Here is a 65,515-nt window from a genome sequence, read left to right on the forward strand (position 1 = left end):
ACGAAAGTTTGTACACTGATCTATGCACAGCGATATACTGCGCAAATCTCATGACGTCCATAGACGTCATTAGTCGTTTGGCGTACAGCGCGCATGACGTCTATAGACGTCATTAGCACGGAAAGGGTTAAAACGTAGAAAAGATCCCTAATTCAAAGGCGATAAGTAAAAATAACACCGCTATCCTCCCCACGCGTGAGCAAATTCAAATGTTTCCAGAAGCAATGCTTAATGTCACTTTCTTCAGTAGAATGTTGTGACTGAATTGAAGGCAGGAAAAGGCAAAATAGTGATTATGTACTCCTATACTAAATATTATCATCTTTAAAACGTACTAGTTCTATGGATATTGAATGATATGCCTGAGCTTTCGTGTCAGGATGGACTTTCCAAACTCAAAAGCGAAAACAAGACGGAAACAGTACATGTATTAAAAAGAAAAATAATTCAATTAAGACTGCATGCGACATGGCGGTGCTAAGGAAATACCAAGTGCGAAATTGGAAGATACGCATGTAACATGTGTGAAGTTCAATAGAATTCATCGTTTATGGTATGGCATTAACTACAGTGTATTTGGTCCTCTGACATTGAGGTTACAAGTGCAATATATCTGCAAATACACGTGCATTTGATCTATCACGTAAACATGCACGTGCAGCTGTATTCGTTGATCATTCATACTACAAGCATACGTGGATGATGTTAATGGGATTGAAGGGCAAAATGTATCGAGGAAGTGCATAGCTCTATGCAAATACATGTACAGCAGTTGAAAGAAGTCGTGGTCTGTTAGGATGATCATCTGAGGGACACATTGTGTATCTGCAGCAATTGCATTGAATCGACATACTCCAAGGGCAACATAAAGTAACGAGAAACGCTTTAAGGTGCAGTAGCTTAAACATAAACACCCGGCTGCTCTCACGTACACGTACACGTACACGTGCACACACAGATACACAAACAATCAAAGAAACTCAAAATTACGATCCGCAAATGCTCCTACTAAAGCATACGTACAGACTGCCGGTTTTTAACTCCGAGTCTGCATTCGTATATTCAAAGGCTCGAATCTCTCGTTGTGGTTGCATTCACTGAATCACACGTGACGCTTGGTTGGTTGCTGTACCTGTTAGACAGTGCAAAATCCAGGTCAACATCGTCATAGTCCTGTTTCTGTATGTCTGCGAGAGCGCCGAAATCCTTGCCTCCTTTGTCCTCCTGTATATTGTCGTACACAGGGTCCGATTCCTGCAGCTGGTCTTCGTGGGCAGTTTCGTCTTGACCAGGATGTATATGTGAAAGTGGCTCCCCACTGGCCGCACGTGCCTTCCCACTCTTGGGATGGCATAGTTTGTCGTATGAAGACTCTGCCTGTTGTGGTTGGTCCAGTGGTCAATTTCCTCCGCATCTGAATACCCCTTTTGTCTTGCGTCTCCAAGTGTGCTCCATTCTTGGCTTGCATAGCGTAGTTCATCATAGGTGGAGTCAGGTCGTTGCTCTAGGTCTAGAATGGAGGATTCCTCTGGACACGTGTATGAAGCATGTTCTGCATCTTCCTGTAGAGACTGGTTACGATGGTCTGTGGCTGCGCCAGCTACGGAGTATTCTTCCTCAGCGTTGGATGTCTTCGGTTTCTGTGGCACAAGATTATTGCTGCCGTGTGGAGTCGTGTTTGTATATTGAACCTCCAGGGCACCCTGCTGGTTTGTTGGGTAGTCTCGATCAGGGTTAGCACATGAATACGCGGATCGTGTTGGGTCAGACGCATTTCCACGCAAGTCGGTGTAGCTATAGTCAGGATTGCTCAATCCCTGGGTGGGAGGCTCGCTGCCATGATCGCTGCCATGATCTCGGGTGTTAGTTAAATGAACCTGTGCCGAGGTTCGGCGGCATTTCTTATATAGAAACACAAATAGTAGAGCAATGAGAATCACAGTTTGAATGCTTCCAGTCACCACGCCTATGATCCAGATGTAGTTGGTGGATTCAGCAATCAGAGATGCGCTGGTCGATTGAATTGTCGGTAGAGGAGCTGGAGTTGTTGCTTCTTGTGTCATGGTGATTGCGTCTTCGTCAGTTTCAGCGCGGCTTGAACTCGAAATATGTGATTCAGCTGAAGAAGTAGTAGGGGATATGGTTGGTGCAGTTGACTGTGATTGTACCGAATCTGACGGCAGTGAAACAAGGAAGGGAACAACAACACCACAGACATAAGGATTCAATGGAGAAATTGAATTCATTCAAACCATACAGTGTTCATCTTCGCATAACACTATACATACACAATGCGAGACAATTCTTAATCAGAATTACAAAGGCCATGGGATGCATTTTCGGTTTCTGTCTAAACAGCCAGTGTAACTATTAGCCTTGGTCTGCTCAATGAAAGTACATGTAAATGAAAAAGTGCCACCGAAAACAAAACAAAATTTGTCCAGTTGAAACTTTCACGAGCTTTACCTTATGCGTTTAACTTACTGAAATCGAATAGCGCAACACAAACTTCATCGTGGCTCTAGCAATAGTTCCTGGTCCATAATGTACAATGTTTTTTAAGGGCCGTGAGACCCTTAAAATGGTCTGACGCCCCATACCCTTATCGTAAGCTTTCACAGAGAGGGAGATAGGCTTATTGCCAACTTGAGAATGCAGATACACGTACAATATAAAGGCTCCTTGTCTAGACTTGTGCATGGTGGAGGGCGGGGGGGGGGGAGGTAATGGTCCGGTGGTCGATTACGAGGCACAACTATTATCACACTGGAACAATACAATGCTAATCAAAGAATACGCTCTATCTGCGGATATGGAACATTACTAAGATAGAGAAAGGGTAGGCTTTCGACACAGTGCCAGACCAACGTTTAAATACCGGGTTTTTCGTCGGATGCTGTCACAGACAAATTTCCAATTGTTGTATGGAACATGGATGCAGGCTGTGTGTCGTGCTCAGTGGTGAAGGAAGTCGGTGAAATGGGTGTATCTCTTGGTTTTGTTGATGTAACATAATTTGATGTTGTAGGCCTTGGTTTGACAGTTGTCGGCACAGGTCTACGTGCAGTGGGTGCCAATGTAGTGGGTTCTTCCTCTGTCGTGTCTGCAGTAAACACAGGCACATGGTATGTAGCAGCAAAACCTGTTAACAAAGTTGCCAGAATGGACAGCAATGGAGCAGTGTGGAGAAAGATAGATCGTACATACTCGACAAACCATCAACCCCACGACTATGTACCACCATCCGTAACAAACTATTTGAAATCCTAGCTTGAAAAATTCGCCTTTTTTACTTCAGTCAGTATGAAGCTAAGTGTGACAGATAATATAACAGTTTAGCAACGAGTTCATTCCCGCCTCTAATTAAGCAACGGTACACGGTTGTTCCTATGGCTGTTCGTACTGGATATATGTGATTCAGCTGAAGCCATAGTGGATGATGCGGTTGGTACAGTTGACTGTGATTGTACCGAATCTGAAGTCAGTGAAACAAGGAAAGGAACAAAAACACCATAAACACGAGGATTTAGTAGTGGAGTTAGATTCATTCAATCCACATGGCTTACACCTTCGGATAACGCTGTACATATACCATGTGAAGCATTCAGTCTGGGCTTTTCGTCAGAATTGCAAAAGGCTCTGGGCTGTATATTCGGCTACTTACTGACCCTTCAGTCTAAGTATTAGCCTTGGTCATGTAAGGGGAAGTAAATGAAAAAGCGACACCCAAAACATTATTAATTCTGGCGAGATGAAACCTTTCACCCGCGTTGCCTATGTCTTTCACCAATTGAAACTGAATAGCGCAGAATAAACTCCATCGTGGCTCTTGCTATAGTTTCTAAGTCCGTACAGTACAGTCTCAAGGGTCTAACGCCCTTTACCCTTGTTCTCAGCGTTACACAGAATGTGAGATAGGCCATTTCGCTACTTGATAATGGATATACATGATTGTACAATGAAAAATCTCCTTGTCTTGACTGGTGACCAGGGATTGTGGTCTGGTGGTCGGTTATGAGGTACAACTACTTGTATTTTCTTGTTGTCTACTGCATGTGGATGCATCATACACCTGAACGTGATGAGATGATCGTCACTAAAAGGCATCTGCACTAAATTACCACCATCTCCCCTCTCTCCTCTTTGTTAATGCAGTGCAGGAGTATCTAGGATCTTAACCTTAGTGATAGTTCCTAATGGAACCCTCTTGACCTTACACCACAATGGAACAATACAATACTCATCAGAGCATATTCTCAATATCCAGACAGAGAATATTAGTAAGATAGAGAAAGTGCCCGCTTCCAAGCTGCTCCCAGGCCAACGTTTCAATACCGGGTTTTTCGTAGGATGGTGTCACAGACCAATTTCCAATTGTTGCTTGGACCTCGGTAGGCTGTATGGCATGATCTGTTGTGACGAAAGTCGGTGAAATGGTTGTGTCTCCTGGATCCGTTGGTATAATATATTTTGATGTTGTAGGCCTTGTTTTGACAGTTGTCGACACAGGTCTACGTGTAATGGGTGCCAGTGTAGTGCGCTCTTCCTCTGTCGTGTCTGCCGTGCCACAAGCAAATGGTAGGAACCAAATTAAGCAACGACATAATAGTACGTGTCGCCGATCAACTGTCGGTTGCTTCCTGATTTTAAGATGAAATGTAATCATTTCGGTTCTGTTCACTGAAACTTGATATTTCCATGAGCATCTCGCTCCGAACCGCAACTATAAGTATCCAGTCAAATTCGATCCAAACATTGACAGTATCCTCCACTCGGCCTACCAGAATAAAAAAAAAAAGGTTCTTCACAAGCTGTTGGATTGACCTTACAATTACTGTTATGAGCTGAACGATAAAACGAGATGGATCCTACAGTGACCTTCTCGTTACACAATCATTGGGTACTTCGTTAATTTTATAGAAGAAGCTAACCTTCGTCATATGGATTTTCCCGATTCGAATAGCAATCACAAAGGAACGTGCTGCTCCACGTAGATTACATGTAATATTTATGCTAAACATGATTTGGAAAGAATCGAAAATGTGAAGCGTCTCAAGAACAAACCGACCGCCGCCATCAGGAATTGATGTCGGTAAACAAGTATTTCTGCAGTTTCCTCGGCAGCGTTTAGTAGAAAACTAGTCTAGAATTTCGATTCTACCCCGCGACAGCCCGTCCACTACAGCGCGAGGCATTTCAGATAGACCACTTCAGCAAAGGCACTTCAGCGCGAGGTAATGTCAGCGCAAGTCACTTCAGCACGATTTCCTGCCAGCGCGAGGTAACGTCAAGGTCAGCACTTTAGCGCATTTCCTGACATAATTATGTCAGCGGGAAACACTTTAGCGTAGGGTCCGGCGAATTTTGCCGGCAGAAAAATTGGCAGAATACGGTACTTTTTCTGGTAAGTTTCATGCATGTTTGGTATGTGGATAAAACAATGGAGCAGAATTCGAGTAATTGCCCGCCATAAGGTTTGTATGGTTCTGCCAATTTTACCGCTTTTCCAGCAGAATCTGCCACCTTTTCGAGCAGAATCCGCCGGTCCCTACTTTCGCGCGTACTATACTGAGCAGTATCGTACGCATTACCATACACACGGAATTAGTGGTCTCGTCTGCACTCTCGCTAGCGGGATTTGGTGATGTTGTTGTTGTTGATTTTTATTTTACTTCGCAAGGCCAAACGGGCAATGGTGCCCAATTCTATGGAAGCGAATTTCAAAAGGGAGAGAGCTACGGGGAGAGAGAGAGAGAGAAAGAGAGAGAGAGAGAGAGAGGGGGGGGAGGGATGGAGATGATAAGCAATTTTGCAGCGTCAACAGAGCGATTTTGCAGTGTCTATAGAGCGAGATTGAAGCGTCAACAGAGGGAACACAAAGAGTTCATAAGCGCACAAGCACGCAGAGAAGAGTAAATGACGTGGTGTGTGGACGGGAAAAGTCAGACAGAGCATTCATTGCAAGGCATAGGGGATAGAGGCAAGCTTAAATTGCTGGGCAGCCTTGATCTCCCTTACACTCCTTGGGAGGGCGTTCCAGGCTATCGCTGCCTGAAAGGCCAGGCGAAATCGGCCGGCTTCTGACTGTGCCGAGGGGACAGTGAGGCCCCTGAAAACCTGGTGCCGGGTGGTGCTGCCAGCTGATGGTGAGAATAGGTCCTGGGGGACACTGCTGGCTTTCCCATTGACACAGCGCCTCACCAGGACGAGCCGCTTCTGGGCGTAGCACTCGCGAACTCTGTACAAGGACATCAGTTCGAGCACAGGCTGAGCCGAGGTGTGAGGCGGCAAACCGTATACCGCTCTCGCCGCTCAGTTCTGCAGGACCTGAAGACGATCAAACTGCGAAACCTTGAGGGAGGAAGAGCAGGTGTTAGACCCATATAGGAGGTCAGACATGATGACTGACCTCACATACTGGATGCGACTATTGGGGCTCAGACATCTGCGGGACCGCCACAGTGCTCCAATCGTCTGCTAAATTTTCTTCGCCATCGCGTCAACATGGGGGTTCCACTTCACAGTGGCGTCAAGGGTCACGCCGAGGTAACTTGCTGTTGGGCTCAGGAAAAGCTCTGTCTGGTTGCAGCGGACAGTGACATGCTGACCCGCATTGCGTTGTGGCACAATTGACAGGACCTGGCTCTTCTTGGCATTAATATGCAGATGTCGATGCTTCAGCCAGTCAGCGACGTTGGTGAGGGCCCCTGATAGGCAGGCTGATGTGGGTAGCACTGATTTTTATGTGGCACTGCACAATGTCATCGGCCAATTGCAGAGATGGAGCAGGATGGGCTATGGCAGGGACATCACGGGTGTACATGCTAAACAGAATCGGTCCTAGAACCGAGCCCTGAGGTACACCAGATGAGCACTTAGCAGCAACACTGTAGGTGGGGCCAATGCGCACTTGCTGGGTTCGATCGCTTAAGTAGCTGCAGAACCAGCAAAGGAAGGCATTGAACAGGTCGAGATCGAAAAGGTCCCGGACCAGTTGCCTGTGTTTGACCTTGTCAAAGGCTTTTGATATGTCGATTAGGCAGACGCCTGTGGTCAACTTGTTGTCCCGGGCCTTTAATATGGCATCTGTTGCTACAACTAGGGCGTCCTCTGTGAAGTGCTCACGGCCGAAGGGAAACTGAGTTGGTGATATGGGACATGATCGCTCAAGATGTGCAACAAGTTGCTTCTGGACTATCTTCTCGAGTAGTTTGGATACGATCGGCAGGAGCGACACAGGATGATAATTTGTAGGTTCCGATGGATCTCCAGCTTTGAAGAGAGGGCTTATTACAGCATGTTTGAAAGCCAGAGGGACTTCACCGTGCCTCAGCGATGAGCTGAAGAGCACTGAACGCGATGAAGCCAACAGGTCAGCACAAGCATGTAGCAGACACCCAGGAATCCCATCATTGCCTGTGGCTTTGCAGGGATTTATCCGTTCCAGGAGGTGATTGACCTCATCTAGGGTGGTTGACTGGAAGGTCAGCATTGAGCCTTGCGGCTGTGGACCAATGGGAGTCTGGAACTGCGCCGGACGGGACGGATCATGTACAATGCTGTGAAGGCATCCGAGACTTCTGTGATGTCGCACTTTGGCTGATGATGTTGACGAGAACGGCTAGTGACAGAGTTGATCACGGACCACATCATCCGCAGGTTGGAGAAGTGATCACGACACTGCTGTTGGAAATGCTCATTGCGTTTTCGCCGGTAAACATTTGAGGCTTCTGGCGATTAGATGATTCTTTGACAAAATTGATTTCGCAAAGTTCAATTCCATTTTTGAGAGTTAGCTTGCATAGGAAAATCAAGGAAAATTATGGCCTACACTCGAAAATACTCTGTCTTTTATAGGGCAACTGGGGTACATCGCAGTGGTAATGACGTACAAGTTGTCAATAGTCATTGATAGCCACTAATAGTCACTAATTGGTGGACGTACGTTCATTAACATGTACGGCGCTGAAGTGTTCCCCGCGGAAAAAATCTGGGCTGAAGAAATTGGCGCTGACATGTCCCGCGCTTTAAAATTTCGCGCTGAAATCGTTGGCGCTGTCAAGACACGGCGCTAAAATGGAACCGAGCTGAAATGCCTCGCGCTAAGTCCGTCTCACTAAAGTGCCACGCGCTAACATGGACGCTTTGTCGCGGGAGGTTACCAGAATGTCTCCTTTAACTGTTGAAGTGAATTTTGCAATATTCTGAGTTGACCGTCACTATTCAAAGATCACACTCGGCTCACTGCTCCGGGGAGGACGTAACGCGCCGTATTGGCTGGGCTGCAAGAGCATTTGGAGGCACTCTGAAGTTATGGTTCCTACACAACCTGCTTTCTACTCCCATTAAAATTCGTTTATACAACACTTTCGTTCTTCCAATCTTTACCTTCAACCTTGCTTCCTATGGCCTGTTCCGTGCACAAGAAAAGCGCCTAAATGTGTTTCATAGGAAACAGCTGTGGTGTACCCTTGGATTTACCTTCCCAGATGTCATCTCGAATGCAAAGTTATATGCTCTTACTGGCCAGTGCCTTGTATCTGAAATGGCCAAGCGGGACAGGTGGAAGCTATTAGGACATATATTATGCCAGCCAAGTGATATCCCTGAAAATGTTGCTCTGACTGCTTTATGTACATATGCTACCAGTAAGCCACTCTTGCCTCACCACAAGTCTCCAGCGAGACGTCCGCCTCACAAATATCTGCATTTTTAAGCCCAGCTGCCTTCGTGATCTCGGCAGGTATGCCCGCGACAGAAAACAACGGAGTAACATCTGCTCAGCCATTTAGTCTAGTACTGCTCTTCTTAAATTCGACCTTTGTTACAAGTAATCGACGTGGAGACAACAATTTTATAATATCAATAAAGAGAACAAATTCTGCAGTCATCGCCACACTACAAGGAAGTCATGAAAGTTTACCAGAATTAATTTTCTTGTCACATTCATCAGTGGAAAGTCGTGACTGAAAAGTAACCATGCTGAACAATGATTAAATATACATTCAATGATGTGTTACGAGAACAAAATACAGTGCCAAAATAGAATGAGGGAAGGTGAGACAATTGAGGTGAAGTGAGAGCTAAGTGCACCGGCGGTCGAGAAACTAATTATAACGCTAAAACTGTGAAGTGAGACAACCAATCATGCAGTGCACCTACGAAAACAATTTTAACGCAACTACATGTTTCTTCTGCTTACAAAGATCAGGCTTATGCAAACGAATGCAAACAGCCTCAAGTACTTTCAACTGACTAGCATACCGAGCACGACAAAGAACAGAAAAACTTAAATCATCATACACCTGCAGACACTTACGGTGAGACAACAAGTGAAGAAAAACGGCAGACTTCTTACGATCACAATCACCATCTGATTCGTAGAACTAGTCACAACACTGTCCTCCCTCGTGTCACAGTCGGCCGACCGGGAGACACGCCTGCTGAACAAGATCGACCTGTTGACGAAGCAAGTGAATGCACTCAGTGAGGATGTTGTTTCGCTGAAAGAAGCCGCCATTGTTTCGTCTAGTGTCTCTCCCCAGGCCCAGTGCAAGCGTGCAAGCAAGACATCCCGTAGACGCTCAGACAAGAAAGCTGGCCGTGCAGCTACGGGAACCAATGACTCCAGTAACTGTATGAGTACTACAACTGCACACCGTAGCGTCTGTGACAGCGTCAGTGACACTGACGACACTGAAAGCAGTGATCAGGAACCTACACACCCTGCAGCAGGTAAAGGCTCCAAGCTCCAGCAGGCCAAGCGCAATGACGGAAGAAGTAAAGCCATCCTGGATGTCATTGCAGATCACAATTGGCAGTTGGTGTCAGCGGAGCCACCCAGGACAAAGAAAGCCATGTTGTACGTTGGGAATCTGAGCGAGTCGTGCACTGAGGAGAGTCTAGCAGCTTTTGTGAAACAAAGGTCAGCCAAGGCTGGAGCAGAGACCACTGTGCATGACTGCAGCATGCACAGAGCAGAAAATGGAAAGGTGTCAGCACGACTAATCGTTGAAGCAAGTGCCCTCTTGCTTGTTGTATCCCCAAACTTCTGGCCAAGACCTCTGTACGCCAGACCATGGCAGTTTAAAGACCGTGACCAACATCAGAATGCAGCATCACAAGACAATCTTGGCAGCAGCAATGGTAAACATTCCACCACAGATCCGACCAGTGATAAAGAATGGTGGCAGCACTGGGTGACCCTAATTCTCCATCAGGACGCGAACCTTATCCTAATACCGCCCCATCTATTCCAGGTCTTTTCACTAGACATCTCAACCCTAATGCCATTCCATTTACACCACGGTCCCATCAAGGCGCCCCAGCAAATTCCTGGGTACGCTTTGGCTTTATCAACATTTGTAGCCTTCGGCACAAAGTCGACGCCCTGGAGCAGCTGATTGCGGACCAGTGCTGGGACATAGTCGGTGTTGCTGAAACATGGCTTGATGGCACAGTGTCTGATGGAGAAATCCGGATCCCAAACTTCAGTATTGCCCGTCAAGACCGTGTCGGTGGAAGAGGAGGTGGAACATGTATCTACTTCAGGTCGACCCTCCCGGTGAAGCCTCGCCCGGATTTGACGGCGGATGATGTAGAGTGCACCTGGATCGAGCTTAAATGTGCCGAGGCGCCTCATCTCTTAGGGTGTGTGTACCGGCCGCCAAGTGAAACAGTTGCGTTCTGGCCCAGACTAGAGACTGTCTTACAGGCAGCCACCAACAACACCGGATCGGTCACTATGATGGGCGACTTCAATGTAAATGCTGACCCAGTTTCTCCTGGCCCACAAGTGCGCCACATGCATGACACATGTGGAAGCTATGGACTGCAGAACGTCGTGACAGCACCAACTCGTGTTCTGCCCCAATGTGTGCGTGGAACCATACTAGATCTAGTCTTGGTCAACCATGCCAGCTGAACATCCTGGAACATCGTACCATGGGACATCAGCGATCACTTTGCTGTGAGTGCTTCACTCAGCTGTGCTACTGAAGTAAGCCAGCCAGCGAGTTCGCTCCTCACTAGGCAGCTGCACAGAGTGGATATAGCAGCTCTCCGCGCTGACCTGCTTGCAGCATACCTTCACATTTTTCCTCCACATGCGAGCGTCGACGATATGTTGTCCACTTGGCACGCTAGCATAATGCGTGTACTGGACCATCATGCCCCGATGACCCCAGTTAAGAAGCGTTCCAGAAGAAGGCCATGGCTTAACAGAGACACTTACCAGCTAACAATGGCAAAGAACAGGCTGCACCGAAGATGGCTGCGAGACCGGGCTAACATAGCATTATTCCACCAGTACAAACGTGCTCGAAAGGCGGCAGCAAACCTTGTCAGAGGGAGGAAAAACCAGTACTTCAGTGATGAATGTGTTGTCAACAATCGCAATCCAAGGAAGATGTGGTCCCTGTTCAACTCCATCACTTGCAGAGGAGAAAGCAAACAAGACCCTGCAGATGATGTGAACAAGGTCATCGTGGCATTTGGCAACATTGTAACTGACCCTGATCGGCCAGCCGACTTGCCATTACCGAATGGACCCCCAGCTGAACACTCACTCAGCTTTCTGGGAAGAGCATCTGATGCTGCTGTGAATAAGCTTCTGCAAGCGATAAGTATCTAATATTGACTGAGTACGAGGTCAATATAGGAAATAAAAGCCGAGTAAAAGACCGAGGCGAAGCCGAGGTCTTTTACGAGGTTTTTATTTCCTATACTGACCAAGTACGAAGTGAATATTAGATTTATCACGACAAACAGTCCGTATTTCAAATTCCAGAACGATAACCTCATGAATCCCGGTTTTACGATTGCACAACCGTTGCACCACCACCTACTCATGCAGTGACTCTGACAATGCTGCACTAGGCACCGTTCAACTGCGCAACCCCTAAGCAGTCAAATATAAGCAGTCAATATAGCCCTAAGGAATGAAATATGCAGGAATATTTGACTGCTTAGGTATGGCAAAAATCTATGTGAGTCAATACTAAGGGAGTGATAATTCCGGTGAAGGCAACTGGCAGTGATGGAATACCTGGGCTGCTTCTCAAATCCTGCAGTGATATCCTCACACCATCCCTCACACGGATCTTCTATGAGTCTCTTGAAACGGGCATTGTACCTTCTGCCTTCAAGAAGGCCCTGGTCCGGCCTCTGTACAAGTCTGGAGACCCAACATCCCCCGGGAACTATCGTCCAGTATCCCTGCTGCCGATTGCCTCAAAGCTGCTAGAGAAGCTCGTGCAGCGGCAGCCTGTGGCATTCCTCGATGAACACAATGTTCTACCACCGACCCAATTTGCCTTCAGGAAGGATCACTCCACTGAAGATGCACTTGTGCTGCTCACGGATGGTGTTCTCACCGCGAAGGACTCTGCATTGCTTTGCTGCATCTGCCTACTTGACATGTCAAAGGCGTTTGACAAAGTCAGTCACCCTATTAAAGCTGCTGCAGGACTTGTTCGACATTGGCGTTTCGGGAACGGCATTAAGTTGGTTTGCCAACTATCTCAGCCACCGAACCCCGCAAGCCCGCATTGGAACCCAGGACGCACCCTGTAATGCATGCACATGCGGTGTTCCACAGGGATCCGGATATGGATATGAGTCTGAGGTCATGTTCGATTTGTAAGGATCGAGATCGGGATCCAGATCTCAGTGCCCTCGGATCCTTTACATTCAACTGAACATTTTATTTTGGACACTGACTGTTGCTATGTGGATAATGGCGCTCACAAGGCACCCAAAAGGGTGAACGTCGTGCTCATCGCGTGCGTCGTACAAAAAGTCAACAAGCTCTATCTCCATCCACGTGTGCGTGCCACAATGTGTACAAAAATGATTTTTACCCGCCATATACGCACAAAGGTCACATTTGGATCCGTTGGATCCAGTCAACCCTGCTCCCCGAGGAGGGTTGACCGGATCCAAATCCGGATTCGACCAATCGAAAGGGTGCGAATCCAGTGGATCCGGTGGATCGGGATTCCGATCCTACCAATCGAACATGCCCTGAATCGCGAAGGACTAAATGGACCGTCACTTAATTTTTGCAGACCACCCGCCACAAAGATCTTTTCGCTCCACGTTTAAGAGACGTCCGCGTACCTCGCTATCTTTCAAGTCAAACAATCTGTTCACGCCACATGGTTGGTTATAGGCCAGCGCGGACGTGTACATGAAAACATGATTGAAGACTTGCAGCAAAAGTAATAATGCACTTACATTCCATGAAAAGACGAATGATCGTTAAATATTTGTCTGCACTGACATGGCACGGGTAGAATGTACCTGCCCTCTCCAGTGGTTTGATGAAGACACTCACTTTAGATGGCTCCGGACACTGTTGCCTTAAATTGGATGACAGTTTATCCAGAACATGCCATCGAAGACAATCGGTACTTTTGAGGCCACACTTAGAAACGTGGCGCCAAGTTTTCTTCTTGCTTCCTCGGATAATTTGAATATCTGTTTGACAGGATGATCCTCCTTTAATGTAGAAGTTGACATACCGTACTACCATGTTGCATGATGTTGTAGGTTCAAAATTTGCAGAAACTCTCTGGCCTTTGATCACTTCCCGCCACTTAGAGTGCAGTTTCGTTGATGCACTGTAGTACAAGACTCCAACAGTTTTAATGGATCTTGTCTGCTCCTGGTAGAAGCCTTCTAAGAAACATTGTCTTCTGTTGCACGTTTGCCCACCATAGATTGGGAAACACAGTCCTTAACAGAGGCAGTACATAATGATAAAGAGTTTTGGCAGGCAGGTACAGTGGAATGGTATAAGACCATGATTGATAAATGTATGGTACCAGGTTCAAGTCCTGCTTGGAAGCGGAAGGATATTGTCCAGCCGTGCTGCAACTCACATTTAACTTAATGTGGAACTCGTGGCCTATCTCAAGGGAACCATGGACGAAACGAGTGAGATTATTGTGTCTTTGGCCACTTTGCTCGTGGGTTAATCTACTAACCTTCCACAGCTTTATGACCTGCAGCTGCCGCTTAGACTTTAAAGAGAGTGGTAGCGTTTCTAAGGAAGAATGAAAAGTCAATCTAACTAAGACGTCTCAGGTGAACCGTGAATTGTTTGGGTTTTTTTCTACAAAATCCACATATCTCCAGACACTGGTTAATGGGGAACTGTCACCAAAAATTTTCTTTGTCTTATCTTGTATTTCTTTGGCTCTTTATCACGATGGCGTTATTCGCTTTTCTATGCGATGATTGGAAGTGGGTGAAAACTGAAAAAGAAAGTCCCCAGAATTGTCCCCATGTACCGAATGACGTCACGCCGGATTTTGACCTGCACGCGTACATTCATCGTCAAAAACGAAGTCAAGCCCGTGTGCTGGTCAATCGAGCCAACTGTTCGATGCACGGTGCACGCTTGCCTTCTGAACTCGGACACTGATGTGTACGTTATACACAATGAGAACCCCAAAAAGGGACAAAACAAACAAAAGTCGACAGCAGTTTATCGCACTGGTACTTCCTCCACGCGTGCACGAAGCTCCAGCTCTTTGTTTTATTAATTTTGTGATGACCAAGGAGTGGAAGGATTTTTGTTTGCTGTTTGTGTGACACACATACCTCATACTTGAAAATTATGTCATTGTATCGAAGGTAGCGGTGTTCGCCACACGGCTCTGAAATGAAAGACGTCGGAGTTTGTCATCTGCATCTTCAGCAACATCGCCAGATGAATGGCCTTCACGTAGCTACATTGCGTTCCTTTTGGGCTTAGGTTCGTGGTGTTATCGCCAGCCGGAGGAGTACTGTTTTCTGCATACGCGCTCATTATCGTGCTGTTCCTCACACGAAAAGTTCAAAACAACGACGTAATTCCGTGCTCACGAAATAAAACTAAGATCCTCGCGGAAGTAGTCAAAAAGGTGAAAGCTCAGCTGCTTTTTATTTTGATTTGGCTGTGTTACTGCACTTGGGTCTCTGCCTTTTTGGCATTCTCCTTCTGTACGACGTACCCATATGTGCTAGAGTTCAAAAGGCACATGTGCGCCGTACATTGGAACACCTAGCTCGATCGACCAGCACACGGGCTGAACTTCGTTTTTGACGACGAATGTACGCGTTGAGGTCAAGTCCGGCATGACGTCACTCGGTACTTCGGGACAATTTTGCACCTTCTATTCAAGTTTTCACCCACGTCCAGCCATCGCAGAAAAAAATGGATTACACAATATTGATCAGGAGCCAAGGACCTACAAGATAAGACAAAGAATTGTTTTGGTGACAGTTCCCCTTTAATCGTGCATTTCACCATACGTGAATTTGATGCCAATTGTTTCTACATTTCGTGGGCAAAGCTCAGTATGGCGGTGATGTCAACACTACTCTGGCTCATAGGACGGTAATTGTGCCCTAATTCTGGTATATTCTAAGTATTTCCAGTTTTACCGGCGCTCACTGTGGATGATAAAGTTCCATCGTTGTTTTCTTGCCTATTGGTTTTAGATTTGGACCCCAAATATAGTGTCAGTAAACAGTCGGGTAGATGTCCTATCTAGGACATCGCACTCTGAATGAGTCTGATTGGTTACCTGTCCCATGGAGTTGTCATGGAAGCGTCGGTCGCGCACACGGGATGAAAAGAAGTGCTGCGTGAGCATTTCTGAATGTATGTTGAGGATGCACGATCGTAATGGCGATGGATTTCTTTCCGACATGGTCAAGTTTGAGGGAATAGGCAGAGAATATCTGAGATCGGCGAGGATTGAGGTAGTGTATATTTGATTCACCATCGAATACCCGACCGAATGGCCGTTTTCGTTTGGGGATTTCATGTGGGGTTTCTCGTAGCCACGCGGCGCTTCTATGGAAACGATTGGTTCTAATTTTGAATGTTATGCCTTTGGAATGTTTCTTCATGCCCCGTGCCTTCATTTCGCACCAAACCTGGCCAATCAGAGGAGGAAGACGAGGCCGCAGGCGCTAGGCCCGTAAGTTACTGCCTGGAAGATATTATTTGGCCAAAGCTTGCTGTTGGCGTTTTTGATTTCTTGGATATGACAGCTCTTGGCTAAAACTGGACCTTGGACGGTCTTTCTTGGATATCAACCCAGGACGTGGTGGTCATGGACGTATCGCCATCGCTTTCAGCCAGATCCTTCCGCTGCCTGAAACTTATGGCGAAAGTAAAAACTTTATCGCAGCAGCAGCTACTGCTCTGCTGAAAGTGCAAACACAAATTGCTTCGCCAATCCTCTTGTGCACTTGCAATTTTCAATGCGACCAAAACGATTCGCTTGCCAGTTCCTTTGTCCAGGCGTACTCCACAACGAGGAAAATAAAATTCGTGAAGGCAAGATACGAATCTCGACTTGCTTGAGGCAAGCCGCCAGGAGAACGACAACTACTTTTGAGACGAAAGGCCTTCGTTGCGTTTGTTTTGAGTGCTACATGTTCATCTTCCTTGGACGCGACACAAAGTTTTGAGTCACGTGTCACGATTACTATGGGAACAGCATAGTATGTATGCAGGGGCATGCTGGGTTCCGAGATGGCCTATCTAGGACATCTCCAGGACTGGTAAGTGGTATAGTCTAGTTCACATTCAACGCAACGCTGACGGTACGGGACGTAATGGCCAGCAGGGAAGTCTGGGGTGAGCTGCTAAATCCTGTACGAATCGTATGACACGACATACAGCAGCTGTTGCGATGTTCAACGCCCAAGAGCGCATTTCATAAGGCGCGGTCCGTGACGGGGTGACATTTGGACCTAATTTCTTGTCTTTCGGTACTTCTTTTCAACTAATAATTTTCTGGGTGAAAGAAGCGGAATCAAGTTCACAATATCAGTTTTTTATGAAGACCACAAATTTAGCTCTGAAAGTTGTGGTATTCAAATAATAGCCCAGGAAAGGATAGAATACCTGAGCTATCCCTAATTAAAATAAGTGACATGATATAATATGCTAAAATTCAACTGAAGTCGTGCTGGCCATTCTGTGAGTTATCATGGGAAGTGCGGTTTTCAAAATGGTAAAATGTCCAAGCACGAATCGGGAGTAGTCGGGGCACGACGCCGTCTGCTGTTCACACTCGATTTTCAGCCGTCTTGGACGCTTGCGTCTCCGTCTATGCCTGTCTATGGTATGAAAAATTGGATCGATCCAACTCTTCCCGTCGCTTCCCGATCTGGATAGTAGTACGGTTGCGTTCCAGTTCCTAGTGTTCTCATTCGACGCCGTCAGACCGTTCCGTCGCTTACCGTTGATCCTTGGGTCGCGTCCCGTCGTGCCACGTCGAATGATGTTAACTAGGCTTGAGCTATGCAACAAATCCCTTTGGATGCAGGCACAACTCGTTGCTCAATTTCTCGTAACGTTTTTCTTCTATGATTTTGAAAGAATGGCATAACTTCAAAATCAAAGGACCACTGGGGGAAGTGAACTGCCTGAAAAGGGAAAAATTGTCAATCCAAACAGGATTGGAAGACCGGACCTTGCTTGTCACAAGCAATTCTCAAATGTTCTGAGGTATGGGACAATGCCAAACTTAGAAGGCGCTGACAAGTTTATCATTCTGAAGGAGGTTCACGACGAATGCCACACATACTGATGGTAACTGGGTTTTTTCACGGTGCAAGACAATCACCAACACCGCAGTTCCTTGTTTGCATGCTAAAATCGAACGACGAATTATTAGATTCCTCGGCTCTCCAATTTGGTTTTCTCGGGAATTTTGGATACTGCTGCTAACACACACACACACTCTCTCTCTGTTTCTTTCTTTCTTTCTCTCTCCCTCTCTCTCACTCGCTCTCTCTCTCTTCTCTTTATGTGTGCCATTGGCTCACCTAGTTGTGATGAAGCCGAGACCCAAGGTCGGCAGAGCATCACAGACCATGCCACAACTCCCCTTAATCATGGCTCACACATGACGGATTTACTTGGCTAAAGAAAAAACAACAAAAAAACGTAAAATTCTATAGAGGTTCTGGATTTCCCAATATGAGCCGCATTCAGCGAAAACGACCCTTAGAGGTTTCGTAATTTTTTCGAGAAAATGTCGATTTGTGACGTTCAACGATTTTTTGATCGCGCTGCAAACAGCGCGACAAGTTCTTCTCGAGCTCCTTGCTTGAAGTAATTTATTTTGAAGTTGAAGTGGTGTCGAGTTGCGACTCGAGTGTTCCTTGATCTTGTTGCGATGGCTGCGGACGCCAGAGCTGTTCACCGAGCACACGCGGCTGTCATTGTGTACAGCTAGCTAGAGCCTGGTGGGAAGCAGATGCTGAAGTAGCCGCTGAAGAGTGAGGATGAGACGTTCTTTGGTTCCGACATCCTTGTCGACAGCGAGGAGGAATCGCAGCCGTCATGTCCTGCTCAAGGTGGCCGATGACTCGTCAGAGTCGGAAGATAAACAGTCGTCACGTGAAATAAATAAATAATTCTGAGTCTGGGGCTTGTGACGGCAGCGACGCCATGTCTTCAGTTGCTGAAGAAATGGAAGACTAGATTGCGGAACGACTCCACGCAGGATGCAGCTGCGAATATGTCGATCATGCCTCCGCACTCTTCAGCTATTCTTTGCAATTCTAGCTACCTACTGCACTGTTTCAAAGGTAGTCAAGAGCCCACCCACCTTAGAATGCTGAATATTTATTGTACACATGCATCGTACACATAAATTGCGCCAATCAGGAGTACATCTTGTATATTGGTGTATAAACACGTTATGAATCGGAATATTGAACTTTTTCTCAACTGAGGTCCTTCAGAAGATGTGTTTCAACAAATTTCTAACCAAAAAGAGATTTTGAAAATGATGGCCCTGAGGGCTGTTTTCGCTTGTTGAGGCCCATAATGGTACTTGTGAATTCAGAGCCTTAGGAGTTTACTAATTTCTTCCATAGCTAATCACATACCCAAATTCCTAAATTCCTAGATCAAACACTATGGAAAACTTACCAAATAGAAATAGAACTATTGGAAATTTCATCGTCACTCCCTTCTCTTGTCACTGGCACTCTCTGATACTTTCTAGCTTGGAGGAAGATTCGTGTAGCTTTCTGAACAGAACAATCATTGAGCATAGCGTTGAATATTTCAAGAGCTCTCTTTATAGGAAATGAGATCGTAGCTGCTTGTGCTGTTGTTCGTGTGCAGCGCAGAACTCGTACTAGCTGTATCTACGTTAGAGCATTTAGCACAGTATGAGAACTGAGAAGACCGAAGCCTTGAAACTGTAGAAGAATCCTGGTTGTAGGGAGTATTTACCATCTGTTGTTGAATCCTGCGGCTCGGCGAATAGACATGTGGTGCATTATGGTAAGCTAAGGAGGTCAGGATGCAAACAATGCCCGCAAAACAATGCAACATATGGCCCTGATAACGACAGATGTCTGTTTATAGTACTCAACGCTTGGTACTTGGAAACTGGAGTCAAAACTTATTGGATGGCTGCCAACTTTTTTCTGGGTGCTTGATTAACCCTGCACGGGATGGACACTTATCTGCGTTTCTGCCAAACAAGGCAGCGTGAACAGCACATGAGTTGAAAGCCGTTCTAATTAGCAATATACTTAGTAGCAGTGCTGAGTATTCCTGGCAACTCATCGAATGCAGTCATCGTGAAAGACCACAATAACCGTTATATGCCTAAATATGCTGTTGTCACCGTATATGGTGGGTAACTGTATGTCCACACAGCAATCACTGGGGACATGCTATGAAGCCTGGTCGGTCTAACAGGATGCATTTCGTGACTAAGGGCAATCGCGACTGTATGGGATGTGTGCGCAGACTGAACGTGGCTATCTATGGATGAATACAATGAATATTCCAGTTGCCATCAACTTAATGAACCACAGACCGGCATGCAATACAGCACAGTTAATGCCAAGACTTCTTCTGCTCGCACACTCGGGGGCTAGTCTAGGAGGCCAACCGATTAAAGTCAGCTTAGCCTGTTAGTTGGTTAATTCCCCCATCGAGGTCTTTGGCATAGTCCTAGGCATTGTACACATAATTGAATGGACTCTGCTGCGTTTACTGCATATGCATGTAAATGCATGAGAATGTCAACAAGGGGTGGAGGACTTAGTGCTTTCAAGCCCGATGCAGGCCAAAGAGCTTTATACTAGTATAAATGCTATGTCATAAAGTTGTTCACTGATAATAATTATAATTATTCGCATTCAAAACTCAATCAAATTCTGTGGAAACATCTGCTTTGATTCTAGAGGATATTGTGGGAAGCTACTTTCCATTGGTTCTCAGGTGATTCACGCAGCTTCTTTAATATATTGTAATATGCAATTGCGGATTTTCTGTCCAGCCCCCTCCCTCAAATCGTCGAAAACGCATTCGCAAGCTCCACTGTTCTCTTTCCAAGTGCTGTTAATTATGAATCTTGAAGAGATCAGCGGTGGACAGTCCCACTGAAACTTAGCATAACCTACTGCAGCGCTGACGGTTCGCTTTGCTGCAGGTAATATGCGAACAAATTCGGATAGCATGTGAACGTGGTCCAAGAGGGGGTGTAGCGGTTGTCAATACTGGAGAGTTGAAGGTGGACATCACGAGATCAAGGTTATTGTCGCAAGGATTAGGAGTCAGAACGTGCTGCGTAAGAAGGTGCGAAGCACAAGTGTCCTCAAGGCTTCGCCCACCGGTGTGGTATTTTACCTGCTTAGCCAGGCACGGTTCTGAACTTAAAGTTCCCGGCAAGATTGAGACTAGAGCGTGTTGACCGGCCAAAGGAAGGGTGTCGTTGAGATGATGGATAAGTGACAGGTCACGGGGCCCGCAAGAACCCGACCGGTAGACGGCTCCCAGGACAATCTTGTGCCCGGCGCGGAGCTAGATCAATACCTACAAGACTTCATGGAGGGGGGGGGGGGCAGCTCTTCAATGATCAGGGCAAAAGCAAAAGGGAAATATTTCTCTGTGTGGGATCTGCAATTCTCAATAAGTCTTGATCAATGGGTATGGAAAACGCCCGGGTTATGCCTTCTAGCCCACCAAATAAACCAGATTTTGGACAAACAGACGTGCACAATGTTATCAACAGATTGACAAGGAGTAGTGGAACATTCTACGACATGAAATTCAGCTTAATGACTGCACTATAGCCCTAACCAACAGCCATCGAACTTGGAGTATTGATATCAGTGGAAATTCCAGTGTGGGGGAGGTCAGTGACTTTGATCCGAACATGAAACCAAATTCCAAGGCCTTATGGAATGCTGGATTGGTACGATAACGAGCCGAGAAGACCATGCGGTCTAACGACTCGTAAAGTCAGAACAAAATACATATTGTTAAAGACGGGGGGGGGGAGCTTAAAGAAGATTACTTTCGAAGACTTCAAGAGGCTCCTTTAAAGCGCGAAGTTTCTCGGTGAGTCGAATATTGCAGGAAGGAGAGAACTAAAACCTATATTAGAGTGAAGTGAAAGTATGCCCTAATAAGAGCGGTAAGAAGACTACACAGTTAGCATGTAAGGTTTGAAAAAGAGAGTAAAAAGAGAATAAATCATCGTATCCGTTCACGAAGGTTGATCACAACGGCCGCTGACACCCGGTACATCCAGTGTAATTCTGTGATCCAGTGTTAAGAAATATAATCAGGGAAGCTAAAATCATGTCATTTGGGAGAACAGAGATCCATGAATATGCGAATAATGCGTTAAGAGTGGCACCGTGATAAATGCGTATCGGAAAGGGAAATGGTGGGTGGGGAGTTGCTAATCGAAACTGTCATTGGGCATGCTAAAAAGGGACATGTAAAGCATAAATATTATTATGCGATAATTCATATTTTATTTGGTATCCGAATCGATTCCATAGGCAAAACTTTCAGTGAGTTTACACGATTTATTTGTGCTGCTGACATACCCAATGCTCTCGTACATCGGAACAATGGAGGGGTTGTTATCTGGCGTTGGTCCTGGCTCCTCGCAGCGTTTCGAAGCATCATTTGTCACAGTCTCGTACATGGCGATCTCGTGCGTGCTGGTGCCAGGCGCATCTGGACGGTCTACTGAATTGCTCTGGCCCGCCTCACCAGTTTTGGGAGCTGTCCTGCCTTCCGTGTGCCTCCTGGAAGATCGACACCTACGTAGTATGAGCGCTGCCAATAGGAGTCCACTGAAAATGAGTGATACTGAAATGCCTAGTATGGCTCCTTGGCTGAGTACAGATGGCCAATGAGAGTCTCCCAGCTCAGTCATTGTTGGCGTTGATGGTACATTGCGATTGGAGTCATCTCTCTGTGCGGATGAAGTTGCTGTGTTGGACACTGCGGTTGTGGAACTGATTCCACTGTGACTGAGTCTGATGTGGATCGCATTCGAAGACGAAGCTGCAGGAAAAAATTAACAAAGAACCGGTTTAAAATCTTGTAGGACGCATCACGCAGCTTCATAAGTATAAAGATGGTTGTGAGCAACACTGGCTCATATTCAATCACTGCATTTCACTCATTGTCCCCCAAAAACGGCTACTACGTTTAAACTGAGGCCATGTTAAAGGGAAATTCAATGAAAGGAACAAATGTACTTGAAGTACTTTAAAGAGATCAGCACTTATTGTCTTGTGAAGTAAATATTGGATGTTCTGTAAATGATCAACTAATTTAACTAGAGAGTGCATGCGGTGACACATCAAGACAAGTCCTGAACCTGGTTCTATTGCTTGTCGAGACTACCCGTTTGGAACCAACTCTCCATACGTGAATTTGCATTGAGTGTTGTTACCCTTTCGTCAAACTTTGGATTCTGCTGATAAAGATTTTAACGTGTTGTGTTCAAGTCAAGGGTAGGTCTACTGAGTATGTAGTACTGTGTACGCATTGAGCATAGGTCACTGTACAAATCTTCGTATCTCAATTGTCCTTTCTTTGATTATCAAAGACGATAGCTTGTTAGAACGGTAAGAAACAGACCTGTCCAGCGGTGTGTCACTTGTGGCAGCGCGACTCGAAATACCCGAGCGGCGAAGACCGGAACGCGGCTGAATACTTCTAAATTTGAGAATTTTTGAGATATTTCGAGTACTGCTCGCGTTTTCATGGGGTTTCCCCATGACTCATACCAGTGCAGCCCATGCACGATGGGTACTAAGAAGACCTCTTGAGTTTCAGCAACAGGGAGAACTTTGAATTGTTCTTTTGCGTTGAGTAAAAGTCATGAACCGAAGGAAATTGTTACTGTTGGTGGTGTATCTCGTTCAGACGCGATGGAGCTGCACTCAAGGGACTTGGAGGTGCTTCTGTTGCTTCTGCTTAGTGTCTAGTCTGTATTTTTGGATAGAGGAGATCACAAGCTTTTCATGGAGCTCTAGATCATGAAATTTCATTGCTGGTGAGTGAATTATGAAGTTTTGAAATCACCCATACGTGGTTGCATACAGCTCTGTGCGAGTGCCTGGGAAATCAGAAAACCCAGCTGGGCTTCAAAGGGTTAAGTTCTAAGCTTTAATAAAGCTTTGAATAGGATGAGGGCCGCAGACATCACGCAACTACGTTACTTGTTTGACATGTATTACTGTGTATTCTATAACAAAAATATGATTGAAAACCCAGAATCGATTTTCTCTAGATTATTTGTTCTAATCTTTGTTGATTAATATGGTGGTAAAGAAACACCTGCCAATATGGATGTAATTACACGCCTGCCCAAATACGCTCTGTGGGCTGCAAAGTTCTTGCACAGAGCTCACCACCACCACCATCAGGTCGCGCCTGACGCCTAATCGATGACTAGTTCGCAGTTTCCGACATAGTGGGCTGGAACATCAGGTAGCGGATGGCATAAAGAAGATGACACAGCAGCGATACAGCTTGATCGCAACGTACGTTTCGTCCCCGCCGGACTCATAAGGCAATCTTCTCCTTGGATGTCTTCATACGGACATTGTTTCGGGAGAATGAAGATATCGAATAGGTTTCCAGCGCACAGTGCCCATATATGTGCAACGACTTTGTAGCCTAGAGATCGAGTAATGGTTCCGAATCGAATCTGATAGTAAAGAAAAGGACCAAGGAACTACAAATTACGCTACGAGATAGCTTAAAGGCTCAGGGCCCTACGCTATGATTTTTTGCCTCTTCATATGCATGTCATTCGAACTGATAGAAAGGTTTTTGCAATACAATGATGTACCCGATCAGCTCTAGTCAGTATAGGTTGCATAGATGACGGCCCTCTGCCTACGGCCGCAATCACCTCTCACCGAACACGTTCGGAAATGATCACCTCTTCTCTCCTGCCGACTGGACGCCTGTTCATCGTTCTCTGGTTGTCGACGCATCTTTTCACGAAGTCGGCGAGTCTCCAAACGACGGATTATTTGCTCCTTTGTTTCTTGTTCTCGGTGTAGCCTTTGCATTTATGGCTACTCTAAAGTTGGCGGGGTCTTTCTTCCCCCATCTTCTACTCTCTGTGTAGGCACTTCCACCGACGCAGTCTGCTTCAAGCCTAAACACTTTCACCCCTCTCATTTTACTCTTCCTCATAGATCTCTGTTAATGATCTAAACATTTATACAACAAACGCGCGCATTAACACACTGCAATCCACCTGAGCCTTGCATTCCTGGCCCAATAACAGCACACCCAAAAACATTCCAACGATATTGCGATAATGCGACACTGTGACCTTGACGGCCTAGGCACAAAAGGATGGGATTCTAACTCGCACTATAGAGCTACTGCTGCATGAATTCCGACGATACACTTCTTATGCAAACACATCCTTTCGAGTAGTTACAGTTGCCAGCGGCCGTGAGAGAGTTGGAAAGCACGTGTCTTTGTGCATAGCCATGGCAATCATGGTGCTTCAGTGCGAGTCTGCGCAAAGTAGACAAAGCCCAACGTGTTCGTCACTTCGCAGAAGCTTACTTCTCTGATAGGACCAGAACTCTCCCACCCACCCACATTCGATGGTGAACTCAGGATTTCCATGGTCATCGTCTCACCCACCCACAGTCGGTGGAGAATTCAGGGATATCGTGTTCTTTCTTTATCGTGCGTGTGTTTGGTGTTTTTTTTGGGTTGTTTTTTTTTGTTGTTGTTGCTTTCCACAATATTTAATACGTAGGCTAGGCTGTGCGCCTGAATAGGCTCTCAGCGGGAGCAAGGGGCAGGAGTATGTTGTAGGGGCAGGGGACTGCGCAGACGGAGATGCCTTCTGCATCGGTCTTGCCTTTTTTTTGGGACACTGTAATTGCGTTGTCGGGGCATTGCTCGTTTCGCAGTGTAGGATGTTTATGTACTTAGTTCAAGAAGAAAACAAACCCAAAAAATGAATAAAGAAAGAGATCACGATAACAGTATTATAATTACACAAAGAAGGCCATTGCCAGCCCCTGGCTATGCCAACATTGCCAGTCACTGGCTATGCAACTCTGTCGTTGTTGCTGTGTTGAATGGGCGGAGCACAAAGACGCTTTACGTTAAGATCTTGCAGTTGAAAGGCCTTTTTCAATTATAGCAATACAAACTGCTGTGTAAAAAAGTTTATTGTGGTCTAGTCCTGGGTCCTTCTCCTATAAACATTTTCAAAATTGCTTTCCAAACCCCCATAGACCCCGACAAAAAGGAAGAAATAAGCGAACATGAATCGTGAGGAACCGAACACCTCTGTACAGTACTTCGACCAAGACAATTTAGATGGAAAATAAGCAGCAGTGACAAGCAGCAGTTTCACACGACGATGGTTGGAGAGCGCATCCGAGATGTGCTAGACCTGATGGGCAGTTAGGTGCAGAACGACAATGCCGGTTGTCAGCGTCGTGCAATGTTATCGCATGAGCTGATTGTAAAGCACCTGTTGGTGTTAGTGGATATAAATAATATTTGGTTGTTTGGTTGGAGAAGGTTACGCTTCTCCTCTCTCTCTCTTCGGAGAGAGTAATTTTTTATCAAACTTGCTTGCCTGACTTGCCATCGCCGAGGAATGGACAGCCACTAAGCTCCACCACCTCCATGCCCCCCCTCTCGACTGAACCATCGGCGAGGTGGTCGCAGGTGGAAACTGAAGCGAAAGCGCGGGTGGACGACACTGATGCGCATCCGTTGTGGAGTCAGGTTCGGGAGTCGGTGCATGCTGAAGGCCACCATCACCATCAGAGCTTGTGCGGCTGTCAAGGAATCACCATCATCCAGCTCCTTGCCAGGTCAGCACGCCACGTGCTGTTGTCTTCGTTTGTCACTTTAGTTCTTTCCAAATGTTGTATTTTGTTCATCGTATCTCTCCCTCTCTCTTTATCTGTTTCCCTGTATAATATCCCTCGGTCGATTTTCCTCGTTCGTGTATGCTGCATTATGTAGTCTTCTGCCGCCCTTCTCTTATACATGCATATTACTCGTGTTCGGCCTGTTCTGGTCCTTCATCTTTGTCCTCCATCATTATTTTCCTGTTTTTGTTGTTGTTCTTCTTTTGTTTCTCTTTTTGTTTTTTTTTGTTTTGTTCTCCCCACTCTCAATTTTGTACGGACACGTGGCACAGTTTGGCATATGCGAATATGTGGGTTGCCATTGTGCGGCTGACATTGCCGCGGAAATGCATATAATAAAAATAAAAATAATATAGCTCTTTGGTCCTGTTTTCTTCTTATGAATGTATACCAATAATCATTGTTCAGCATGGATATTCATTATTAACGACATTTCACTGATGAATATGACATTAAAATCCATTTTGGAAACCTTTCATGACTTCATTCTTGCGCGGAGACGACAGCTATTTTAACATTGTTCTCTCTGCGTCGATTATCAACATCATATCAGTTCCCATTGATGTGCACGCCTTTTCTTGCAGAAAATGGCAGTTACATATTCAGGTTCTTCTGCGGGGAAACATGTGGGTAGTGGTGGTGATACGGATTGTATATGTATATGTGTACAGGTCAGGCTGTGGCTGTTACCGTTTCAGAATTTCATGACTCTGTCATAAAGGTCTCTTGCTCTTCAGAGATTTCAAATTTCTACGCCCTAAGACTAATGACAGATCTATTGGAGAAATCTTATCATGTGCATGTCGCATATGTTTGTGTGGATTCTGTGTTTAAAATTGTAGTCAAAGGTTGCCGTGGTAAGGGCATCCAGCATTTTATTGCACTAAGATCGTGATACTGTTGATGTCGTTTGGAAGTAGTAAAATGGCTTCAAGGTGGTATTCCACGATTGTCTAATACAACACAGCAAAGGAAGAACAATAGGTATGTATTCAATAGTAAACGAATACATTGCAGATTCAAACACTCGTTAATTCCAACTACATTGATCCTGAGGATGTAAGGGGCAAGGCTATAGTTAGAGGTGCGGAGAGATAAACAATACTCCATAATAATAGAATGTTACACATCTATTGGAGAGAATTAATGATATCCAGTCGAATCTCGTTTAGACGAACACCAAGGCACTGATGGTGTAACAGATTCACTGTTACTACTAACACTAGGAATAGGGTACACTTATCACCTGCTATTATCACGCTGCTGCTGTTAGGTGTTATGTCCATCATTGCTTGTTCATGTATATAAGAATGCATTATGGCAAGGATCATTGCTTATTCCAAGAATGACTACTGTAGTTAGTTGGACTGTTACACTGGTAGCAAGAGGATGGTTTTTCTTTTCGTCATGTTCGGGCTATGCGCAGTGGCCGCATTAGTCGCCTACGGTATATTCGAGATTCAGAAGCGTCTGAATCACCTTATCGCACTCGGTCAGTGCGATGGATCAGATCAAACGCCAAGACGTGCTCAAGCTCCCAGCGGAGAGAGGCCACGCATGCGCCATGTTAAGTCTCCGCCTGTGTTTCGTTGAGATACAAGAGAGTTCAAGGAGTGGGCCTTCGCCATCGAACTCGCCATGAAGTCCCTGCAGCTGGACAACGCGGAGGAGCACTTGAGCTACGCGGCGAGTTTTCTGGAGGGCAACGCTCGTCTTTGGTTTATCGCCTCTCAGGAGGCAAATGTGGTGTACCCGTGTACATCGTACATATTTGCACTCTCATGTTTCTTATTATGGTACTGCATCTCCTTGCATGGACGTGCGTACAACCTTACAGCATACTACTCATACTATGCATGCATGTGTGTACTCCGTGCCCATAATCGACAGTGCATGTCTCTTGTCGCTGTTCAGTCTTTCCTTGGTAGTTTCCTGACGAGTCGTCCTCTCTCAGTCCTTCGTTGCATTATTCTATTTCAATATAACTAATCATCACATAGACTTGATGATACCACATGGCGCAGTGAACTTCTTTTAGTAGCAGTTTCCATTAGTCTTTCTCAGTCCTGGGTCTTGCTAGTACCTCTGGCGTTTCGTCTCTCAAATATAGTGAAATAATTATTTGAAATTTCCGTTTCGGCATGGCGGAATCAGACACACCAGTACTCAGCCCTGACATTCATGATTGCTGCCCTCACCCAGCTCATGAGACAGCAGATGGAGACCGCCGCCACCCGCGAGCACCACCTGACACAGCTCGTGGAGCGAACTTTGAGGAGCATTTCTCAACGTCCACCACCGCAACGTCCACCCCCAGCCCCACCGGCACGAGATCATGTACCTGCGGCGAGACCAGTTTCGGTCGATCGCCCTATGTTACTTGCCTCTGCCTCTCTCGCAGAGTTTGCCGCATGGGAAGGTCTTTGGCGGGACTACGCCCGGTGCCAGCACCTGGATTCCCAGGACAATGCCACCAGAGTGGCAACGGTTCGTCAGTGCCTGGACGAGGACCTCCGGAGACTTCTTCGTGAGGGCACAATTCCTCTGGCTGACAACCACGACGACGACGATCTCATCAAGGCTGTACAGGCATACATTCGCGGCAAGCGTAACCCTCTGCTGGACCGGATCGCCTTCTATGCCCGCCACCAGCAGCATGGAGAGTCCTTCGATCAGTACCTGACTACCCTCGGGGAGATCCACAATTGCTGCAATTTCAGCGAAGCTGCACTCTGCAATTTCTGTTCAAGCCGAGTATGCCGCCAATGCCAGCAGGGACAGCGTACCAGGTACGACGAGACCATGCGTGATCGCCTGGTTACTGGCATTCTCGACACGGAGACACGCCATAAGCTCCTTGCTACTACAGATCTAACGTTGGAGAAGGTCATAAAATTGTGTCGAGCGGAGGAGGCAGCCTCTCGGACGAGCAGCAGTATCCCCGGCACTAGCTCCGTCAATGCCGCTCGGAAAACAAATTATCAGCGGTCAAAACACGGCAATAACCCGCGACAGCAACAGCCGTCCGCCACGCCATCGCAATGTCTGAATTGTGGTCGCACTCCCCACGCCAGCAAGTCACAGTGTCCTGCCCATGGCAAGAAGTGTAGCGGCTGCAAGACTATTGGACATTTCCAAGCAGTGTGCAGAAAATCCCACAAACCGGCTGACCAGTCCTCGCAGCGCACGCTGGAACGACTACAGCTCCGCCGCGCTCAGTGTGATGCATCCCCTACGGTGCCAGTCGACACGCAATTGTGCACTGAACCTGACGCTACCTCCCTAGAATGGATCCCCATATGGGAAGTGACATTGACGCTATTGGCGTCGATCAGTTATCGCATCTCGGTGGTTTTGTGGAGAATCTGGCCACAGACCATGATAATGTGCATGCTGCCAATGGTGAACGTCTCGTTTCAGCTAGCAAGATCTCTGCCACTCTCACCATCGGCTCGCTCAAGCATGATAGCACTATCCATGTGTACCGTGGACTGCATGAACCCCTGTTGTCACGCCAATCGCTTTACGCCTTAGGCCTCTTACCAGACGGCTGGCCCAAGCAAGTTGCGCGTGTTAGTACCAGCAGCACACCACCTCCAACGGCTCCCGTTGTGACGACCGGTCTCGTGAACGCAACTGACCCTAGCAAGCTGGCGCAGATCCGTGCTGACCTACTGCGAGAGTTCGCAGACGTCTTCGACGACACGACATTGAAACCCATGTGTGGCAAGCCAATGGACATCATTCTCGAAGATGATGCGAAACCTCACCGAGTCTACACAGCTCGTCCTATCGCACATGCTTACCGTGAGCAGATGAAAACCCAGCTCGACAACATGGTTGAGGACGGCATCATCGAGACAGTGTCAGAGCCGTGCGACTGGTGCCACCCCATTGTTGTAGTCGACAAGAAGAATTCTAGTGAGAAACGTCTGACTGTGGACCTTCAGTCTCTCAACCGACAAGTGAAGCGTCCCACCCACCCCATGCAGAACGCACGTGATGCCCTCTCTGGCATCGGCACAGCCCGATGGTTCACCAAGTTTGACGCCCGTCATGGCTATTGGCAGGTGCCCCTGTCTGAGTCAGCCAAGTCTCTCACTACGTTCATCACGCCGTGGGGTAGATACCGATTCTGCCGGAATCCACAAGGTCTTGTGTCCGCCGGCGATGAGTACAACCGCCGCACCGACGCAGCTTTCGACCGTTTGACTCATCTCATCAAGGTGGTGGACGACGGCTTCGTTCACGATGAGTCATTCTCGGACCATGTCGCTCACGTCCGTGCCGTCCTGACCCGAGCACGCGAACACGGAATTACTCTCAGTCAAAAGAAGTTTGTCTTCGCCGCTGCTGAAGTCGAATTCTGTGGGTTTCATGTGTCGTCCAACGGATACACCGTGTTAGCTGACAAGACATCCGCTCTTCACCACTTCAACCTACCCACCAATCGTACCGACCTCCGTTCCTTCCTCGGTCTGGTGAATCAGTGTGGAGAATTCACCCCAAGGATATCCGAGCTCGCAGCTCCGCTACGTCCGTTTTTGAAGACCACGAATGAGTTCGTGTGGGATGATGTCCACACCGCGGCTTTCAACGCCACAAAGTCTGAACTGATATCGCCGCCGACTCTCTCGTACTACCGTGCTGGTGACGACCTTCGGCTAGAGACCGACGCCTCTGCCCTGAACGGACTTGGGTTCGTGTTATGGCAACGCCAAGAAAACCAGTGGCGCATGCTGAATGTGGCAGCCGCTTTCTCACCGACGCAGAGACACGTTATGCCGTCATAGAATTGGAGTTACTTGCTGTGGTTTGGGCTGTCCACAAGTGCTCCCTCTTTCTGTCCGGCAGCCGATTCGATTTGTTCACTGACCACCGTTCATTGGTCCCGATTCTGAACAAGTACACCCTGGATCAGATAGAAAATCCACGTCTGCTACGCCTCGCACTGAAGCTCCGGTCGTTTCAACTCGTCGCGCACTGGCGCAAGGGCAAAGAGAATGCGTTTGCTGATGCACTGTCCCGTAACCCGGTCGACAAGCCGACCAGTGAGCAAGAATTCGGTGAAAGCTCAACGCTCTCAGCACCAGCCATCAGAGCATGTCTCCGCCAGGACGAGGATGGCCGAATTGCAGACCTCCGGTACTGCGAGCTCTTGGACGCTGCCCGTGCCGATGATGACTATCAGGCCCTTCTCCAAGCCGTTCGTGAAGGTTTCCCTGATGATCAGCGCGCCGTCCACTCAGCTGTGAAACCGTACTTCACTATCCGCGAGCATCTTTCAGTCGACGGTGATCTTGTCCTGAAAGGCCAACGTGTTGTGGTCCCGCGTACCCTCCGCCCTCATGTGCTCCGGGATCTTCATCCCTCCCACCAAGGCCTCAACCGCACACAGCGTCGAGCTCGACAAGTCGTATACTGGCCACACTTGTCTAATGACATCGCCCAAGTCGTTCGCAGTTGCGAACAGTGTCGCTTGCACGCTCCGTCTCAGTGTAAGGAACCGATGCGTATCACCGCTGACCGCCGTCCCAACCTGCCATTCCAGTCAACCAGTGCCGACTTATTTTCCTGTCAAGGCTGGGAATACCTGGTTTACGTCGACCGTCACACTGGCTGGCCTTGCATTGCCAAGATCGGCCGCACTGCATCTTCTGCCGATGTGATCCGTGTGTTCCGTGGCTGGTTCGCCGACGTCGGTGTCCCCAGCATCCTCACCGCTGATGGTAGTCCGCAATTTTCATCACGTCGCTTCGCTGAATTTTGCACCCGATGGCAAGTTCAGCACTCCACGTCTTCACCTCATTATCCTCAATCTAATGGCCATGCCGAAGCCGCCGTGAAAGCGATGAAATCACTTGTGTTGAAGACCACGTCCGACGGTAACTTGGACGTCGATGAGTTCAGACGCGCATTGTTAGAATGGCGCAACACCCCCCGAGGAAATGGTCAGAGCCCAGCCCAAGCACTGTTTGGTCGACCATTGTCCTTATTCGTGACAGCTCATGATCTCAGCTTTGCTCCTGATTGGCAAGCAAAAGCCACCGATGTTGACAAGCGCTCTGCCGCTCAGTCTGCCACCCAAGAACAGCATTATGATGAGTCTGCCAGATCACTGTCCCCACTTCGCATTGGCATGCGGGTTGACATCCAAGATCCGCGCACCAAACTCTGGCGCACCACCGGCGTGGTCGTCGCCATTGGTCACAACCGGGACTATATGGTGAAGTTACCCAGCGGCCGTGTTTACTGGCGCAACCGTCGCCTTCTCAAGCCTGCCCCTGCCGTAGCCCCTCCCGCTCCGCCTGCAGACACCTCCCCAGCTGAGCCCGCAGCACCGCAGCAGCCTTGTGTGCAGCAGCCTCGTCATGGCCAAAGGTCTCGCCAGGCACCAGAGCGTTTGAACATTTCGTCCACAGCATATAAGTCCTATGCTTGACTCTACATACCTGTACCTCACACTCTTGCTACAAGTAGTTGGTATTGGTATCATGCTTCATTAGTGTTTACTTTCTTTTCTGTCACTTCTGCTTTTTCCTTCTCGGTTATGTGAGATAAACAGCTCCGATTTTCCGCTTGTTTATCTCAGAAGGGGCGTGTGGTGTACCCGTGTACATCGTACATATTTGCACTCTCATGTTTCTTATTATGGTACTGCATCTCCTTGCATGGACGTGCGTACAACCTTACAGCATACTACTCATACTATGCATGCATGTGTGTACTCCGTGCCCATAATCGACAGTGCATGTCTCTTGTCGCTGTTCAGTCTTTCCTTGGTAGTTTCCTGACAAGTCGTCCTCTCTCAGTCCTTCGTTGCATTATTCGATTTCAATATAACTAATCATCACATAGACTTGATGATACCACAGCAAACACGCTGTTTTCCGACTGGCCAGACCTGAAGAGCAAGCTGGGAGAAGTGTACGGCCCGGTTTATGACAGGGAACAGGCGCGCATCGACTTATTCGCTCTTCACCAAGATGAGACTCTTGACGAATACATCAACAAATTTTCGCGGCTTAGCTTACAAGTTCCCGAGCTTGATGACCACTCCAGAGCTATCTTGTTCACGCGTGGGCTGGCTCAGGGCCTAAGCGATGAGGTACTTAGGGAGCATCCGCAACATTTGGCCCAAGCCATACGAGCTGCGGTCTCAGCAGACCAGTCGATGTTGTTGTTGTTGTTGTTGTGTTTATTTTAATTCGCAAACCAAACGGGCAGATCTGCCCAATGAAAAGGTGGCGAATGCAGATAGAAAGCAGTAATAAATGAAATTGGGGACTGATGTAATTAGGATAGAGGTGGAGAAAAACTAAGCCAGCTGATCATCAAACAGGACGTCTGGTACTCTAGGTACTAAGGCCAGTAAGTGTGTGCGGGATCATGCTGGCGCGGAACTGGCGGAGCGTGGAGATGGCACGCATATCGCTGGGTAATGTGTTCCACAGCTGGGCGCCCCGGAACGCGAGGCAACCCTTGCCGAACCTGGTGCAAACTGGCAGTTGGCGCAGACCCATGGTGGAGTGCAACCTAGTTGGGCCAGCTGCCGAAGGAACTAGGAGGGCTTGCAGTTCAGAACTTGCGTGCTCATTCCGAGACCTCCAGACTAGAACGATGAACTTCTGCCTGAATATCTCGGATACTCTGTAGGTGTCCAATTGCAGCAGGAGGGTACGCGCGGAGGTGTGATGCGAGAGTCCGAAAACCGCCCTTGCCGCCCGATTCTGCATGACTTGTAGCCGATCCAATTGGTTGGCAGTAAGAAGCGGGGAAAACGATGCGGCTAGCCCAAGCAAGCTACGCCAAGGCAGTGCGCGCACCAGGGCATCAGAGGCGCCAGCCTGGACCCTGGTCAAGCCAACCAACACCATCCGGTGGGAGAGAAACCAGGGAGCCAGAGGGTCGTTCAAGGCTGTGTTTCACCTGCAGGAAACCCGGCCATATTGCCAGATTCTGTCCAGAAGGAGGGAGGAACGCCACAAGCAAGCCTTCTTTAAACGATGGACGCCAGTAAGGAAGAGAGTGCGACTACTGGCGAACACGAGAGCACCCAGGAATAGGCCACGAAACAAATTCAGCCCCTTAGCAAATGAGAAACCACGCCTCGAGGAGACCGAAATTCAAGCCTCGCCTGTCAAGCATTCGTCACCTGATACTGTTGGCCGGCCTAATGAAGTAACCGCCAGCACAGGGAGCATTTCCGCCGACAACGAACACGACCTAATGCGCGTCCAGGGCAAGATAAATGGACGTCGCGTTACCATGCTACTGGATTCTGGGTCAACCCACGACTTCATTTCAACTGACCTTGTCAAGAAGCACAACATCTCCACAACAACCGGTAGCGACGTCCTGAACGTCACACTTGCTGATGGATCGGTTCGCTCACAGCCTATTACGAAAACGGACAGCTTGAAGACCGTAGTCGGCGACTTTAGCGAGCACCAACAGTTCCTAGTATTCCCTATGACGCGGTATGACGTGATCCTCGGCAAACCATGGCTGACCCGGACGAGCCCACAGATCAATTTTCGTACCAATGAAATCAAGCTGGAGGGTGGATCCATCATCTGTCAACCGAGTGAAAGTGATGGCACGGACAAATCCAACCCACCGATCGAGACGTTCCTCATCTCAGGGAAGCAGGCTAGGCATGCAATGAGAGGTGGCGCAGAAGGAATCCTAGCGTGTGTGACAGCAGATCTGGACGAGCCACAGACGGTGGATGGTCCGAGTAGGAAGGATTAGAAGGATTTCAAGGACCTGCTGAAGGAGATCGGGGACGTCTTTCCCGATGAGCTTCCAAACAAGCTGCCACCCAGAAGAGGCGCAGATCACGAGATAAAAACGGAAGAAAGGAGCTAAACCGCCATCTCGTGCAGCATATCGTTTACCAAAACCAGAGATGGATGAGCTTCAAGCTCAGCTCAACGAGCTGCTCCGTAGAGGATTCATCCAGCCCAGCAAATCCCCATACGGAGCCCCTGTGTTCTTCGTAAAGAAAGCGGATGGAACACTTCGAATGGTATGCGACTGGCGTGAGCTAAACCGCATAACCATTAAGAACAAGGCATGCCTACCGAATATTGACGACCTATTTGGTACCGTCCAAGGCAGTGCGTATTTCACCAAGCTAGATCTGAGGTCCGGTTACAATCAGATTCGAATAGAAGAAACAGATATTCCGAAGACAGCAATAAATACCCCATTCGGTCACTTTCAGTTCACAATGATGGGTTTCGGCCTAACAAATGCCCCGGCAACATTCCAAACCGTGATGAACAGTGTCCTCCAGCCATACCTGCGTAAATTCGTTGTGGTGTTTCTAGACGATATCCTCATATTCAGCAAATCATGGGAGGAGCACCTCGATCATGTCAGAACCATCTTAAACGCCCTCAGGAGAAATGAGCTATATTGCAAACGTCTAAATGTGAATTCGGCCGGACAGACGTTCTGTTTCTTGGGCACCGGATAGACGGCCAATGCATTTCTCCAGATCCAGAGAAGATCAAGGCCGTGCATAACTGGCCTGTCCCGACGACAGTCACGCACGTAAGACAGTTTCTGGGATTCGCTAATTACTTTCGAAGGTTCATTAACCATTTCTCGGCCATCTCCAAACCCCTGGAGGAACTGACAGGGAAACATGTGCGCTTCGAGTGGAATCAGACTCGACAGGAGGCATTTGAGCGATTGAAGTCTGCTCTGCTGGATGCACCAGTGTTGCGACTAGCAAACGTCAGTCAGAATTTCCGCTTTGAGACTGACGCAAGTGACTTTGCTGTGGCAGGAGTCTTAACGCAGCAAGCAGAGGACCAGTCCTGGCATCCTGTGGCTTACGCGAGCCGAAAGCTGTCTTCTGCCGAACGGAATTACACGGCCGCCGAGCGAGAAACTTTGGCTGTAGTGTACGCCCTGCAGTGCTGGCGAGTCTACCTATTTCGCCACTTTCAACTCTACACCGACAACATGGGAGTTGTCTACCTCAGGACCAAAAAAAACTGAACCAAGAGAGAGGCTCGATGGATTGAATTCCTGGCCGACTATGACTACACGGTACATCACAAGCCAGGGAAGTGTAACATAGCAGACCCGTTGTCACGTCGACCAGACTTGGAACTGAATGGAATCGAGTTCTCTCTGGATGTGAATCAAGGAATTACGAATCAGATCTCAGCAGGGTATGATAGTGACCCAGAGCTTTCGCCAGTAATCAAGCGCTTGATGGCTTGCAGCGAAGACGCCATGCATGAGCGATACGTCTGGAACAGTGTGGACCGGCGGCTGTACCTAGTAACATCGGGCGATGCTCGCCTCTGCATTCCTCGCGGTCCGGTACGGCTGCAACTGCTCAAACAGAATCATGATTGCCTGACGGCCGGCCATCCGGGGAGAGACAGGACCTACCTGGAGCTGAGCAGATACTTCTATTGGCCAGGCATGAGAAGTACTGTGAAGGACTTCGTTAAATCTTGCGACCGGTGCCAACGCGTAAAGGGTAGCCAGACCAAGGCAGGACTGTTGCAGACCCGTCCAGTCCCCGAACAGCCCTGGACAGACATCAGCATGGATTTCATCATGGCACTGCCGCTGACCTGCCGAGGACATAGCGCCATTCTAACCTTTGTGGACCGTCTGACGAAGTATGTGCACCTGATCCCGACGACGGTTCATGTTGACTCTAAGGAGGCAGCCCGATTGTACGTGGATCATGTGTTTGCTGCCCATGGCTTGAGCAAAACGATAGTTTGTGATCGAGATCCGCGATTCACGTCGGCGTTCTTCAAGGAGGTTTTCAGTATTCTTGGCGTGGAGCTAAAAATGAGCACGGCCAACCACCCGCAGACCGATGGCATGACTGAGCGTGTGAACCGTGTCATTGAGGATACGCTAAGAGCTTTCGTCAACCATAGGCAAAACAATTGGGATGAACTCCTATCGCTATGTGAGTTTGCGATCAACAACGCCGATCAAGCGTCAACAGGTAACACGCCATTTTTCCTCAACCATGGATGCCATCCAGTTACTCCCTCGAGCTTATTGACGAAGCAGAAAGCTGGAGCTGGCATGGACACGAATGGTCCGCTGTCATGGCTGGATGGCCGCGTAGAGGCACTACGTGAGGCACAGGATGCCATCGTGGCGGCGCAGGCCCGGCAATCATTGTATGCGGATCGAGGACGGGTGGAGGACGCCCTGAAGGAGGGGGATGAGGTGTTGGTCTTCAGGGACTTCCTGCTGACGCCCGAGGAACGAGACAGGCCTTCACACAAATTAAGGCTCAAGTGGTATGGGCCGTTCAAGGTGCAGAAGAAAGTGGCCCCGAATGCGTACAGATTAGCTCTTCCAAGAATCATTCGGGCCCATCCAGTGTTCAATATTGCTGCCCTCAAGCTGTACCATGGCAATGAGATACCGGGCCGTACTCAGCCGGCACCTCCACCCCTAACCGATGCGGATGGCCATACGCTGTACATTGTCGAAAAGGTGTTGTCGCACAAGAAGAGAGGACGGCGCACGCAGTACCTAGTGAAATGGAAGGGCTACCGAGATGCCACCTGGGAGCCGGAGGAATACTTGATGAATGCAGCAGGAAACGCTATTATTCCGCTGAAAACCTACCTGGACCGTTTTTCTTAATTGCTATTTAATTGGCAGCCACAGTTGTATTGCTAGTTCTACGTGTTGCAATAGAAATGTAGCATTCTGCATGATTAGGATAGTGCTTTCCTGCCAGCCAGGCGTTATTTGCAGAGGACATGCACTGGATCTTGAGTTCATCAGTGTTGTTTTCGGCTACCATGCATTCCACATATCCATGCATGATCATTAGTTACCATAACTGTTCCTTCGAATTGGTACTGTTCTGACAGTTGAGAGGGGGGAATGGTGTAACAGATTCACTGTTACTACTAACACTAGGAATAGTCAGGAAGTTGGTTGCTCCAACGAGGAGCACACGCTTCTTGCCGAACTTGACACTTGACTGACTCACGACTGCCATCCGGAGCACACGAGGAGCACGTCGCACATCCCGCTCGGCAAACCTGAAAGAAAGCACCACTCCCTGCTCAATACACAGTGTTTCGGGGAATTCACCCCTCATCAGTTGAGCTTGAGTAGGCTGAGGAAGATTGTGCCTGAAAAGCACCACTTATATACTGCTCTCCAGGCCAAACCATCACCAGGGATACAAACTTACAGAGACGCTTTGTTTCCAGCGCGACAAACACCTCGTGAAGCCCTAGGTAGCAGCGTGAGTCAGAGTCGCTCATGGAGTTGTGCTGAACAGACGTTGAGAGCCAGTATAGCTATTCACAACGCTGTCACCTCCTAGGAATAGGATACACTTATCACCTGCTATTATCACGCTGGTGCTGTTAGGTGTTATGTCCATCATTGCTTGTTCATGTATATAAGAATGCATTATGGCAAGGATCATTGCTTATTCCAAGAATGACTACTGAAGTTAGTTGGACTGTTACAGATGGTATTAACTTTGTTCCGTGAGTTTGTCTTAACAAGAATTTGTAACCAGTTAATACGGTCATTTCTCCAATAGAGACTCGGTGAGATTTCTTCTACAGCGATCTAACCCATACCGACCCATCGACTCGTCTGGTATGAAACCAATGAGTACCGAAACCTTTCTGTAGCAACATGACCGCTACAGGAACAGCAACAGAGAAAACAAGATACGTGTACAACACATTCCTACAAGTACTAGAAACAGATTGTAGATGGTAATTCTTGCATTTCCGGCATACACCTTTGTTTGGGGCAGTGCAATTTCGGTGCTACTGACGAATCAAACAGCCCAGATTAGAGTCAACCTATCCAATCGTACGAGATTTTAACGAGACGCATATTCCGTCAATGCGTCATTGAACCTTTCCTTCCAGATTAGGAACTACCAACGACATTACGCCACTGCAAATTTCAGTCTACTGTTTGATCGCGACATGGCATTCTGGGAACAATGCAAGTACTTCAAAGTACCTTACTTGTAACATACCAATGTACAATGGCACATATCCATATCCACTCAAATCCAATATCATCAGCAATTTAGCAATGTTGATATACGAAAATACGATAACGAATGTGTCAAGGGCACTGAACTTAGCATTTAGGCGATACATCTAAAGCCTCAGCAGCAACATGAGCCTTACGGTCGGGAAGGTGAACTCGCGTTCTTCGCACCGTGGCTCTGGACAAGGGCAAACACATAAGAATGCTTCTCAATCCGAATGAAATCAGCACAATTTCCCGTAAATGAAAGGGTTTGCATCAGGAAATGACTGGACGGAAACTGGTGAACTCAAAAACCGAGTAGAGTACGAAAAAGGGAGTCTCTACAGCGGAAAAGCAAAAATTAGAAATTTCCTGTCAGCATTTCCATTTTTTATTTTCGTATTTGCATTCCACCTAAAATCAGCACACTTTTCGCAAATGAAAGTGTCAACACAAGCAAATGAACCAAAGTGAACTGGTCAACTCACCTGTCATTGAGTAAAATTCTGTGAAAGGAGGAAGCGAAATAAACCAGGACACGAAATATTCGAAACAGGTCTTGCAACGAGAAATTCCTCGTGCATGTACATCCGAAAAGGACTGCAACAAAATGTCTGCCGTGCACACGCACGCGGCCGTAGACATGGAGTCGTGAAATAGTACTCACTGGCCTAAGTACCGAGTACCTTTCATAGACACTTACGTAGACAACGTGTCATTACTGATGTCGTCTAATAGCTTTACATTGAGACCACATTACAGTAAAAGAAAAGCTGACAGGATCGCTTTTCATTAGGTGGCAAGCTGTCTTTGATGGTCCGGTACGGGATATACACGGGATTGCGCCAGGAATGCCGTTGTCAGCCACAAACTACCGCAAGTCTTTTGCATAGCTACTGGATTAATGTCCACTAACACCACCAGTTACTCGACAATCAGGTCATGTGATGACATTACACAAAACTGACCGACAGTACTGACGTTCTATAACTAACTGGCGATCAGCTCTGTCGCGTGTTAGGTGCGCCCTCCAACACCCGAGTCTAACTTGAGTCTTCTTTGCCCTTTTCAAACTTTATAAACGTTCACTATTCACATCAGAGAACATGAGGAAGATAGAGGAAGTGTAGGTTTTTAAACTGTCCTCAGGCCAACTGTTCAATACCTGTAGAACTGTATGATGTTTTCAGTGCCCAGTTTCCAATTGATGTTTGGACCTCGGATGTAGGCTGTGTGGCCTGCTCTTGCGCAATGAAAGTCGGTGAAATGGGTGTATTTCTAGGTTCTATTGGTATATGCATGGATGTTGTAGGCCTTGCTTTGACATTTGTCGGCACAGATCTACGTGTGTTGGGTGGCAGTGTAGTGGGTTCTTCCTCTGTCGTGTCTGCAGTAACCACAAGCAAATGGTAGGTACAAACAAAACCTGTAAACAAAGTTGCTATAATGGACAGTACTAGAACAGTCAAGAGAGAGATAGAGAGTAAATACGATTCAATCCATCACCACCACCACCACTATGTACCACCAACCACAAAAAGGGTAAGCGGATTATGCCCGCATTATATTTTGGCAAACTAAGGTGGTTTTTGAGAGAGAGCATAAAATGGGAGATGCCCAATGAGGCTGTTATACACACCTGCTATTGAAGGCATAATTAAAGGCATAATGTTTGGCATAATCAGGTCCTTTTTGGGAAGGAGCATATCATGGCTTCCGAAAAACAAGGGAAGATGCCCAATGAGGTTGTTATGTACACACCTCCTATTGAAGGATCCTTATAGCGCTTCTGCTCGAATTGAAATAATATTTTAACCTCTTTTAACTAAGCGTCGTACTAGTACGGCGCACACGAGTTGTCCCACGACTGTCGTACTAGTACGACGCGCGCTGTACACCCTACAGTAAACATGCATTTCATAGTCGTGGGGCCCGTATTGGGTTCATAGTGGCTTTCTCAAACTATCGTAACTCACTCAATACTTGGTCGATTCTCATCATCGAAACAAGTTTCTGCAAGAGAAAACTCTCAGCTGGCGATAGAAACGACTTCTGGCTGTTGAGATATGAGACACGACATGGCAATGTTCAACTCGAAATTTTTGAGCAGTCTGCTGAACGAGTATTTTCCATTTTGCAGCAATTTGCGGAGCCTGCTGAAACTACATGAATAAGAAAAGCAAGTCAACATATCACTGTTTGATGGCGGAGTGAACTACCGTCAACTTTCACTCTTGTGAGAGTACTCGTTCTTCCAGCAATGTGCTGAGCCTGATGAGCGGCGGTGACGCTAGAGATGAGGGATGTTGTTCTGTTTTTAGGAGACATGGCTCGGGCAAAACCCGGTGCCGAGCGGGAACGTTCAATGCTCGCTCGTTGAGAAGTAAAATAATGAAACAACTTATTATTCAGGACTTTGAACAAAACGACCTAGACGTGCTCGGAGTGACTGAGACCTGGATTGATGAAAATGGAGTTGACACAATGGACAACGGACATGTCATGTATCGCTCTGGAGGTTCGTCTGGTCGTGCCGGTGTTGGAATACTTATCCACAACGGCTAAAAAATATTATTGTCTCGTACAAATTCGAATCATCTCGGTCCGACTCGCTATAAATCCGCGCAGGGACGGCAGAACAGTTACCGTCGTGTGCTGCTATGCTCCAACCCTGCAGCGCTCTACAAAATATCCTGCTGAAGCTGACTGCTTCTACTCCGTCCTGAGTTCCATTGCAGGCGAAGTAAAACGGAGAGATGAACTGTGGATACTTGGAGATTTTAACACCAAAGTAGGAAGCTCTATCGGAGAGAGAAGTGGCCCAGTAGGTTCTTACTCCAAACATACATCTAACAATGCCAATGGTGATAGACTCTTAGACCTGTGTGGTGAGCATGGGCTGGTGCTTTGCAACACTCTGTACAAGCACAAATTACAGCATCGCTCCACATGGTTTGCAGGTGGATTGACATACTCTGACGGCCGTGTGGTGCGGAATATGATTGATTTCATAGCAGTGAAGACTGGTGGACTAACATCAGTCACCAATGCAAGATCATATTATTATGGAGGATTCCACACCAGATCGGATCATCATCCCGTAATTGCCGACTTTCGTCTCTCATTTGGACCAGCAAAGCCTGCGCCAAAGTCTACGGAGCGATGCTTCTCCAAATACAACCAACCTACAGAGATAACCAGGAAACTCTATCAGTCAGCACTACTTGAAATCTTCCGGAGATCCAGCTCTCCCAAGTATCGCCTCAAGTTATTGATAACCTGTGGGATGGCTTTGTGACGGTTGTGCATGGTGCAGCTCTAGGTGCATTTGGGAGGGCAAAGGTTGGACACAAGTCCGTCCGCAGCATGAATACTGAAGTGTCTACGCTGTCGCAACGGCAGAAAGAGCTTCACATCCAGAAGCATGCGGAACGTGATCCTGAAAGACGGCAACAGCTAGCAAGAGAACGCAATCAAATACTGCATGAAATACGATCAATATTACGAAAGGAGGGTGACCAATTTTGGCAGGAGAAAGCAACAGAAGCAGATGCATTACGGCCCGACGCACGGTCATACTACAATGTAATTCGTAACATTCGCCAACTTCGTTCCTCAGTCAGCCAGCCACCTGTCAGACTTGCAAACAAAGATGGTGAAATCATGGCGGACATCCAGTGGAATCTCGATGAATTCCGCAAGTATTACTTGTCCGTATTCCATCGCGATGACGTCCCTGCTGCAGTCGACCACCCAGCAGATGGAGAGGTAACACCTGATGAGGAGCCATTTACTCAGGAAGAATACAATAATCAGGCAGACTGCTGTTGACCGTCTGGCTTCGGCAGGTGCACATGTTAGCACTATTCAGCAACCAGTCTCCGAAATTCTGCTTGCGTGAAGCTGGGAAAGCAGCTCAGTCAGTCATTTCCAACTAATGTTGGAGTGGTGCAGGGGGACCCCCTGTCACCCCTTATGTATATTGTCTACGCAGAAGGTGCAATGCAGAGGATCAGAGAAGACTGCCCAGAACAAGTCAATCTACCTACTAAGTTCACCATGTATGCAGATGATACAACAGTGCATGACCACAGCCGGACAGCAGTTGAAGCAACCGTAGAGAAATGCGAACCCATCTTCGCAGTAGACAACTTAAAACTAAACATCAGCAAAACACAATTTGCAACAGCTACAAAGTCAGATGCCTCCTGGAGGTCGGTCAAACTGTTGGGTTCTCGTCTGGGGTCAGAGGAGGACATTGATTTACGTATCATAGCAGCGAACCGGGCATTTTTCAGTGTATCATGGAAACGCCATACCCAGCAGTCCCGCTTAAGCATGTTCAACTGTCTCATTTTGCCAGTTCTCCTATATAACTGCGCGCTATGGACTCTAACAAAAGCCTTTGAAAGCAAAATTGATGTATGGCACCGCCGTAAACTCAGATACATACTTGCAATTATCTTTCCCAATAAAATTTCGAATAATGCTCTTTATACTAAAACTGCTCAATGCCCAATAAGTGCAGTCTGTAGACGCCGGCGCTTATTATGGTTTGGACATGTCATTCGTGAAGGGACGGACGCTGTGTCCTACAAAGCCCTTCACATGGCAATGAATATAACAGATATAAAGGAGCCAAGAGGTCGCCCAGTGACCAGATGGATAGACAATATTAGGAATGACCTTTTACGTCTCAATATGTCTCTTTTGGTAGCGGAGCAACTTGCCTCAGACAGAACGCACTGGCTCGACGTTGTCGACAGATGCATGATCCTCATTTGATTTTTCATATGAGCTATGTGCGTGCTGTATTAACATTTAAAAATTCGACGAGGAGACAATAATTTTAATATGGCAATAAGTAGGACGAGCTGAAGCGACATGTGGACTACTTTATTAACAATGTAAGCGATGGAGACGATGCAAGAAACAACCTAAAGGGTAAGGAAAAATACATGTAAGAAGAAAAAGGGCAATGGAAAAAAAAAGATGATTCGAATGATGTTGTACGAAAACTTGTTCGAATCATCTTTTTTTTCCATTGCCCTTTTTCTTCTTACATGTATTTTTCCTTACCCTTTAGGTTGTTTCTTGCATCGTCTCCATCGCTTACATTGTTAATAAAGTAGTCCACATGTCGCTTCAGCTCGTCCTACTTATTGCTGTATTAACATTATTATTATTATTAACTAGTTTGAAGGAAAGAATTATTATTATTATATCACCTAAAATCACCGCACAGGCCTTACAGGTGTGAAATGGAGAGAGTTTGTCCCTTTTCCTGGGAAGGAAACATTGACGTACCACCACGGGAAAGTATTTTATCTGGACATATTCTGCTCGCGCTTCACTGCCATATAATAATAAATGAAGTTAATTGATGCGCACGAACACTAGATAGACCTGCCTTCAGAACTCACTTACATTCCATGAAGAGACGGATGATCGGTATATTGATCGTGTTTGCACTGACACTGCACTTATGGGCTGTATAGTTTACCACCAATGGTTTGATGAAGACTCTCACTTGAGATGGCTGCGGACACTGTTGCCTTAGGTTAGATGACAGTGAATCCAGACCATGCCATCGAAGACAACTTTGTGCCGTTCGGCCACAACGTGCGATGTGGGGCCACGTTTCCATCTTCCCTCCGCGGATAATTTGAATATCTGTTTGACAGTCTGATCCTCCTTGAATGTAGAAGTTCACGTAGCGGACTATCATGTTGCATTGTGAATCCGGTGAAAACAGTGCAGAGACTTGCTGGCCATACGTCACGTTTCGCCAACGGGCGTGCTGTTTGGTGCCTGAACTGTAGTACAATACTCCTACAGTATTGATAGAGCTGGTCTGCTCCTGGTAGAGACCAGTCATTTGACATCGCCTCGTGTTGCATGATTGCCCATCACAGACGAGGAAGCACAGACCTTAACAACAGACACAAATGTTCAAACAATAATAAGAGAATGACGAAACACTGACTTTCAGTTAGAGCACTCTGGCAACGTACGTTCGGGCCTGGTTTAAATCTGGCTTTGGAAAATATATAATTCATTGCTATCAGGTTCGATCTCATTTCCTCTGTGCTGCGCTGACGAGTCCACAAAGGACGTAAAGGCTCTGTCCGAAAATTGAGGATGAAAAATGTTTATATACAGAATTTAGCAAACTAAGCGATCATCAAAAAACAGTAATGAGATACGTAGAAAGGACAGCAGTCGTGAAAGATTGCATCAAGGCGTAAAGGTGCGAATGACAGTAGTGGTGAAAGGTGTAACTTCAAATCACAAGCACTGGAGCTGGTTGTCTGCTACTTGATTAGGTAATACTTGTTGATGGTTTGAAATTCCGAAGGTAGTACTTAATGTTGTGGCGACACTTTGACACAAGTTCACTCCTCTTGTTGAGAGAGAGTGAGAGAAAGCGAGAGATAGAGAGAGATGGGTACTTGGGTGTTAACGCGATTGCTAATTTGTCCGTCCGGCATAGGTTGAACATTTTGGTTTTGTTCCTGTAGGTCACTGCTTTGCGGTGTACTGCCCATTGAATGCTGAATGCGTTCAAATCATCCTTCTTGGCCCTAAAGTAGGGCGGTAGGCGGGTCTTCTTCTCCTGTTGTCCTAGGCGGAATGATGATTGGTGGGTATAGTAAAGCTGTTTGAATGTTGTAGTTCGTAATTCAGTAGACTCTTGTTTTCTGCAACTGTGGTTATTCTTTGTTATAGACAGTGCTCTCCGTTAGGCACGCTCCGTCCAGTGGACATAATTCTTTCGTCCGACAGTTACAAGTCCTGGTGTCGTTGTTGCCTATTATTAATATCATTATTATGTATTCTTCTTTTACTAGGGAATTCCCAACAGGCGTCAGCGCCTTTTTACAGGGAACTCTCAGTTGGCTTGTTTCGTGGGTCGTAGGATAGTGTTTATTGTGGTGTTTGATGATGCTGGCCATATTCTACAAGTACGTACGTAGCTAAATTTTAACAAGGTGCGGTCGAAGATTTTGATGAGACTTGAGCTTTTAGAGAAGTGTTTGGCCACTAGCTGCAGAAAGCGATGTCCGACGTTGGTGGCGGCGTTCTTGCTAAACGGTAGATTGAACCATATCATGCCCCGGTGGCGATCCCTATTCTTCTTCCTTTTTGGCTCGTTAGTTTTACGCTCGTCAATTTACTGTACGTTCTCCCCGTATCCACTCAGTCTCAGTGCGTCACTGTAGGCCGGTGTCGCATCTCTGAACACGTTTTCATCATTGGAAACATCTGTAAGTTTTCTGCTCATCGATGCAGGCAGATTCTGGATGATTGTAGGTAGTTGGTTTGACTTGCAGTTAATACAACTCGGCTTGTTGTTCGGTTTCCGTTAAGGAAAGTACTGTCCGGTGGTCAGGGTCAATGTTACGTTCAGACAGTAGACTCGCGTTTGGTTTGTGTGTGTCGATATTTTTTATTGTCAAGCCTTTGTGTTCAATCGTGTCCTACAAAACATTAGACCTTGGGCCAGTGCCCAAGCACCTATCCTTCAACAAGATGAATTAAATAACGCCAAATCGTGGCCACAGAAACAAATACTACCTTCGGAACCTCAAACCCTCCACAGGCATACAGCTCCAGTGCTTGTCATTTGAAGTGATACCGTTCACCTCTGCTGTTATTCGCACCTTTTAAATTTACACCATGATGCACTCTTTCACCACAGCTGTCATCAACACTTTTTGTAGGAATCCAACAGCCTCTTTTAAGGGCAAAGTTAAAAGCAACACAACGATGAGAAATCAAGAGGGGTAAAACATTTTTGTAACACAATAACTTTATCAAATCTGCTGACACACGCATACACACATACCCAAGATAATAATGATACTTAGTACTTAACTTGCAGGATTTGCAAATAAAGTTAAATCAATGCAGTCTTCGCGTTTGCGAGGACAGCAGACTGATCATTGACGCTACGCATTCGCCGGGCACCGCGAAGGAAGGCAACACTGGCACGCAGGAGACCAAAACCGAGGCGACAACGCAGCAACGCCATAACCATTGCGTATGGCTTTCCGGTTTTTCTGCAGACATAGCAGCATTTCGCTTGAGAAGAGCGGAAGCAGCTCGACCGGCTCCACCTGTGGCTGAGAATACGACTGGAACGAAGGAGGCTCGCTCAACTTCTTGCACCCTCTGACCATACCTGCGACGCTTCTCGCGCTCGTGGCTCTGATAGCGAACAGCGAGAGAAGAGGAACGGTTCGAAGGAGTGAATGGGTTAAACACCCGTATATCAAGATAAACGAGTTCAAACCGTCCTCCCCAAACGCCACTCGCTGCCACATCCAGATGGGCCTGATGGTGGACGCCGTCCGATAGTGGAAAAGCTCGCCGGTGAGGGGTTGGAGATTAGACTCTACTTCTACGCGGTTTGTGAAGGAGAGGGCTTGATAGCCCAGGAGCCCTCGAAATGCTTGACCTAGGTCACCATGATTGTTATTCGAACTTGTAGGAACGTCTTTGCAATACAATTGTCGTGCACATGTTTTGTATTGCGAAGACGTTTCTATAAGTTCGGATAAAAAACATGGTTACCTAGGTAATTGAACGCCAAGAATAGCGAAGGCTCCTGGGCTTTCATGAGCAGATTTGAGCAATCCAAAGGTCCATCGGTATTAGAAAGTTATCAGCTATCGGCTCGAAGAAAATTTAGAAAGTTTTTTGAACAAGTTGTCGTACAAAACTCATCAGGAATTCTCGTGGTACTAGAGCATACGGCATGGTCCGTGGTTGAGGTAAATGCTGAAAGCCTGATTTGTCTTTAAACATTATATAATGACTTTTTTCGTCACTATTCTCGCTTGTCTGCTGATGTCTCCGCATTCCAGCTTTCTTCGATCGGTGTCGCGCCCCAATAGACAGCAGAATTTAGAAAAAGAAAAAAACACGGTTTGCGTGAGACTCGGCTGGAAACCGAGTTTTCCGCATTCGTAGGAGCGCCACCACCCTTCAAGGATCAAGGAGAAGATGCAGCTCCTAAAGCGGCGGGAGGTGAGTAGGTCAGCTCACCAGCAAGTGGTCAAAGACCGAAAATCCCATTCACTGCATCCATATTCTCATCGTTACAGACAACAGAAAGTGCTATATTTATATTAATATTTAATATTTATTACAACATCTCAAAACTCGGTGGGAACACCGGCCAATGTTAAGAGAGTGAGTGATTGCCAACCACGGCGAGAAATAAAAAAAATAAAAAAATAAAAAAAATAAAAAATAAGGGGAGGGAAACGAAAGAGTAGCAAAATGAACAGCAACAACTCCGTAAAAAAGATAAGTATCTAATATTGACTGAGTACGAGGTCAATATAAGAAAAAAAAGCCGAGTAAAAGACCGAGGCGAAGCCGAGGTCTTTTAAGAGGTTTTATATTTCCTATACTGACCAAGTATGATTTCAATATTAGATTAATCACGACAAACAGCCCGTATTTCAAATTCCAGAATGATTACCTCATGAATCCCGGTTTTATGATTGCACAACCGTTGCACCACCACCTAGTCATGCAGTGACAATGCTGCACTAGACACCTTTCAACTGCGCAACCCCTAAGCAGTCAAATATAATATTTGACCGCTTAGGTATAGCGAAAATCAATGGAAGTCAATACTTAGAGAGTGATAATGTCAAATACAAAACAGTGAAAAACACAGAGACGCAAAGGACATCCGGATAAAGAGCTATTTATGTCGTAGTAAATAAGGGTGCAGCACGGATCTTAAACAGGCGGAGTGAGGTCAGATCCCTAACTTCTCTGGGTAGAGTGAGCCAAACAGAAAAGCAATAAATAGAGGGGAGCGCAAAAGAGTGGATGAGTTACACTCAGGAAGTAAGAGCGAGTTTCTAGTTCTTAGAGAAGAGAACCAATTAAAACACATGAGATGAGGTGGGCACAACTCAAGCTTAATAGAATGGAAAAGAGAACCCAAGTGTGCACTGCGTCCATGTGACAACGGGGTTGTGTGAGCGATTTTATAAAGGGCGGATGATGAGAGCATGCGGGGTTGACGGAGGAGAGTTAAGGATTTTCTTGTGGTGTATTTCAAGCTTTGCAGCAGTGGAAGAGGATAATCCAACCCAAGACGTATCGGCATAATCAAATATTGGGCTGAGGCAGGCTTAAAAAATATTAAGCTTGCAAGAAAATGGGAGGTAGGAACAGTGGGGGGAGATAATTCCTAAGGATGTACTTGATTTTTTACAGATATATTCGATTTGGTGTACCCAAGAGGGTGCAAAGTCAATCACAATGGCAAGGTGTTTGTGAGAAGACACTATGTCAATGGGATTTGGAAAGTAGGCATGGGTGAGGGTTGTGAGCTCTGGCTGGAGCGGGACGAGAATTATCTTTGTTTTTGATAGATTTGGGGACAATCTTCAGGACGACATCCAGGAAAGAACTTCCTGAATGCCAGCACGCAAGTTGTTTATTAGGCCAGTGAGGGAAGCTGATGAGGTGAGAAGGGTCGTGTCGTCAGCAAACAGAGACGTTCCAGGGAAGACTGCAGGTACATTGTTTACGTGAATAATAAAATATTAATAGTAGGGGACCGATAATTGATCCTTGAGGAACGCCGGACAATACTGGCTCTGCAGCCGGGAAAGTGCCAAGCACAGTTACGCACTGAAAACGCCCAGAAAGATAGGATTTCAGCCAGGAGAGTGGTTGTTTACGTACCCTGAATGCATACTCGAGCTTTGTCAAAAGTCCTCGATGGCAGACGGTATCAAACGCCTTGGCCACGTAAAAGAAGCAAATACCAGCAAGCGCTCTGTTATCCCTATGCTGGCACACCTGCTGCACAATGCGGGTCAGTTGAAGGGAGGTGAAGTCGCCTTTACGAAACCCAGATTGTGCGGGACTCAGAAACGGCGAAACATGTCTGTATAAGTGATCATAAAAGATGCGTTCACACACTTTGGACCCGCAGGGAAGAAGAGAGATAGGGCGGTAGTTTGCAGGTTCGTGGCAGGAACCTTTCTTGTGTTACAGGTATGACTTTCGCTGATTTCCATGCGGAAGGGAATATGCCCGTAGTAAATGACATGTTGAAAATATGGCACAACAAGAATGCTATGGATGGTGCTAGAGCCTTGAGGACCCGGTTGGGAATGCCGTCAGGACCAGATGCGTTGTACGTAGGAAGCTTCTTCAGATGACGCCGAACAGTGGCAGTTGTGGTGATGACGGACGTGAAACAAGCTGAGGGTTGCGAGGGAGTGAGAATAGGGGGAATAGAGAGCAATGGGGCATCTGGCCGAGTCACAGAGGCAAACTGGGCGTTTAATGCGATAGCTTTGGCCAAAGGGTCAGCCGCCTGCTGAGTCCCTGTGGTGAGTGACGGAATTTCCCGTGATACGTTTCAAATTCTTGCTTGTCTCACAAACTGGTGAAGCGATGGAAGGTGTCCACCCTGCAAAGTAGTTTGCACTGAGCGGATAGACGGTGTCTACCCTGCAAAGTAGTTTGCACTGAGCGGATAGACGATGTCTACCCTGCAAAGTAGTTTGCACTGAGTGGATAATATGCTCTGTGCTTTGTCCGCGTCAGGGGTTTCACTATATTTAGCTGCTGTTGGTATGCTTGATTGTTTTGTTGTGTTGGGTACTTCTTAAAAATGCTATAGAGATCATATTTCCACTTGATTGCTGTGCGGAGATGGGCATCAACCCAGGGTGGCTGACTGGGCCGTGGGCAGCGGTGAGAATACGGCTGCTTTCCGAATGGCCAAAGGTGCTTCTCAAGGGCACTGTTGAGAATGGAAGAAAAGTGCGAAAGCGCATCATTGATGTTGCTTGCACGCAGATGCCAGCTCCAGTCAATATCAGCGAGCTCTGCATTCACACTATCCCAGACGGAAGATGGCACGGATTTAAAGTCATATTCCGGTTTTGCAGGAACATTCCTGAAGTGTTATTGGGGTGCAGCAGCGGGATGCCCGTTTGCAGCAGGTTCCTCACGATAAACAGCATCAGTAGGCAGTAGGAAGTGACTGAGGATCTGTGCGTGGTCAGATGCACCGAGAGGAGCAACAGATGTAACAGAAAGTAGTAGGTGAGCATGACCGATGAGCACAACGTCAATAAACGATGTTGAGCCGTGGGGGGTAAAGTATGTGGGGAATTTCACCATTTGGTCAAGGCCAACACAAGAGAAGAGGTTACTGAACTCCCTTCCAGCACGATTCGTGGTGTCTCTAGGAGACCAGTCAGAGTGGTGAGCATTCAAGTCTCCTGCAAGTACAATCGCAGAATTGGGTAGGCTAATATTGGACAGACAGTCCTCTAGGAGGTCACTAAATGCCTGGACTTGGGAGATGCTGTCTTAAGGGGGTCTGTTAACTGAGCAGATGATGAGGGGGAGTGAGGGAAGGATCACTGGCCGCAATTCGAGCCAAACCGCCTCCAGTCCATAGCGGTCAAGGTTGAAGCGGTTCTTGATGGACATGAACGACCTGTCAGTTACAAGAGTAGCAACACCGCCATAGCCTCTTGCTGGCAGGTTATCAGAGCTGGCCGAAGGTGGGCGGTCCAGGCAGTATGACCTGTAGCCTGGAATTGAGACGTCTACGGCAGCTGTCAGCCACGTTTCACAAACTTCCTCCGTATACAAAAACTTCGTGATTTTTTTTAAGGCTGCGCATAGCTCTGGAATTGTTCCGTTGGTCTTGGAATAACACTCGTGGCATTGTCTAACCTGTTTACAAGCTATATACAAAGAAAAAGCAACTCTGACGAATGAGATTGAGTTTATTCAGAGTCTTCTTCGCTCCTGTCATTGTCACCTGCGAACGCTGACTCCGCATCGCCAAAAGTCGCTGCTTCGATCGCATTTCGTTCAGATTCTTTTCAGCTGCTATGATGATCCGACGCGGGACTTTGGCTAGCGTACTCTTCATTCCCAGAGCTGTGTACGAATCGGTGTCGACTATATTCAGTCGTTCCAACCCGCGACCTCCATTATGCCGTGAAACGAGTCGCTCAAGCACATCCACACGCTTCGCATTTTCTCGGCAGGAAAATCCTCCCAACATTCTACAACGGCTTCGACGAGGTCCCTGCGATTCCCCTCCTAGGCCACAACGGAGACGTCTGACTGTAGTGGAGAGAGGCAAAGAAAGCCAGGTCGTCGACATTCCGATCCGGAGTCTGCGCTGGTTGCACGACGACTGAAATGTTTCATCTTTCCGTGCGAGTGGAACCGATTTATGTTCTCACGCTGCGTATGGGGTCGCGCACCGAAAGTACGAGCCTGGCCAGTTTCAAGGCAGCGAGTGCCGCGTGAGTCGTGACTCCGTGCTCCAGGCCAGCGCGAGCTCCACTTCCTCACGGTGTCAGTTTCGAGCAAGTAAGTGTTATTTTTTTTGATATTTGACTCGTGAGTTCCTGTCGGCAACGTCATCACACGCATGGCTTCCGTGGAGTATCTGTTCGAGATCAACCAAACCTACCTCAACATGAATGTGCGGTGTCGATGACAGCCTTTGGCGCGGTTCGTTGAGGAGGTTCTTGCTCAAAAACACCGTTGAAAAAAAGTCACGAAGTTTTTGTATACGGAGGAAGTAGGCAGATTATGTCTGGAGAATACTGCTCACATACTTGACTAAGCTCAGCTAATTTATTTACCGTGGAGCGGCAGTTAAGTGAGAGCACTGAGAAGGACGAAGGTAATAATTGGGCAGGTTGATTAGGAGTTTTAGTAGTGTGTCGTCCGGAATCAGGAAGGAATGGTGGTGCAAGTGGAATATGACCAATTGATATAGAAAAATATGTAATGCAACGAGGGGAAGCGTGTGATGAACTTGCTTGAGGCACAAAGGGTTGGGCAAGAGGATTTAGCTGTTTGCTAGGTGACCGAGAACCCATCACTTGCTAGCGGAGTCGGCATAGCGCCACTTGCGGACGGCGTGCGCAATGATGTCGGGCCAGAATTCCTTTTCAAGCAGCGTTTGCTCAAACTTTTCCGCGACAGAAACGCGTGCATAGCAGGAACCAAAGTATTGGGTTTCGGCAATTGTACGTACTACTATTAAACATTTTTCAAGGCAATAACAGCGTTGAAGACAGACCATCTTTCCCTACGTGAATACAATAAACCAATTGAAAGGGAAAAAATTTCTGCCGTGATTGACCTTCTCTGTCATTTAGCTAAGCAGAACGCGCGTCATCGCTCTGCTGGTCGGTATGGCAACATGATCATACAATTGGCGAGTTGCCAAGTTTGGCTTATCGTATCCAAGCAAAAGATCAGAACCAATGTCAAATTGTCTTTCTTCTGGACACAACTTGAAAATTCGATGCACTTCCCTTTTAAACAATGTAGGTAAGCATTAATGGCATAGTGTAAACTGGACTACGGTCCAGCGGATAATGGTGCAAAAACGTATGTATAATGCTAAGACCGTCATCATACTACGTTCTCCCACTCCCGTTTACCTATACGTCTTTGGTGAAAAACCCAAAACGGATGGTCCTGTCATCGGACAGGCGCAGTTCTTGACGCGTACACGCAGTCCGGTTTTTGGAAAATGCCTCAATTCTCGTTGGCTGACGTAGGAAAGAAACGAGAAATATAGATCTTTTATGTCTTTCATTTGCATGACGTCACATTTGCTGCTCGCAAATGCGAGATATTAGGAGCATGCGCTCCGGCTGCGGCATTCTTTTTCTTCTTGGTTTGCAAGTGCAGTGTAGTTGCTGTTGCTGCTGCCCCTGCAGAGGTTGCTTGTTGTTGCTGTGTGTGTGTGTGTGTGTGTGTGTGTGTGTGTGTGTGTGTGTGTGTGTGTGTGTAAGTGAGGTGTGTTAGGGGTGGGAGCACGTGTTGTGTGGCTGCACATAGGAGTGGGGAAGAGAGTAAAAAAGAAATAAAATGAACGCACGTTGATCGAGGTAACGGATCGCTCGGAAAAAGGCTTGGCGAGATACGCACGTTCATACAAAAAGTCGTATACCGCGTCTACGTCTCCCGTTTCCTCTGCTCCCGTTTTCACTCTTAAAACGGATCATAATGACAACCGACCAAAAACTCCTAACGTGGACGTAGACGCAGCGTTTTGTACCGTAGTGTGATGACAGCCTAACCATGATGTAATCGAAAAATCAGATGGCTAAGTCCTTACCTCTTTGTTGTTGTTGTTGTTGTTATTGTTGTTGTTGGTGTTGCTGTTGTTGTTGTTGTTGTTGTTGTTGTTGTTGTTGTAAGTGTTGTTGTTGTTGTTGTTGTTGTTGTTGTTGTTGTTGTTGTTGTTGTTGTTGTTGTTGTTGTTGTTGTTGTTGTTGTTGTTGTTTTTGCTTTTGTTGTTGTTGTTGTTGTTGTTGTTGTTGTTGTTGTTGTTGTTGTTGTTGTTGTTGTTGTTGTTGTTGTTGTTTTTGTTGTTGTTGTTGTTGTTGTTGTTGTTGTCTTTGTTGTTGTTGTTGTTGTTGTGGTTGTTTGTTTGTTTTCATTTAACCTCGCAACCTAAATGGGCAGACTTGCCCAATATTATGATGTCGATGGAAAGGGTCAACTATACACTGCGGATAATATCAGCCGGAAAGATGGTCAAGCAGTATTTCAGCCTTACCTGGGAGAATTAGAACTATTGGAAACTGCATTTTCATTCCGGCTTCTGTCAGTGGCTGTCGTTGGTTCCCGGGAGGTTATGGCAGCATTCGTGTTGTTTTCTGAACGGAACGCACATTGAACAGCAACATTGTAGATTATAAGTTTCTCCCATTGAAATTGCAACATGTTTGCGTTGGTTGTTGTGTGCAGAGCAGAACCCGTAATGCCTAATAACGAGCTCTTTGCAAGGTTGAATAACGGTCAGAAAACCGGACTTTGATTGTGCTAAACAAACCTGGGTGTATCGATTATTTACCTGATTTTGACTAGGCTGACAGAGACCTGGTGCATCACGGCCAGCTAAGGTAGATACGATGCTCACAATGCTTGCTTCAGGGTTGTGCTTAAAGAATTTCCGAAGTCAGAAGGGCGAAACGATAGTTAAATAGTACAATGCATGGTCATGGCCATGTCGAAAGGAGAACGTTTGGCATATTTAGTCTTTGGCGTGCTCAATGTTTGATAGTAGAACAATAGACTCAAAACTTACTGGTTGATTTTCCGTTCGGTGAAACAACGTGTTTTTCGTGTTCGATGAACCTTCACAGGGCACGGATACTCAAACGCGTTTCTGGCCAAACAACGCAACATGAACTGTACAAGATTTGATATCGATTCAACAAGAAATCTAGCAATGCTGCAGGACCGTCTGAATAATCCCGAACGCTCGCCCAATGCAGTCACATTGGACAAATTCTAACAGCTTTATGGCTGAAATCGCTGAGCGTCCGTAGAGCTTCGGGCAGGGTAACTGTGTGGTCGTTCACTACAGTCACATGCAGTGTAGCCCAGTGGGTGCAAAAGGATGCCTTTCGTGACCTATCGTGAGTGTACGGGATGTGTGCGCAGATTAGAGCTATCCATGCGTGAATGCAGTGCATGTGCCAGTTGTCACCAGCTGAAGAAACCACACAACGGCATGCACTAATAGTACAACATACGTCTAGACTAGTATCCTGCGGGTGATCAACGATCACTGATTGCGTACTTATCCCTTTGATTGGTTTTTTGGCCATGTGTGCTTTTATCATCGCTCTATGTATGGCTGTTCAATGTAGTCGGTTTATCGCCAATACATGGTCCAATCTGAGGAAAAGGCTGAAAACGTAGCAGAGCACTTCCATGCTGCTCTCTCGAATAACGAACAAGACAGACTGAGCACGGCTGACTATCACATGGGCAAAGTGGAAAGAATAATCGTAAAATAGAAGTAAGGAACGCAGCAACACGGCTAAAGAACAACAAACCACCTGGGCCAGACAAACTCCGAGCAGAATTATTCAAATATGCGCCTGACTGCCTTTTCACATATCTGGCTGAACTGCATACCATGTGCGTTGTGACAGGACAACACCGAACACTTGGCAGTTGCGAGTTAATCCCATCTACAGTACAGAATATGTATTCTGGGAGAGGTATCGATATGTCTAGCGCTTTTGACACTATCAGTCGCAGGAAACTCGTCAATGTTCTGTGGTCATTCGTGGAGCCAGATGAGATGCCCTGAAAACCAGCTCCTGGTTTCAGATACAAAGCTCTCAACACGTATCAAAAACACCCACAGACGACCATTCGCAACAACATCAGGCATCCTACAAGGTGATTCGCTGTCGCCCGTGTTATTCATCATGTACCTCGAGACTGCACTGGGCGATGTTTTCTCCTGTATCCCACCTTCACCTAATCTGGACATCGCCCTCACCTTGGCGCCGTCCCTAGGTTATTCCGATGATGTGGACTTCGTCAGCACCAGTTCTGAGTGCCTGGATTCGATCCTTCCTATTGTTGGCGGCTGCCTCGCGGACTGGGACCTGAAGGTAACCCAAGCCAAAACAGAATGCACTACTGTCCAGAGGAAGAAGGATCGAGTGGAGCAAGAGTGGAGGCGAACGTGCAAGCTTGGATTCATTAGCGGAGACAAAGAAGATAACGCGCGAAGAATCCAGGTTGATTCGGGCACATTTAACAAGATATGGCCAGTGTGGTCACGCGGACATCTGGTCAGCGAAAAGCTACGGGTGAGGTTCTACGAAGCCTAAATCAAGCCTCTGCTTATGTACAACGCAGGCACGTGAGGCCTCTCAGACTGTCAGCTGTGTACTCTTCACTCGACATGTGGAAGACACCTGAGAGTCGTGGTGGGTATCCGCTACCTACAAATAATCAGCAACGATGACATCCACCGCAGAACAGAGACGCAACCACTAACTATCCTGGTAAAAGCTGTTTGGATACGACTACTCCGTAACATCGGCAGAGTGGACAAGGTGTCCCCAGCACAAGTTGCCATTACATCCTACTGCCGACAAACAAAAGACGAGAAAACGATCCTTAGCCGGCCACCTTCCACACTCCCAACAACACTGAGAATGGCCCTTGCATCAAAGGAAATGAAGCTGCGGACGAATGAAGATATATCAGATATAAGGGACCAGGCACAGGACACAGCAGTGTGGCGGAATCTATTCCGCACCTGACTCTGCAGAGGAGTGTCCGGATTTGCTCAAATGGAACATGACAATCATAATGTATGAAGTGAACGAATGGACAATCGACAATCGGATAGTTCTTCCATATTCTTTGCCTCCTGTTTCTCGTTTCATTCTTTCGACCCCGCTGCTCTGTGCCTCTTCCTCGCTATCTCTTGTCCTCACTTTTTTTCTGACTTGTTGATCGACCTGAGCGAATGCTTGGGGTGGATGTGTATTATGTCGATTTGTTGATATTAAATTTTGTAGTAGCTCACTCTGATGCAAACGCGGAAAGGCAAATAATAACAACAATAACATCTCTAAATAAACGTGTCAGCACCGACGCAATTTACACCAAGTTAGCCAATTTAGTAACCGAACTTTTTAGTTCCCTTCTCATCAAAGGTAAGTACAGGGAAGAATGGAAAAAATGTCAAAATACAGTAACGTATAGAGCTACAGCAAAAGCATAGATCGGGAACCTCAAGTTATACGTGTGGACAAAATAAAATTCAGCAGATTTTCAGATTCACTGGTCACAAACAGGATGAAGGTGAAGAAATGACTAAAACATATTGAAAACATCAGTGAGGAGTAGCATTTCTGACACTTTCACGAGGATTAGCGCCAAGCAACTGAAGTGACAAAGCATTATCCTTCTGAACGCATAGTTCAGGGGACACCTTACGATAAATATAACGCTTCCAAAAAAGAAAAATGTAGTACAGATCTGCCACGGGCCAAAACGGAGGAAACATCATCTCTGTGCAACTCACGACAACTTTCACTAACCGACAGATGACCCTTGATAGGCGATTGGTGATTGTTGGAATGTTGCCTCTTTTTCGTCACCTCCAATGTCGCAGCTCTTTATCCGTCCTGTCTACTGGGCAGTCGCCTTGTAGTCAATTCCTATGCTGCAGGTCCTGACTCGTACATTCCACCACACCGCCTGGTCAGTCGTCCGGTATATATATGTAGGACTCAGTATAGAGTCCATGCACTATATGATGTCCAGCACCCTATATAGAGTCCATTGGTCCAAACTCCACTATACGGAGTCCAGGAGTCCACTCCGTTTTGATCAGCTTCATCCTGCCGCGCAATCCCCTATAAGGAGTACACTTTTTCTACAAGTCCCCTATTCACGGTCCAGGAGTCCAGTTTATCCAGTCACGGCGTCCTGTACTGTGTGTTGTGCCCGAATGAGAACAAACACCTTTTCAGTTTTGCTTGCCTCGTGGCAGCGCATTCCTTTCTTCACTTCAGCCATGGCTGTCAGTTCTGCTGTGCAGTTGCTGACAGTAATCTGTCTCGAGGTAACCAAGGAGGATAAGGAGACGTTCAAAATCAAATCTGGAAAGCGTCTTGTGGTTCTCTGAAGACGTTTCATCAGTGCGCGGGATGAAAGCAGAAATTGCAGAACGAGAAAAGTTCAGCACAGTTCAAATCTGACGAGTCAGGTACCCTGACACTCTCTTTCGTTCGACGCCACAAAGATCCCCTGTTTGGCTGGCCATTGCTGCCAGTAAGACATTTGAACGGTTTCATCAGAGCGAGGGATGAAAGCAGAAAGCGGAGAACGAGAAAAGTAACAACGTTCAGCACAGTTCCAATCTGACGAGTCAGATACTGAGAGTGTCAGTGTATTACACTGACACTCTCTTTCGTTCGACGCTACAAGGATACCCTGTTCGACTGGACAAGAGCTGCCTGTACCACCGTGTCAAAAGGCTGTCCAACTACATGGCAGGACGATGACTGAGGTAAGGAAGCTTTTACTCGTTTCGATTGGTCTGCTGTTCTGTCGTTATGCTTGAATTTGTTTCCATTTTCAAGGAGCGTTTGTTTGATGTTGCTTGAATGAATGCCCTAAATTAAAGTAATCAACCACTTCGTAATAATCCTCAAGGACTGCAAGGACTTTGCATCAATCGTATACGATCGTCAGCTATCATCAATTATTATTTTATTTCATGAGAAATGTATTTTTATCCCTGTGATAATTATGTAACTCCACGACACTCTTCCTCTACTAGGCTCTAGTATGATGTCAAATACAATGGGATCCACAAACGCAGTGCCAGTGTACTAGTAGTAGTAGGAGGTGGATTTCTTGTATGCCGATGACAAGAAAAAGCTTCTCAAGCTAATACATGTACTCGTATTCCATGAAGTAACCATTTTGATGTCACAAACATGACATTGTGTCAGTGAAACTGCCTCGTGACAACAAATCATTGCATTTCCATCTTGGGGAAGACTGACTGACGGCAACGCTGTACAGATTGTTCAAATCATCTCATTTCAATTTAGTTACAGTGAAGTGAAACACTGTGTACACTACATGTATGGTGGTGTGTCTGTGCGTCTTGAGTGTGCACAAACGACCTTATTCCTCGTATTACTAATAGATTATTGTCCCCACCGTCACCTGTTCACAGGTCTTTGCGTGGATGGATTTTCATTGAGCATCACATTCGTTGAGAACTTGGTAGTTGTGTGCTCCCATGCATCATTACGGTAATAAGCGTATCCTTGTGCTATCTATTTGTTGCAGGTGTGCTGATCTTCAGAAGCTTGCGGAACTGAGTGCTGCTGAACATTTGCATGGCCATGAGCAATGGTGAAGCTTGCTATTGCACTCTCAGCATGTGCTAGTATTATGCTGACTACTGCACTATGTTACTCTCTTACACTACTACATGTATGTAAACGTGCGTGCATCCGCCCACGTATGCATTCGTTTCGTATAATTATTTGTTATCCCTCTTGACTTTACGTGTAAATAGGTGGACGTTTGCATGGCTGTTGGAGTTGCGTGTGTATTGTGTCTCTACTATTTTCTTGGTGTTTTCTTGGCGTTGTATAAGTTTGTGTGTGTGTGTGTGTGTGTGCGCGCACAATAATTTGAAAAAAATCAGGGTTCGCGTGAGACTCGGCTGGAAGCCGGGCTTTCCGCATTCCGCATAATTTGAAAACAAATAATTAATCCTTGGCTCTCCATTATTCTCTTTCAATTCTTGGTTTTTTTCTAGGTATTTTCTTGGCGTTGTGTGGGTGTGTGCATGTGTACGTGTGTGTGCGTGCACAATACTTTGGCAACACTACATGATTGAGATATTGTATTTTGCAGCGTCTGCGAAGAGACCACTTGATTTGAGGATGGTGTTTGTAGGGTTTTTCATGTAATAAAGTGGCTGCAGTGGCGCCTCAATACTAATTTTTTATCTTGAGAAGTGAATGATGTAAAGGATTAAAGGGAGAGGCCGTTTTCTGGTTAATATTCACTGCTTACAGCAGATCCTATGTGTAATTTCGAACTCTGGATAGGGGATGCCTGGCTGGACTTTATACAGGGAGTGTTGTCCACATAAAGACTCTTTATAGTTGATTTCAAAGTTTGGACTCCGTACAGTTGATTTTGGACCAATGGACTCTATATAGGGGTGAAGCCAATTGGCTGGACTCTATACAGGGAGTGATGTCCATCTAAACTTTGAGCTCACAGTTGATTCCAAGTTTGGACTCTGTACAGTGGATTTTGGACCAATGGACTCTATATAGGGGTTGGACATCATATAGGGGCTGGACGCTCTACTGAGTCCAACATATATATATTTTTTTTACTAAGTACACAACCTACTCGTCAAAAGGGGAGATGACAACAGTGTGTACAATGACAAAACAGCAGGGAGAGTAGTATCTGACTCATCTTCACGAATGAGGTATGTTGTACAACTAAAACAAGTAGAACTCACGAAACAATACTTGGCAAATATTTCGTCTGTTCGCATCTGATTGCAATTTCACAATTTGGACTTCACGGAGAATTTCAAAGTTGTAGGAAATTAGAGGCCACATGCCACGTACTGCTCTTTTCTCTCCGAAACTCAACACTTGCAAGCCAGATATCAAAGAAAGAAAAAATCATCAGTCACACCACCGGGACTCGAACCAGGGACCTTGCTATTCGCGAGCAATGCTCTAACCAACTGAGCTACAGTATGACTCTTATCCACAGTGATGGTAAATCTATCCTTCTTCGATCAATCCATATCTGGCTTGCATCATACTGGCAACTCACACCAATCAAGAGGGCCCTCGGCCATTCGCTTGATGTCATGGGGAGCGCATCAGACTATGTCCACTGCGAGCAAATACAAATTGCAATTTCACATTTGGACTTCACGGAGAATTTCAAAGAATTTTTTTCTTTCTTTCATATCTGGCTTGCAAGTGTTGAGTTTCAGAGTGAAAAGAGCAGTACGTGGCATGTTGCCTCTAATGTTCGCATCTTATACCACTTAAGAGAGCATGTCTGAGAATACCAAAGTATGTGTGCAAGTGGATCTCTCCGATTTCGCTCAAAATTTGCAGGTAGGTTGCCTTTGGGGTGTGGATCGACTGTGCAAAGCCCTTGAAAAAGTTTCTGAAGGGAACCTTGAAATTTGCATACCCCTCAAAAATGGCCGAAATATCACATTATTTATGGGCCTAGAAACGAGTCACGCCACAGCGTATACGAACAAGCTATGAACAAAACTACATCAAGCCAACATTGCCTCACCTTAGAAGAGTTCCTGGAGCAGTACCGCTTAGCCACGCCAGCATCCCAGAAGACGAGGTCCATCACCCCCTGACGCCACAAATGATCGTCTTGAAAATAGCCAATTTACAAGCGCTGGCAAAACAGCCAGCTACGTCCTCAATTGGCCAGAACTATACACCGGCAGATAGTAGAACACCTCTTCTAGCGCTGAGGACATGTCCCCCATCTTCCTTTTGGGGTTTTCTTGAAATAAACATTTTTGAATTTTTCCACTCGACCATGCTGAAATACGGCCAAAGTCATACCTGCGCAGGAAAGCTCGCCCCTCCGCGACGTCTCCTCAGCAATTTCTACTCCAACACTACTCCCAAGGCCGCAGAACAAAGTATAGTGTTGACTCTGACAAGGAAAAGCAGCGGTGATCACTTGTCACTCCAAACGACAAGCTTCTCCTTGCGCCACCAATAATTTTTTGTGCGACTGTTGATGCAAAAGTGACTGAAGGCCTGAGCGCAGTTTTTGAATTTTATTGCAAGATGCACGGTGAGATCGCGTGCTCTGTGACGTAGGATGACGCTTCCTGCATCACGATACGCGGCCAACGATCGTGAAAGTGCCTGGAACGCTACTCGGAACAGACCATGATGGCAGAGGTAAGATGAGCTTCATTTCCTGCTTGAACTGCTGAGTACCCCAACAACCTGTCCTAGGAGTGTTGCAATGGCAGCAAGCCGTTGAAATATGCCCCGTACAGCATGGAGAGTTATTCGTCTTTCACACTTACCTCCTGCAATCCCGAACATAGTCCAACAGTAAACATGGTAAAAGTCCCTTGTTTTCATGTCGATGCTCGACAAAAGCGGCTAGCTCGGTCCCTGTGTTGACTGGCACGCGAGTAGCACTGACTGCACGCACTTGTCGCGTGAACTGCATGAGAGATTTCTTACGTCATAAAGAATGTGATTTCATCATCATTTCACTGGTCTTCGACCTACATGGTCAGGGAAAGTCCCGGTTCGTAGGCCTACAACAGGCCCAGCGTGTTCTTGAGCGCAGTAACAACACAAGTGGGATGACTTCCAGACCAACGGGCGTTCAAGGCGAGTAACAAGCGCACTTGACGAAGGTGACTCTGAAATCTCGTGAGCCGTGGGCCACGCGACTTGGCATTCTTGCGTCACAAGGCACGTGATTTCACCGTGCATCTTGCAATAAAATTCAAAAACTGCGCTCAGGCCTTCAGTCACTTTTGCATCAACAGTCGCACAAAAAAATATTCGTGGCGCAAGGAGAAGCTTGTCGTTTGGAGTGACAAGTGATCACCGCTGCTTTTCCTTGTCAGAGTCAAAACTACACTTTGTTCTGCGGCCTTGGGAGTAGTGTTGGAGTAGAAATTGCTGAGGAGACGTCGCGACGGGGCGAGCTTTCCTGCGCAGGTATGACTTTGGCCGTATTTCAGCATGGTCGAGTGGAAAAATTCAAAAATGTTTATTTCAAGAAAACCCCAAAAGGAAGATGGGGGACATGTCCTCAGCGCTAGAAGAGGTGTTCTACTATCTGCCGGTGTATAGTTCTGGCCAATTGAGGACGTAGCTGGCTGTTTTGCCAGCGCTTGTAAATTGGCTATTTTCAAGACGATCATTTGTGGCGTCAGGGGGTGATGGACCTCGTCTTCTGGGATGCTGGCGTGGCTAAGCGGTACTGCTCCAGGAACTCTTCTAAGGTGAGGCAATGTTGGCTTGATGTAGTTTTGTTCATAGCTTGTTCGTATACGCTGTGGCGTGACTCGTTTCTAGACCCATAAATAATGTGATATTTCGGCCATTTTTGAGGGGTATGCAAATTTCAAGGTTCCCTTCAGAAACTTTTTCAAGGGCTTTGCACAGTCGATCCACACCCCAAAGGCAACCTACCTGCAAATTTTGAGCGAAATCGGAGAGATCCACTTGCACACATACTTTGGTATTCTCAGACATGCTCTCTTAATTTCACATCAATTACTTTACCGGATGCAAAAATAATGTAGTAGAAGGGTTTGAAAACTGAATTTGATCGCTAGAGGCCAAATATTTCTATAGACGATATCACTGAACTCTGTAACTATACATTATACAATACTGTTTTTTACAGCAATTCATCTCCTTACTTCCTGTTGGTTAATCCCTGGCCGGCGTGTATTTTCCGCCATATTGCCAGATGCGTGTTTACCACCATACTTGTGAATACAGTTTCAGGACACTTAGTTATGGCAAATGAAAATGAATTTGAGAAATTGATCACTATAACCGCCAACCTTATAGGCGATACGCGCTGTATTCGCGTAACTTCACGCCAGTTTGAAGGTGGCGTGTATCAGCAGCGATGACCTATCTTCCCCAGACTTCACTTGGTTTTGGATCTAGGCCCAGGTCTTTGACAAACCAGAAGGAACTACATCTACTTACTCTGCACCATTTCAAAACCTCTTGCGTCAGTACGGTTAGAGACCGCCAGTCTAACGCCATCCGGTGTCCTACTGTGGAGCTAAAATGAAATCACACCTGTCTGGTCACGATATGCACCATGTTTATATTATGTGTACTTGAGAGAAGTATGGAAGTTGACAGTATGAGGTCAGCTCCCGTCTCGGCCATACCTGAAGTGCATGTTCTTGATTGTAGTACAGTTATGTATCAGAGTAGATTTTCGTACTTCAGGCGTGTAGTGTCTTAGCGCTAACTTGAATTCAATGTAGTAACATGACAACGGTAGCTCTGACAATCTTCCACAGAAACTCTAAACGCAAAGTCACACTGTTGGCCCTCGTGTGATAAAGAGCGTTGGTTTACTCATCCACCAGCCAATATTCTAGTTTATCTGATTCCAGTTTGCTGTGCTGCCATGCCCCTTGAATTATTTATCATATACTTTGTGTTCCCTATAAGTGACCGTACTCCAATTCCTCCTTGCAAGTCCTGCGTGCAATTCGTTGATTGACTCTGTGCAGATTAATGCCCATACGTTGTAGCAGCTTTCTCTCTTATCTGGACCACGAGGCGGAGGTCAACGTAATGTTCCCTACTGAAGACTACAAACCTAGCGAGGTAATAGCGGGTAAGATTGCTTACTGCTGCACAGTTTGTGTCACTATCTGCATTATGAAAGAGATAATATACAGAATATTCGAGCATTTCAATTTTTTGAATGAAAAAAGGCGAAAATGTAGGGATTCACTGGCCAGAAAACGCCACTGCATACCTGTCTGGTGTAGACCAGCCTGATTAGTGGCGGTCAATTCTTCAGCCTTGCAACATGTTGATCGTTTCTATCCAAGCTCAACTTCCTGTCGCTTCTGCCGTAGCTGCGATGGGCGTCAAAAGGTCAATTCACGTTCAAGTACATGACTGTATAATCAAAAGAGTGCAGTTAACTCTAGATAAACTGAAATGAAGTTCGGAGCAGTAACACATACCTTCCAAAGATTGTTCTATCCATCTCTTTGGAGCACGGTCGCAAAATACCATGAGCTGAGAGAAGCTAGATGAACCAACTCGTCGAAACATACCGTGTGTGCAACCAACGTAAGTGAGAGTTTGGCTTGACCACCAGTTCACCATGATACCCG

The 65,515-nt window shown here is 46.7% G+C and overlaps 2 protein-coding genes across 3 annotated transcripts; both read right to left on the reverse strand.

The window, feature by feature from the left end:
- Positions 1–212: 212 nt before the first annotated feature.
- Positions 213–19,114, reverse strand: LOC135811653 (mucin-2-like). The gene is made up of 6 exons (XM_065324888.1): positions 18,950–19,114; positions 13,237–13,737; positions 4,336–4,557; positions 3,404–3,475; positions 2,879–3,103; positions 213–2,173 (listed from the first exon to the last, which is right to left on the reverse strand). The coding sequence occupies exons 1-6, from the start codon at positions 18,978–18,980 to the stop codon at positions 1,095–1,097; spliced, it is 2,130 nt and encodes a 709-aa protein (XP_065180960.1). The 5' UTR covers positions 18,981–19,114; the 3' UTR covers positions 213–1,094.
- Positions 19,115–21,017: 1,903 nt separating this feature from the next.
- On the reverse strand, positions 21,018–55,613 carry LOC135811654 (uncharacterized). 2 transcript variants are annotated; one of them, XM_065324889.1, is made up of 5 exons: positions 55,379–55,613; positions 54,848–54,947; positions 44,671–45,174; positions 40,409–40,630; positions 21,018–22,345 (listed from the first exon to the last, which is right to left on the reverse strand). In XM_065324889.1, exons 2-5 carry the CDS (start codon positions 54,882–54,884, stop codon positions 21,804–21,806), a joined length of 1,305 nt encoding a protein of 434 aa, XP_065180961.1. In that variant the 5' UTR covers positions 54,885–54,947; positions 55,379–55,613; the 3' UTR covers positions 21,018–21,803. The 2 variants fall into 2 exon arrangements, with proteins under 2 accessions (XP_065180961.1, XP_065180962.1); XM_065324890.1 differs by lacking the exon at positions 40,409–40,630.
- Positions 55,614–65,515: the final 9,902 nt, after the last annotated feature.

The sequence above is a fragment of the Sycon ciliatum genome, chromosome 3 (genome assembly GCF_964019385.1).
Source record: "Sycon ciliatum chromosome 3, ocSycCili1.1, whole genome shotgun sequence".
Classification (NCBI taxonomy): Eukaryota; Metazoa; Porifera; class Calcarea; order Leucosolenida; family Sycettidae; genus Sycon; species Sycon ciliatum.

What these genes read in the sequence shown, in the direction of transcription:
- LOC135811653 (XM_065324888.1), bottom strand. Translation starts at nt 18,980, where the DNA reads ATGAAATTTCCAATAGTTCTATTTCTATTTG. An exon ending in AATAGTTCTATTTCTATTTG is followed by an intron (nt 13,738 to 18,949) that starts GTAAGTTTTCCA and finishes GCCTCTGTTAAG; the next exon opens with GACTGTGTTTCCCAATCTAT. An exon ending in CATTCGTCTTTTCATGGAAT is followed by an intron (nt 4,558 to 13,236) that starts GTAAGTGCATTA and finishes GTGGCACGGCAG; the next exon opens with ACACGACAGAGGAAGAGCGC.
- LOC135811654 (XM_065324889.1), bottom strand. Translation starts at nt 54,884, where the DNA reads ATGAAAATGCAGTTTCCAATAGTTCTAATTCTCCCAG. An exon ending in AATAGTTCTAATTCTCCCAG is followed by an intron (nt 45,175 to 54,847) that starts GTAAGGCTGAAA and finishes TCTGTTGTTAAG; the next exon opens with GTCTGTGCTTCCTCGTCTGT. An exon ending in CATCCGTCTCTTCATGGAAT is followed by an intron (nt 40,631 to 44,670) that starts GTAAGTGAGTTC and finishes TGGTTACTGCAG; the next exon opens with ACACGACAGAGGAAGAACCC.